Source organism: Amblyomma maculatum, chromosome 11, assembly GCF_055883805.1.
Source record: "Amblyomma maculatum isolate TAMU_Amacu chromosome 11, ASM5588380v1, whole genome shotgun sequence".
Classification (NCBI taxonomy): Eukaryota; Metazoa; Arthropoda; class Arachnida; order Ixodida; family Ixodidae; genus Amblyomma; species Amblyomma maculatum.
The window spans coordinates 58476276-58543927 of record NC_139354.1 but is presented as its reverse complement, the minus strand read 5'-3'; the positions used below and the strand labels follow the sequence as shown (position 1 = coordinate 58543927).

The 67652-nt window shown below is 42.4% G+C and overlaps 1 protein-coding gene across 1 annotated transcript; it reads right to left on the bottom strand.

Moving 5' to 3' along the window:
- Nucleotides 1-7849: 7849 nt before the first annotated feature.
- Nucleotides 7850-59606, bottom strand: LOC146173885 (venom metalloproteinase BumaMPs1-like). Its single transcript, XM_084585289.1, has 14 exons — nucleotides 59510-59606; nucleotides 58820-58992; nucleotides 56978-57067; nucleotides 48725-48848; nucleotides 44874-44930; nucleotides 44685-44803; nucleotides 39843-39914; nucleotides 39619-39758; nucleotides 39497-39546; nucleotides 28533-28641; nucleotides 22882-23034; nucleotides 21052-21202; nucleotides 12980-13096; nucleotides 7850-7983 (listed from the first exon to the last, which is right to left on the bottom strand). The coding sequence occupies exons 1-14, from the start codon at nucleotides 59601-59603 to the stop codon at nucleotides 7915-7917; spliced, it is 1518 nt and encodes a 505-aa protein (XP_084441415.1). The 5' UTR covers nucleotides 59604-59606; the 3' UTR covers nucleotides 7850-7914.
- Nucleotides 59607-67652: the final 8046 nt, after the last annotated feature.

Below are 67652 nucleotides of genomic sequence, written 5' to 3'. Positions count from 1 at the left end.
AGCCTGGAGCAGCCGTCCATTGAACGTCCTCTGTTTGCTGTCGGCAGAATCCGCCTTCCTGCGCTGACTCGAATCGCTTGGTGCGGAATCACTGGCCCGCTTGGGAGTCATCCGACTCACTCACTAGACTGCAACGACATCTGGCGAAGGCGCGTTGCATCTCAAAGTTGTCTATAGAGATATGCCACGTTTAGAGATCTATGAACTCATGTAAAATTTGTGACTACATTTGCAGGCCTATTTCATTTCCATAGGAATATTATAAGTTTCTTTCTGTGCAGGAATAAAGCACACCTTGCCTCAGTGAGGATTGCTTCAAGTGCATCTTGCCGTAATTCAATCCAATTACTGATCCACTAAAGCACGTTTCCCAAGTTATTTCTTACTTCGTCCTTGGGCTCAATTTATGCCTAATTCATTGTTAAACTTCTCTTGCCTCACCGGCAGCCATAAAAATCAGTCGAACAATAATCTTCTGAACTCGCAACCCCAATTTCCTTCGATTTTAAGACTTGATATTCTCAATCAAAATTTTTAAGCCAGCAAGAAGCACATGAGCCCTGAGTGGTTGTGACACGTTTGCTATTTCTGTATCCACATTGTAAGCAACATAAGTTTATTGCCCTCACTGAGGATGAAATAACGGCAAGTTACAGAGTGATTCATATAATGGCAGCTTTTTCAAACAGCCATTAGTCTGTCTTCTCTGCCGTTTTATGCACCGCTGCGTTCATTTTACCATTTATACCACTATGAGTCGCATATAATAGCACAATGGGCTCAATCTCAGTCTTTATTGAGTCCAAAAGCTTGCTCAATTACATTACAAATAGGTGACCATTAAGAACCTCCCAATATGTAACACGTAATTTACGACTCAAGATATTCTGAAGCAATTTCTCAAGAGAACATGTTTCAGCCTTTGAATATAACGGACGGACGGTCACTGCGAGTGTGAGCGAATAAAGGGTTTCGCCTTAAATTATTTCTCAATGTCTTTCAAGAGTGAAAGTATGGTTGTCTTCATAGATGAGACCTTGCATGCTAAGCTTCTGCAAGTTGTCTTATCGTCGAGTGTGTAAGCTGTCTCATCACGCATATTGTGACAATGGGCCGCCGAATTACATACCACAGCTTCGAAGCATGCGTATATAAATAAAATACAATGAATACGTTTTGTACGGTATGCATCTGAAAGGCCGGTGCTTCCTTCAATTGGAGCCAGCGGAAGGCACTCTTTAGAAAGAACAGAAACGGTATGAGTATATAGATATAGAGATAGGGAGAAGGAAGGAATGCCGCATGTTAACCACAATGCCTTTCAGTTGGCTACCTTAGACTGGGGAAAAGGGATAAGCTGATTAGAAGGGAAGAGAAAAGGGACGTGGAGCAAAGTCACAATTTGCGTCTCAAGCCGCCGGCAGTCAGGGAACAAAACAGAGCGCTGTATGCCTTGAAGGCAGTCAAGTGGTGTGTCCACGAACCAAGGCTCTCATCTATTGTTAATGGCCGGGGATCAAGGTGGTTCAGCCCACAAGGTATAATATGTATCATTCTAAATTGCAGGACATTTACACAGGAGATGTTCAACTGATTCTTCACAGCCACAACTTTTTGAGATAGGACTCTTGGCCTTTGTAATGTGGAAAGCCTATTTGTTCGTGAACGCACCATCAAGCTATAATCAACCCAGGAACGTTGTCTCTCAACGCGCTATCTTATGGTGAAGGCGAAGGGTCCAGTGCTTTGAGGTGGAAGTTGCAAAACGCCCCCTTGTACCACGCAGAAAGCGTGATCACCGGGGCCAAAGAGCGAAGCGCATATGCTGCGTCTGCACTCGATATGTGAATCCTTACTGAAACTCTATCTTTGTGGCCACTGCGGGCAGCCTCCTCTGCCTGGGGGTCTCCACTGACACAACAGTGTCCTGGCAGCCACTGAAAATTATTATGCACCGTAGTACAGGTAGCGGATCTCCCTAATGAGTTGTTCTTGTTACTGATGGCGTAATATAGCTTTCAGGCCTCGAAGGCCTGATTTAGAATCTTGAACACGATTCTGTCACGTTGATATATTCTTGGCCTTATTCTTTAAACTACGTAGTCATATAGCGCAATAGCGGGATGTCAAAAATGCTTTAACACGTTAAGTTCGCATCGAAAAAGAGCCGAATATCTCGAATCCGCCAGCATGCAAACAACAATTCGAGGTCATTCCTGTCTGCAATTTTTGGCTAAAGTTGAGTAGAAATTGTAGGAAGAAAACACACTGGCACTGAAATCGTTAGGTTGCTTGTGTCATTTCAGAACACGGATGTGCAAAATGCAGAATTGCTTTTGAAATTATGATTTTCTTTAAAATTAAATGCGGTCATATGCCACCAAATGTTTCATGTGCCTACAATATGCAGAGTAAATATGATACAAGAGAGTCTTTCTTTTGATATTGTAATGTGAATTTGCTGAGCTAAGTAATGAATAACTTCCAATATCTTGTCTAGAAAAACAGCTGTAAGCATATTTCATAGAAATATGTAGCCCATTTATTCTACCACATGATTATTTTAAATGTCACCAAGCTGGTTGTAAGTTCGAACGGCTGCATTGAGTATAAATTCTCCACTATGGTACATGTAGTCCACATTTTGCTGGTTCAGTCTTAACCCGAGAAAGCAGGGTGCGCCATGACAATTTTTTTGGGTGCCCGTATTTTGGTTGCCGCAGGCGTTGTTTCGGCTGTTTTATATGAAGATGACCCTCGGCACTTTAATCAACAGCGTGCCAGCTATGTGAGTTCTGCCTATAATGTGCCAAATGAAAGCTTTCTTAATTTATTTGTGCCTTCACTCATGATTGCTAATATTCTGCATGGAGCACTAAATATATAATCGATATTATGTCAAGATTCAATGAATTTTTTTTCCTTTTTAATACTTTTTTCATGCCAGGAAAGCGCTGACAAGCAGCAGAAAGAAAATCTCATTATCAACATTACACGAAAGAATAATATAATATTACTGGAACATATCGCGTGTACATGAGTCATGTATATAAGGTGGTGGCCCAATTCTGGTACTGTTGATGACTTGTTTTTTGAACTCGGTGGGTTGATCAGCCATAATAGATTTCTTACATACCGGCAATGCACATCTCACGGTCTATTCGTCTGAGCTGTACCCCTGTAATTTGATCACCAGATTTCACGTTATTTTAGGTGCACAATGAAATCAGCTTCTTGATCAAATTATCTCTCTTGCGCCTCTTTCGACAGCAGATAATTATACTGGGCGCTCACTTATCATGCTTAAACTATAGCGTTCAAGGCAGCCCCGTACCACTCCGATGGAACGCTGACTTGAAGACGCTTGTGTTTGAGTTCACCGCGTATTGGCCGTCGAGTGCCACCAGGTGAACGAGCCCAGTTTTATCTTTCTTCTCAAGTCTTTGTGCATAGTTATCAGTGTATCGCATTTCGCAGAGAGTATTCTGTACTTTGAACGAAATGAAGGCATAAATATGACCAGTTAAGCTAGTGACCACTTCTTTTGGGGGCCTGCACTGCGGAGCTCCAAATGCTAGAACTTATCATATGCCAGCGTTGTGTTTCTGTGCCATCACCATAGTGTAGGTCTATTTATATGCAATAATAAATATCTCTCATATTTGCTTGACAACCCATAATTATTTTCAACATACTTAAAAGTCCACGAGTTTACGCTATTGTGACGAGAGGACAAGTTGTTCATTTTTTCCGCAGTATTTTTTCCCTCGGCTTTAAGAATACAGTATCGTTACTTTCAGCCACTATATTATTATACTAGCCACAGAAAGAAAGTATATTCCACTTGAGGGATTGCTAATATTTCTGCTTCGACGTCTTTGTCTCGAGGCGTGATAGTATCGGGTGGTAGCAATCTAAGGGTCATTTGAAGTTTTGTACGCCAACCTTTACAGACGCCCGCCTTTTGGACCTAAGATTCGTATTTTGATGGGTTGTGATTCATACTTTTGTTGCCAATGTTTTCTTATTACGAAAATAATTTTAGTAAGAAAATAATATTTTTGATTACCGGCAGAAAATTCATCATGTATCTTCTATTTTGCAACCCGTTGTATTGTATGATTCGTTTCATGTTTACAGTGTGATGTGAGAGCTTGAACCATATATGCTGTGGTTACAATAATCGAAAAGTACCTAGAACAACCATGGGTTTTTAAAAACATTAAGCCAAAAACGTTATTCAATTTACACAACAAAAATAGAGTTGGTACATTGCGGAATCAGCTTATTGGAGAACCACGAAAAGAGCCATGAAAGTATGAAAATATAGGTGAAACGTTAGGCCATTGAAAGCAAGGACTACGCACCGAAGAAGGAACACGGATTATGATAATCTAGCCCAAATGAAGAAATAAAAACGTCCTTGGGCCGGACCGGTCATTTCTAAGGAGGATAGCCAATGGCTGCTAATGGGAATGAACAGGATTTTAAGGGACACCAAGAGTAGCACGCAGGTAGATAAAAATGTTACGTTTGGTGATTGAGTTAGTGTTTTCGGGCGTCAAGTGGATGGCAGGGAGCAGAAAAACGGAGTAGACTGTGTCAGCCACGCAATAGATTCTTGTTTTCTTAGTACCTATTTACGTTTCCATTAATGAAGGATTTATGATCGCCAGTAGCTGAGTAACTAAAATGTCACGAATAGAATAAGGATTGAACTGGAAATAGAGAGAAATGGGAAATTCTCAAAATCGGCAGAAGACGCGAAAAGAACATTTTGTGCACGCAAGGAGGCAGAATGTTTTGTGAATATAAAGACATTAGAGCACGTTTATTGAATGGCTTGATTTACTCTTTACAGCAGCAGAAAAAAATCAGAAGGTTCGCATTCCAAGCAATTATTTCCACGTGGTGCTGTATTTAGATGGAAATCACATCTAAGTGTCACATTTCATGTACATGTGCTGTACGGTCCATCAGGTTTTCGCGAACATATATTGCGGCAGGGCGTGTGTTTTCGTGATCGGAACAGCGTAGCAGAAGACGCTCTCTCTTCTCGCACGTGCACGAATTCTCGCCATGTTCCATGCTTGTCGCCGTTATAAGGCTCTGACCAGCGGTTTGGTCGTCGCTCACGCTATATTGTTAAAAATTAGAGCGGCTGTACATTTACATTTAAATTTTTTCTGTCTCCTATTTCTTTTCGCTGCATCTGCATTTGCCAAATGTGATATTGTCTTAGATTTTTTAATGACCTTTTGTATTCTTTTACACCTGTTCACAATTGCATATCTATTACGTTGTGCGATTGCCTCTGTTTTACATGTTTCCTGCAAGCCGCTGCCAAGCGAATGGGATCTGCGGCTTTGTCAAGCTGTATCTTACAGCTCTTTCTGCGCCTCCTCTATATGGCCTTTTACAGAACAGACATAAATAAATTTGTATTTTAATTTGGTTTTGTGTTAGGCGCATGATAGCCGTAGTTGCTGATGCGCCATAAAATATTGTAGAACTAACTGATATATTAGAAAGTTGCTCAGTAGGTGGTGCACTAACTTTCCGAAAATTGTTTTTGCACAACATTACCCACCTCGACCATAGCAGTATTGAAATATCTAAGAATACGTTGCCCAGTTTCAACTACATGCTCTTTTTGTGAATGCATACATTGCACGGTTTCCCTCTGCATCATGTCTTGCAGTGTAGCGACGCAATATAACCGCAGTTACTTCCGTCTACATATCTGAATCGATGAACGCGTGTCTGGGGTGCGTTAGCGATTGTGCTATAATATGCATACGAACGCAAACCTTGTCTGTTCGACATCCAAAACTCGTTTTTAGTTTCTTACATCTCTGTTCTTAGTAGATGGGTCATTTATTATGGTTTATGTATTATTATTTTTATTTATTCATACTGCATTCCCCACGGGGATTGCAGCATTGATAAATAAACATTTGGTGTTGGTAAATTAGTCCACCCTTTTTCGGTTAAGATTTTGTATACTGTTCACAGAAAAGCTCGTGCAGAGAAATGGTCTGGCTTTTATTTATTAAGAACTCTTTTAATAGACCCAAGAGCCATTGACTAATGAAAGCATACGTTCATGTGGTGATGATAATAGTGAAATGATGACGTTGTGTTAGAGGTAAATAATTGGAGATTAGAAGCAACAAATCTCGCGAAGAATGAAAGGGTACATTTTGAACTTTCCGCTAGAAGTCTCAATGTGTACATGACCAAAGCTTCCATAATCGAAACCGTCGTAAATATACTCTGCCAACAAGTAAGGAGTAAGAGTGGCTCAGTGTACGTACGAAGGCCACCAAGAGCGTATATTGATGATAGCCTTTAGTTCCAAGTATTGTCAGTTGGTCATCATTATCTCTCCTAACCCTAACGGGTTTTACAGTGGACAGATTGGCATTGAAGAATTGACGCGGTTACAAATTTCATGTGCAGCGAATAAGGTGAATTGGATGTAATTTTATTTCACTGACAGTGGCGATATGCGCACGATGCATCTCATACAAGTGCGGCACCTATTTGCAGATTGTAGGTAGAAGTGACCTACTGTTTGTGAAGGAGCAGAGCAGGAACCTCGACCACTTTCTTTCTACTCAATGCCAGGCAATGAGAAAGTTGAGCCACATCTACGGCCAACGTGTTCAACTTCATTATATACTATGTCCCAGCAGGGCAAACGATTATGTAAGTACTCGCCCGTTTATTACGCTGTTGCTTTGTTCGTGAGGCACGTGTAATCTTCGTGTGAGGCACGATGTAATATTCAGCTATGCTCCACTTTCTCCTGTTACAACTAGGAAAGCATTTGTGACAAAGCTGTACACAGCGTAACCGGAAGACGTCTGCATCATAATACTATCACCCATCAAATAGTGCAAGGTACGTATTCAGGGGAAAGTGAAATCATGCACACAGCATGGTTTTTACACCACCAGCTCAAACAAATTTTAAACCTGTTAGATTCTTTGAAAATATTTCAAGGTCCAGAAGTGTTTTCTACAGGCTGCTTGTGTTTGCTGAGCTGTTTTATTTTCTCCTCCACCATCAAACAGGAACCAAGAGTGTAGAAGAATATAAAAAGTGTGTTGTTGCCAGTTTTTCCGATATATTAAGGCAAGATAAACCCAAACCTGCAGTCATATAATCCTCTGTACGCATCCCTTGCCAAAATTATCATCCGTCTATGTCAAGATCCATCCAGAACCATATTTCCTGAGAAAATATATACCATCTGAGGGTTGCAACTGGTTTACTACAGAAATTGTATCATACCCTGGTATAGCTTGCTCCAGCAAAGCATGAAAAAAATTCTTAAGGAGTCTGTAGTAAACCAGCTGCAAAACACTCCAGCATAGAGGGCATCCTATTAAGATTTATATTACCTTGTCTGGTTGAGTCACCATCACCCATATCAATATTCTCTACTTCGCGCTCATTACTAACAATTCGCAGTGATCTTTAGTTGTGCAACTTCACGCTGGAACGTCATGGACCGCTTTTCGACAATCCGTGATGAAGTGAATCTCAGAAATATTTTGGTTGGCTTCTGTGTATGAGGTTCAACTTCCCAAATTGGACTCAGGATATACGAGCTCCATTTTGGAGTGCTCCAAAACTTTCGACCCCCTGTAGTTCTTCTACATGCACGAACATCTCAGGCCCATTTCACGTGGTGCGATTAGCGCCGCGCGTCGTAATAATTTTCAATGATCTGCGGCCGGGGAGCTCGTTCCTGTGGCCGCAGAGGGCGGCGGTTAAACACTTCTTTCCTTCTCCCTCGTGAACATCTCGGAACAAGATATTGAACAAATGCAGACAGCTTGCAGAAACAAAAATGTGCTTTACTGGGATAGAACCGATGTACACAAACGTGCGCGCTTTTTGATGTTATTCATACGGCCTGTACTCTCGAAACTTCTTTTTGCCCTTTACGCAATCTCCATTGAAGCAATACCTCTGAAAAAGGAGAACAAAATTACCAATTTTTAAGACTTTAAATATCTTAGGGTAATATATCTCTACAGAAAGTAGAAACACGACAGTGCTGTCTAGCTAAGTTCCTGCAGCCACGAATGACTGCCTAAGGCTAGGGCTGTGCTGTTGAGTAGCCTCAAGGTAAAGTTAAAAACGGCCCGAATCCTCTGTAATGAATATATATAACTGCCGCCACAGCGACATTTTATAGCCCAGTGGGTCGTTAGGAACCATGGATTGAGAACAGAGCTCTGGCGTGCGTAGAACGTATGTTTTTATTTTTACTAAATTACATTTCGCCTAACAGCTAAAGGACCTGCTTACGTCACTCAATTTCACATCGCTCCACCAAACTGAAGAAGTGACGAATCGATTCATGGTTATTTTTCACGGACCTGAAATATATATATATATATATATATATATATATATATATATATATATATATACTGACGACGATGAAGGATTGTGATGGTGTCAGAAGAAGAGGAAGAAGCGTTAGTTTCTGGGGGCTAGTAGGCTTCACCTTGTCCCGATGCCACAGCAGCACTGTAAATAAACACACCCCCTTTCTTCAAGACAAAAAAGCAAATCCCCAATGTTTGCCTTTTATTCATAGACTGTTCCTCCTTTAAATTATATATATATATATATATATATATATATATATATATATATATATATATATATATATATATATATATATATATATATATATAGAATGTTAAACACAAAGCGGAAGAAACAACACCCCACCGATGGTGGAAGTCGTACCCACGACCACCGAATATCGCGTCCAGTGCTCTCCCATCTAAGCTACATCGACGGCTGTGGAACCTTCCCTTTGCTTGGGTATTATTGTCGACTAACCGAAGCCCGTGAATGTTCACCAGCGCCCCTCTCTTTCCTAGCGGCGGATGTGGTATATGCCGCGAGCGTCACGTAGCTCGTATTCATTAAGGAGGGCGGCAGCTGTTCGAAAACCCACTTAAGCTACCTTTTCGACCTCCAGACGGCCAGAACCGAGACCCTCGCCAGCTATCAAGCAGACAGTTGAAAAGGAAATGAGAGGCTCGTAATTATAGAATTTCAAGGAGCAAACAGTCCACGAGTCCAAGACAAACGTCGGGGATATATAAATATACATATATATAGAGAGAGAGACAGAGACAGAGAGAGAACGAAGTGTACGCTTGAATTAAAGAAACGGCACGAGCAGGAGAGAACAGGCGAGCACCGGAGCCGATGCACGGAGCTCGGAGCGGTGCGTCTTCTGCCAGGCCTGACCCGGGGATCCAGACCTGGGGCCTACCGGCCGCATCCTGTTCTGTTCCTCCTGCTGTCCCAGGCGATCGGGCCCGGGAGCACCACAGCTTCAGCTCATCGCCGCTGCTTTAAAGGCAGTTCGTCACAGGCACGGGCGTTCGGCGCCGTGCTGGACCCATGCACGTCGGGGAGACTTGCCTCATCGGCCGTGGAACGGCAACCCGAGGCCTCATGCCTCCACTGGGCCCCGTCCAGTGGCCTAGTCTTTCTCTAAGCCTGCCGAGGCCCTACGTCAGCGACGCTACAACGCTTGACCACCCGGAGCGTCTACACCGACTTTCCTGCCTACCCAACGAACTGGTGACTGTAGACAATTTTGTGTTTAGCCTTCGTCCTACTTGCTCGTCCTACTTTCGTCCCGTCCATGTGTGTACATAAAATTATTCGTCGTTAAATTGGTCGGTCTGGTCATCTATTTAGATTGCTGTCTCTGAATAAGCCACAGAACAAGGTGGCCAGAAGATTTAAAGAAAAGAACCTCACAGACTCCTATATATGAGATTCTTTCAAGAACTTATACGCAGTCTTTTCCTCCAGACACTTCTCACTTCTTGCAAACTTATTCAGTTCGATTCTTGATATCAGTATACTGCTGGACGTTGTTCGCAAGTAAGCACAAGTTGCACCCTGACCTGGTACTCGGGTTTTCACGGGGGTAGGTTTCATAAAACGAGAAAGCGCCTTAAATCCAGCTCTTCCAAGCCTAAAGACGCTGAAAATAGCTGAGCACGCAATACAGATAGGTATCTATGACGAATAGAATAGTCTTCCATGGTGGGCTGAAGGTTCGCCTTAGAGAAAGGCAGCTGGCAGAAGCAAGCCTTCACAAAAACCTGCTACTTGAAATCGACAGAGAGCCTGCTTGCTTTATTAAGGAGTGTGACTTTGTACAACTATTTCCCAAGGTAGCCATGGTAAACGACAAAAGAATATTTAATACAGCGCTGCACTCATTCGTCAATTATCCCGCTCCTGTGCTACCTTCAACCACTTTACCCCTTCGACGACAATATTTCTGACAATCGCTTTTGCTGACATGAAATACCGCTCAAATCTAACGCAATATATCACTGAGAAGTGGAGAACATTTTCCTTTCCAATAGATCTGTTGAGTGGACTAGGTGCACCTATTGCTATATTTCTCTCGTTTGAAGTTATCTTGTTTTTTTGTCAGATATCTGGGCCACTACGATGCATGCACTTCCAAACGTGCCGTTCTACTCATTATTGCCTCCCATTAACTTCTTAGTCAGTCGAGTTCCCTCTCCAATTATTTTTATCATTAGAATAATTAACTTTACCTAAAATACGCTTCTCTGCACTCTTCCTCATTTTCAGTGTTTCATTCAACTAATACGTTCGAGTCACACACCAAAGTTTTTTGGTAGCTATAGCTGTTGTAATTCCCTGTGCCTCATTTCCTAGGGTTATTATTACTACCTCAGTCCCACCTGACAAATGCACATCCAAATCGAGAGCCTAAGACATTGTACTTTCGCAATTAAATTTCGTTTCCAAAGTTTATTGATGTGTTAATAATTCGTAAAAGATTTCGTAATAGAGAGGATGGCTCTGCAAGGTTAAAAGTCTTTTTCGCAGGCGGAATAGTCCACTTTTTCATACGGTGCATCGTTGCTTTTGTTTCACTCATATCCTTTTTTTATTATCATGATTCCTAATGAAATACTTGGTTGATTAGTGCATAAATATATTCCCTCATTTACATTACAGGCTATCTAATATAGAATTTAGGGTTCGTAAACATTCCTACTAAGATTTCATTTCTAGCTTTACGTAATTAATTAACTCAGTGAATCACTAGGTAAAAACCTACTAATAGCGATATAAGGATTTAATATCTGTCTGCCACTAGGATTCAATAAAGATACTCAATCACATTTTTACGCAACAATATCATTGACCTCGTGTTTCAGAAACTCCGGCCTGATCGGCAGTTTTGTTTTGGCGGTATAAGCAAACTATAATCGCGCTGCGAGATGGCAGTCGGCAGGCCTACAATGTACCGGCCCTGATTTGTTCCGTAGTTTGTAGGAGGTCACGAGGCGACATAAAGTGGCAGAAGCTGTGACATCAGGCAGCTTCTCGGCAGATTAGAATCAAAGTTACTCTGAGGCATGGACCCCGAGATGACAAGGTGAATTGGGCCATTCAGTCCCGTTGGTACGGCTTTGTTAGACGGAGCTTTATATATATTTCCTATGTTCTCTCTCAAAATGTGGGAGCTTACTAGTGTGCGCGCCATAATACATGTACCATTAATTAAATAATTTGCAAGTAAGCAGTCAGCAAATGCACGTATACGGCCAAGAAACAAGGATGTGTGCAACCGAAGAATCCCAACGCTGTAGCGTCAAACCCTTAAGAACGGGGGACAAGTAGCCGGCAAATTTGTCGGGGATATTGGTTTCTTCATAATCACAGCTCAGTGAGGAGCATCCCTACCTACCTTTATATTACGCCTTTTGACGACAAATTATTTTCTCGTGACGTATGAACCACATCCAAGGTTTTGTGGTTATTCATTAGGGCATTTATAAAGTTGAAGACAGTGTTTGAAAAAGGGTAAATATACACCGGTGCGTTAAACTTCAACTGATTATCAGTTTGGGCAGGTTTCAAGGGTTCCAAAAGTGACTTAGACTGTAAGAAACCCTGTAGTGGACGGTTTCGGAAACCTAACTAAATATCAAATGTAATTTTCTACACTATATACAAAGGAAATATTTTTTGTATTTCTTTCGCAAATAAATTGTAACAAACGAAGAGAAAAAGCATGTAAGCTAATGCGCTAATATTGCATTAGATACCTATTAAAGAACTTATAATATTCACCACAAAATATTCTATAAGCTCACTACCGTCAATAAACGTTGAGTAATCTAGAAAACAGAGAACGTATATCAAACCATGATGAGTTTAATATACTTTATTGCATGGAAGTAACTATAATTCACCTTGAGTATTCCACCGCAATCGCTCCACATTAGCTCACTAATGACTAAATAATGTCATCAAATAAAAGCGCATGTCTAAAACCTGGTGTATCTACAAGATATGCACACAGTCAATCGTAATATTACATAGTCGTAATCTTACTATCTTTCATACTAGGCCATGATATCTGCTTATACTTTCGTACAACGTCATTATTCCGCTGGTGTAGATATTATTGACAACACCCTTTGTTTTATTTCTTTTACTTTGCGTGTCTGTATCTCTGATTTCTAAATTTCATGGCTTTACAATAGGAGAACACAACACGAGCGATCATATCTGGTTGGCGTAGTGAAAGGATGCTGATTATTTATATTTTTAGAGTTCTCTTGCGTGCACTGACATTACAAACTATACGAAGTCGTTCAGCAATTGGCCGCCATTCGAATGCGCATGCCGCAGTCGCAGCTAAACCAGTGTGGTATGGCTGCACAGCTACGTCTCTCTTCTGTTTGCCACTTGAGTATTTTATAAGCATAAAAACAAGTCAATCGGATGCAATCATTTTCAGATGTCTGATGTCTGAGCGTATAAAGTAGTTTTCAGCATATCGTAGACACTATGACCGTGTGCCAGAATTCGTAACGAAGTCTTGTTTTACATCACTAAGGTAGAGAAGAGTTTGGTATGAGCATACCCCTCCTGCTTCGTTGCATAGAGAGTGGTCTGGCAGGATAACTCGTAACGGTGCTGTGCCTTCCGGAGCAGAAGGGTTGGAGCAAGTGGCGTGGCATCTTTCTGTTCCATTTTCATCCTGCAACAAAATGAATACGCGCAAATATGCATCTATGTAATGAAAGAAAAAGAGGTGCCTAAATATTAACGTAATTGTGTCTCACGTTGTTATGGCTAGATGTAGGGAACTGCTAATTAAAGGGTCTCTGAAATGCTCACAAAGGTGGTCTTTTTGAGTATTCGAGTCAGATTTGACAACTTTACGTGGAGCCAATGATTTGCAAATAAATTTCAAAAGTTGTCCTGGTGACCGCTCACAGCCGACTTGGGTGACACACCACCGCGAGCAAGCCTCTTCACTGACTTCAGTGCGGTTGCTGGGCGCGCCTTCTCATCGGACGCGAGGTAGGGCGCCGTCACGGTTTGTTTTCCCCATTCCTTCATTCGCGCCGGCTGGGACTGAGTTAAGGAGGGCAGAGAGAACATCATTTTCAATCGCCTATATGTTCGGTGCTAATGATACTTGCTTACAAATTTGTGCGTTGTAGAGAAGATTGGTCTGATACCTGTTGATAGTGCACGTTTTAACTTTTCCATGAGTCCTTTAAGTCAAACATACTATCTGCACATTCCCCAGTCGCAGACAGCACCTTCAAAAAAGGGAAATAGAAAATAGCCCTTTACTGCTTCCAATTATCCCTCCTTATCCATATCCCTCAACCCCCGCTGGGGTGGCGCAGTGGTTACGGAGCTCGCCTACTGTGCCTAAGGACGCGGGATCAAATACCAGCCTCGGCAGCTGCTTTTCGATGGAGGCGAAAAAGCGCGGCGCCCGTGTGCTGTGTGATGTCAGTGCACGTTAAGGAACTCCATGTGGTCGAAATTTCCGGAGTCCACTACGGCGTCTCCCATAGGCTGAGCTGCTTTGGGACGCAACACAATGGAACGAAAAACGTAGTTACCGCACGGCTGCAAGGGCCAAATTTTATAGGGGTTAAAAGCAGCTCGCCCGCGTAGAGGGCGCTGTTGGCGTGGTAAATTATTTAATTAATGTTGACAGTTGACAGCCGTGTAGTGCGGACGCATGTTCCATCGCTCCTCCGATTGCACGTGGCTACCGGAAACGGACGGACTGGCGACAGCGGGAGCTTCCGAAGCGTCAAATAGATGAGTTCTTTCTTTTATTAACTTTATTTCTTTTTCAGCTAGTTAGGTTAGGTGCAGCCTAAAGAATAGATTTTAGCTCTTGGTCCTAGCGGCCTGGTTTTTCGTGCCGGCAGCTAGGTTTTCTTGGCGTTCATTGTTTAGCTATCTTGTTTAGATAAATATTTTTCTTTCTAGGCTATTGGCATTCGCAGATTTGGTTTTTAACGCGTGTTTGCTAGTCGTTTCTTGTGTCTTCTTTTGCCAATTTGTATATTCTAAGAATTCGTAACAGTTATAGTTCAGTCGATGAGCGCTTAAGATGTGCAATCAAAAGAAGGTAAAGTGTACTCAGTGTGAGGCGCAGGTTAATCTCAAAGAAATGCGTTTTGATTCTGTAGGTGAAGCGGAAGGCAGCGACTTTTTGTGTCGATGTTGCGTACTGAATGCACGTCTAGATAGATTTGATCAAGAAAGGGGCAGTTTAGTGTCTCGTGTGGAGGATTTAGAAAATGAAGTACGTTTGCTAAGGACGGAAAATCAGAAACTGCTTGGACAGCTTACTCAGATTGAAAAGAAAGGGGCCGACTTTGTCCTTGGAACCAACAAGGACGAACATTCCAATGCGGGCCACGTGGCTGGGGCCAGCACTGGCATGGAAGGCATAAGCAAAGTAGGTCAGGCGGATCCGAACCGTCAGAGTTATTTAGAAGCAGCTAAGACGCCGGAAAAAAAGGAAGAAGTAAGGAAGAATGAAAATCCCAGAGATAAGGACGCAGATAACCGAAAACAGGAGCCAACAGTTGGGAGAGGGAGAGAGAAGGCCCAGGTGCTTATCGCCGGAGATTCTAACATGAACAGGTGCAAGCGAGATATCTTGGAACGTGTAAGGGGTAATAAGAGAGTGTTGGTTGGAGCCTTCCCAGGGAGAACAATGAGGGCTGTACTAAAAGAGAGTAAAAATAGGCTGTTGAAGGATTCCGCAGAGCGCAGTATGGTAATAGTAGCCGCGGGTCTAAACGATGTCCTAAATGGTGACGCTGCAGGAGTGGTGGAGTGTTTAGCTAAGGAAGTTGACGAGATCAGGGAGATAGCACAGCAGACGCAGATAGTTGTATGCACAGTACCAGAGGTGCTAGGATTGAACGGAAAGATGGAAAAGGACGTGGTGACAGTTAATCAGGACATAAGAAAGGTAAGCCTGGAGAAGCGTTTCGATGTTGTTGAGGTAAACAGGGAGGTACATAAAGCAGGTTTTGGTAGGGCTTTTCAGCGAGATGGCATTCAATTTAACAGAAGGGTCGGGGCAGAGATCGGCTGGCGCTTGGCAGGCAGGGCTGTAGCTTTTTTAGGGGGTCCGCGAGGACTCCGTGCACAGAGGTAGTCAGAAGTGAAGCAGAAGAAAGTGTAATAATGGAGGCTGAGCCCCCAAAAATGACAAAGAGTAGGTCGAGAAAGAAAAGTACAAAAAAGAAATTTAACACTAGGATCAACTACATAAACATGCAAGGAGGTAGAAAAAGAGCGAAATGGCTAGAGATAGAACAGCAGTTGAAGGATGACAAAATAGGTGTGTACGCTCTTTGCGAGACTCATCTCAGGGATCTAGAAGATCCGCCGTTTATAGAAGGCTACGTCTGGGAAGGGTGCAACAGAACGAGAACGGAAAGAAAGGGTGGAGGGGTAGGTATGTTGATACACCAGGGAACAAATTGGCAAAGAATTAAATCATCTTGTAAAGAACATATCTGGGTTTCAGGAACCATTGCCGGCATAAGGACATGGCTAGGGGTAGTTTATTTGGGAACAGGACATCAATGCAGGCAAGAAAACAGGGATCTGGTTGAATGTCTCAGTGACGATATAAGCCAGTTTGGAAACGGGGCCAATATTATTCTGCTGGGGGACATGAACGGCCACATCGACGATCTGGATGGATACACGGATTGTAACGGGAAGCTAATGCTAGATTTATGTGAGCGACACGATCTAATTTTAGTAAATAGAGAAACAAAATGTGAAGGCCAAATCACGTGGGAATTCTGCAACAGGCAGACGACCAATGACTATTGTCTAATGTCGCAGGAAATTTATAGCAAGGTCACAAAAATGGAAATAGACGAAGAAGGGGAGTGTAGTCTGGGAAGTGATCATAAACGTATTAGTCTGCAGATGGGGCCCTTGATGAAAAGAGAAATGGAACTTAGACAAAACGTAAACGCAAAATTAAACGACAATCAAATAGCGCAGATAGCAGCAGACATAGAGGAAGCAATAGAGAAAAGCCCCATGGAAGACTGGGATTATGAACAGGTAGAACTACTCATAAGGAGTAAAATTCAGGAGGTTAAAGTAGCAAACCGCTGGAATGGAAAGAGGAAGCCACAGAGCTGGTGGAATAAGGAAATCAGGGAAGCTATTGAACAACGACGGGCTGCTTCAAGGGAACACCGAATGGCAAAGAAAGCACAGGCTTCTCAGGAGGAAATCGACCAAAAATGGGAATCATATCGACAAAAGAAACTTCAAGTGCAGGTCGTCGTCCAAAGTAAAATAAGACAGTCCACCGGTCGCTGGATGGCTGACATACGCGATGCCTCTAGAGGCGGAGCAAGAAAATTCTGGAACCATATAAGCTGGCTAGGGAAGAAGAATCAAAGAAACCAAGATCAGATTCAAGATAACGAGGGAAATTGTTTAAAGGGAGACAACGCAGTGAACTACATTACATCAGTTATAGCCGAGTCATTTAAGAACGACGATAGGGTAATCTCCGCAAATCAGGAAGCAACACAAGGTAGCAGAATACAAAGCACCTTAGAACTGACCAATCTAAACTGGAAAAAGGCAGAAAAAAATATCCCTAAAAACACATCTACAGGAATAGATGGAATTCCGATCAAGCTGATTAATGAACTCGGTCCAAAAAGTAAGGAAACGTTGTTAAAAGATTTGGAAACAGTCATAGCGAATAAGCAAATTCCGGACAGCTGGCGGCAGAGTAAAATGAATTTGATTTATAAAGGGAAAGGAGAAAGGATGCACATAAAATCCTACAGGCCGATTACCATAACATCTGTAATGTACAGGTAAGCCATGCAGGCGGTGAAATTAAAGGTGCAAGCATGGGTTGAAAGTAACAAGATACTCGGAGAACTTCAGAACGGCTTTAGAAATGGTAGGCGCTTAGATGATTGCCTGTTCGTGCTTACCCAATGCATCGAAATATCTAGAGTGGAAAATAGACCCTTGTATTTGGCCTTCCTGGACATAAACGGGGCGTACGGCAACGTAAGCACGGAACTCCTGTGAAACATATTAAAAGAAGAAGGTATCGGTTATGAGATAATAGAGTTCCTACAGAAAATTTACCGGGATAACAAAGTAGAAATTACGTGGGAAGGGATAAGAAGTACGGAGGATGTCAAAGTATGCAAAGGATTAAGACAAGGCTGTCCTCTATCACCGGTGCTGTTCATGCTTTATATGATAAACCTGGAACAGAGGATACAAGACAGTAACCTAGGTTTTAACCTGTCATACAGATTAGGTGGAAAGGCGGTAGAGCAGCGCCTCCCCGGTTTGATGTATGCAGACGATATTGTGCTGCTAGCTGAGAGTCTGGAAGAATTGCAAACTCTAGTTAAGTATTGCGGAGACGAAGGGGACGCTCTAGGCTTCAGTTTCAGCGCAGTTAAGTCGGGTCTGATGATTTTCAACGGCTCAACTGATCACGGTCTTAAAATTCAAGGCCTTGAAATACCTAGAGTAGCAGAATATAAATATGTGGTGGTATGGGTAAACGAAGGATTGGCATACATTGGAAAGCATGACCAATCACTTAAGGCCAAAAGGCGAAGGAATGCCGGGATAATGAAGCATAAGGCATTGTGGGGATAAAATAGGTATGAGGTATTGAGGGGTATTTGGAAAGGAATTATGGTGCCCGGACTTACTTTCGGAAATGCGGTTTTGTGCCTAAAATCAGAGGTACAGTCGACATTAGAATCAAGTCAGAGATCCGTTGGACGATTAGCACTAGGTGCCCACGGCAAAACTACAAATGAGGCGGTACAGGGAGATATGGGCTGAGTATCTTTTGAAGTACGGGAAGCTCAGAGTAAAATATTATATGAGGAACGCCTGAGGAAATTGGACAGTAACAGATGGGCAGCTAAGGTATTTAAATACCTGTACCTAAAAAGCGTTGACTCACAATGGAGGAAAAGAACTAGGAAACTAACTAGTAAGTATGCTAGTAACAAGGACGGAGAAATAAAGAGCATTAAGCCACAGGTGAAAAACACAGAAGGTAAAAATTGGATAAATTCGATGGAAAAAAAACGCAGAGTGTGGAATTATACCGAAAGTGGAAAATGCAGATCAGGAAGGAAGATTTCTTTGATAACTCAAGAGGCAGTGCCCTACTTTTTGAAGCTAGATCAGGGTGCCTTAGAACACGCAGCTACAAAAAGAAGTTTAACAATGGAGTTGACGCATGTACTGTATGTGGAAACTCCAGTGAAACAATTGACCATATTATACTCGAATGCAATGGTATCCATCCGGAAGTTGATGCAGGCGCAATCACCGTTCCTGAAGCTCTGGGGTTTAGAGATAAGAGTGGCCGGGAGAATAAACCGGCGGTGGAAACTAGCAAAAGCGGCTGGAAGATTGGTGGCTTAAAAGCAGAGAAGTGACATAATGTTAGTAATGTAGGAACAAAAGTTAATAAATAGAATGATGGTTTAGTTAACCATTCTAAATCAATAATTAAGATATATGGAGAAAAATGGGCATGATATCTACTGCTACCACCCCGTTTCAAAGGGGACGCTCCTATATTCCATCCATCCATCCATCCATTACCCACCATAGAGAAAATGTTCAACGCTATCCACTATGGCATCTCTCATAGCCTGTGATGCTTTGTGATGTTAAACACTAGAAATCCAAACACCAAGCAATACAGGGAACTGATGAAAAGAAATCGGGCTCCTCAGCAGCGGTAAAAAATTCGCGCTTCATTGCTGAAGTACTGCAGCGCTCTTGTTCGCACGTCGTAATTTTTCTTACCTTTATGCTAATCATATTGCAAAAGAAATATTTTGAGGAACATAAACTCAATACAATATACTTGCGATTAAGATTGTTTAATTACAATGGCCCACATTGAGAGGTTGATATGAAAAGGAATAAACTCCAAATATCACATGCTGTTAGGGATAAATATATTTCCACGATGGGCTAGTTCTTCTGGTGCAGAGTTGCTTTATCTTAAATGAGTAGTATATATTTTTGTGCATGTCCAGCTCGAAGCTTCTTGCGGATATGAAATGTATCCTTTTTTACCTCCTCGTTAAGCTGCGATCCAAGCATACATGTAGTGTGGCATTTAACACAACCATTTCTATTCCGCGATATTTTTAAATCTCTGAGCTATAATCTAGACAATTCTTAAATAATAACCGCTGCAATACCATTATACGTCTCAGAAACACTTCAGGAAATCATACGCATTACAAAGCGTTCATGAGGTGCAGTTCTTACACCCTTTGTAACAAAGGCCGCTCGTTTCCTATTGCAAAAACGCCAGCTTACTAGTGCACACCCCCCCCCCCCCCCGTCTGGCATGCTGAGGTACTGGACTCAAACGCCAAGCAAATATGTTTATTTATGTTGCTTTGTATAATACCCGATTGCAGTAAGCTCCTAGAAATTGTTGAATTTACTTCGATCCTCCCTGTACACTTCAGTTTTATTTGAAAATGAGATGTTTGACAATCCTACTCGCGGCCATGACCAAGCTGATCCTTCAGGAATTCATAGTATTACCGTATAGGCGGAACAAGAAAGCGTGTAATAAAAATCAGTGCCGTCTTTTTCGGCCTATACGACACGCTGAAAAACATCCTGGCGCGTCCCACTCAACGTTACTTATTATACGTGTTTTTTTTCTCGTTTTGCGGGACGTTCCAACGGTAAAACAGCATGAAGCTACGTTCGTAACCACATCCGCGGCTACGGAACCCAAGGCTGCCTCACACGCCCTAAGTTTAGTCACATGAAATACCACAAGATAGCGACATCTGCTCTCGTCCTCCGCCCCGAATTTAGTGGCCAGCCTGGAGAAGCCAATTTCCCTTTCCACTTGCCGTTAGGAACTCCTGTAAATAATGAATGTATTTTCCCCTTACAGCGTGTACTACGCCAAAAGCTCGAGCGATTGACCTTAATGACCATTAGTGCAACGACTCTTAGGGCGCAAGGAAACCTTTGTAGTGCTGCCGCCACAATTCCGCAAGATTTTACACAGCATTTTTCTAAATGAACATCTTGAAGCCTTTGAGTAGATATAATATACCTGCGCTGTCTGTGCAACATTTGTGTCCTTTGTTGGAAATGTTGCTTCTTGTATCTCTGCGGGTCACGTAAGTGGTGTTCTGACAGATACGAACCAATGAGAAGGTTTCGCTCTAATATTGTGTATTCAAGCTGCATTTACCTAAGTAAACTTAGATACGTCTTACTTGCAGATGACGCTTATGTATATAATTATATGCTTCTAAACTAAGTACCAAGGGAACGCAGTATACAAATATGTTTGCTATACAGCTGAAAATGCGGCATATGCCCCGCATAATCTGCGCCATGGGGTGTGCCTCTTCAACCCGCAGTGTATCGGCGGACGTGTCAGAGGAGTTTTTAATGAAGTTCACTCTAATTACTGCCTAATAAACAATATTAGGAAATGTGATGCAACGTCAACAAATGCTACACTGATTCCTAGATAAAAGTGTCGTGATAAATATTTCACCTACTTTTACACGTAGAGAGGCTGCACTATTTTCAATGCAATGTACATAAATATGTCCGTAAAATGTGACTCACAGGTATAAACCGTGTATCTGTTATGTTTGGAAATGCCATTTGGCATACTATGTCTCTGTTGTAGACTTCTCCTGGAAGCTCTGACCGAAACAACTCCTTTGCAATCTTTCTTCTCGCACCTCTGTGTAACAGGCAAGCACCATCTTTCGACCTGCAGAAACATGTTTACCAGAAAAGATATTCTGTTGTATACATCAGACGTTTACTCAAGTGCAGAACAGGTGTAAGAGCTATCTATATTTGAGGGTATAATACATTCGGGGATGTAAGCACTACGATTGTGTTAATAGTATGACGAGCCACAATCATTCTTTTCTGAGGCAGTACTACGTACCTTTAACAAATGCTATTGAGTTTCCTAGCAGCGTCTTCAAAGCTTACTATCTCACTTAGAACGGCTTCACGTTTGTAGCCTTTGATTTTGATGTAACTAAAGGCTTTTGAAATTACTAGGTAACGGGGTTGCTAGTCAGCCATATTCTGAAGGACTTCTTGGATCCCTAAATGCTAAGATTGTTTTCAAGATTAATAATAGTGTTCTCATTGTTTTGCATAGATTTATACTGGTCAAGTATGCTGCAAGAGCTCGGCCACAAGGCTAGGAACAAAATCGTACTTCTTACTTGCCGCAAAACAGGTACGTTACTAATTATATTCTAGCTTTTTCGCTGGAGTGGTCTCAAAGTGTTCATTTTCTATTCTCATTCTCATGGCACGGTATGGCAGCATTTCACAGCAGCTGAATGGCTCTCGCGTAGTGCGTAGGTCCACTGTTGTGAGTTCAGTGCTCGGCGTATGCTACATGCTTGGCCCTACCATAACGTTACTTGTGTAGCAAGTCACAGCGGATTGATGTGTCACCACTGCGGCTGCTATTACTGCATTCTGTACAAGAGAAAAGCTCAGAACCACGCGAGGAAACACCGAGTGATCACATGGAAGATAAGATGTTGGCTCCTGTTTGTGACTGCTGGGTACGCGCTTCACCAGCTGTCTCGTGCCTCCCTGCATGCTATCTGCACGGAGTATTTGCTTCTTCGCTCTGTCAATTCATGCTACCCTATATACTCGCAGTTTACATCCCCCATGAGAGACAGACTAGCATATAGCACAGGAAAATAAAAGGACTATGTGTACAGTGATTATTACACGCGGAATTAAGGTCAATTAAACTGTCATAAAATAAGAAGTCCAGATATAAAGATTATTTCCAGAAACGCGCAAAGTGACTCGTTTTCTTCACTATCACCCTACTGAGTAATGTTCATTATCTCGGCGAGGCAAAACATTTACAGGATTGCATACAGCTTAGTGTTAAATGTTTAATGGTGAAGCTTGATTTTACTCCTTTTTTCTAGCTCTTCTCATCTCCCTTTATGTGCGTGTTTCGAAGTTCGACTTTTTTGCTTTACTTTCGTTCCTTCGTCGGTAATAGCATCTCATAACTGCTCTCCCATACATGGCGAGAACGACGAAGAAATTATGTCGACGTCATATCCTGTTGCAACGTCCCGGAGTCACTTCTCGCGGGATGTCGAGGAAGCATTTCGCGAACGCGGTGTTTTCACCATCAGCCTAAAAAGACTTTCACCTTAAAATATAAGAGCTGGATATTACGTAGAAAACCGAACAGTAAATATAAGTAATTTTCTCATCATTCAAAATGAAGAAAAGTAGTCAAACAGTGTTTGAAAAAATTTCGCTTTTCAAAGCAATTACAAGCATTATTCAGATCAAGTGTACCTTCCATCATTTTATCCACACACGAGCGCAAGATACCATTACAAACACGGCTTTGCATGCTTATTTACATGCTGTAAGAACACGAACCTAACCAGACGTCTGATCATATCGTTGCAGCAGTTCGAAAACTTCATGCTTCTGCTGTCCTGATTTAGGTAGGTCATGATGTAGCTGTCATTCCAAGAGCAGTTCCTGGAGTCGAAATACGAGCTTCTATATCCGTCATGTGGGCATCCAAGACTGTATCAGGGGAAAATGTAAACGTGAGTGATTGTCATACATTAGATGAACACTAGCTGAGCCTTAGCCTTAAATATTTAAGGGTTACACTCCGGGAGGGGGGGGGGGGGGGTGGCGGGGGGGAATACAGCCCATGCTGGGTCCTTGCTCTAGCCCTTCTCTTTGACCTCTGACCCCCTCTCTCCAGCTAGGTTTTGTAGTTCTTGCACGAAGGCAGCACTGAAAGAAAATAGGTTTACCGTGAACTGCTCTTAGTTTGGGGGCGCCAGCGCGAGCCTTTGCAAACACGTTTTAAAAGCTGCGTAAGCAGTTCCTGGGTGCCCCGTATTACATTCGGCTCGGCAGGGTTATCACAACCGAAGTTTTTGACAAGACCAATGTGCTTTAGGAGCTATGTCATCACAACCGGATGAGCTATAATGCCTCTGAAAATGAAGCCGACAGCGCAAATCTGAGCCGAGTCACGCGATCTGTCCACGGCGGTACTCATATCATAGCAGAAAGCATTTGCTGGCACGTTATATTGCAAATTCAAAAGTCTGACAGGCGCATTAGTAAAAATGGCGACACACCGTTCTTGTTAAATTGCAGGTGGTGGCAGCCGAGCGCAAGTTTGTTTTATTATGCTGTCACGATGGTAGATGTCTATAAGCACCTTGCACATTACCCTTTCCGTTACAAGCTACATATACAGATTAAATAGGAAACGCCGCTGACTTCCAAGGATCTATCCATATATCTGAAACACTTAGTGAAACACTGCAATTTTATTCATCTCTAGCCAAAAGGACAGAGGGTGCCAAACCCTGCATGTTGGAACCCTCCACCCTTAAGGAAATCGCGAGCAAGCGACGGCACAAGGCCCTTGAGCACCTCCGCAATGGAAGAGAGGAGAGCGCCTAGGAACAGGCGAGTCCCATTCCCCATATGCTGGAGGAGTTATCAAGGGTCGCGGAGACATTAATCCACCGCTTCGCAACTAACACCACTAATACCGTCATTAAAGAGAAAAAGAGATGTGCCGTCAGTCACATTCCTTCAGGACTTGCGATTCAGGGCTTTCAATAAACGCGTGTTTCAATCAATCAATCAGTCAATCCATAATCAATGTGTTCACCGCATTAAAGCAGCTAAATACATAGTATTTTGGAATTGCCTGTTCTCGCATTGAACTGGTTCTGTGAACAGGAGAAAAGATGGTGCAACATTAAAAATTATTCCCTTATAATGATCGTATACAAATAACCTCTACAAATAAATAATTTGAAATTTTGTTCTTAAATAATGTTTTACGAAAGCGCTCAAATAAATGCCCTCAGCCTGTGTTGTACCTTAGTTACTAAATCAACGAAAAACAATAAAACATTAAGGTGCTAATCCTACTTCACAAATAAAATATGGCGATTCTAACATTTTACTTGCCGTCTAGGAGAAATGTCATGTCTATTCAAACAGGTGACTAGTTCTGTTTCTCTTGTACATGTTTCACATTGTTACTCCTTATACTCGGTTACTACTAAACGTTCTTCATAACATTATCGCCGTCGTTGTTCAAAGCATTGGCCGATCTAACCAGCTATGTCACTCTCGCGGGGGTGAATTCGATGCTTCCTGTGCTGAATATTTGACAACCTTTACCAAGCCTGAATAGTTCTCGGCCAGCAAACAAAATCCTCGCTGGTACTATATCGGCCGTCGCAGGAATCTTGCTCCGCCAACAAGTCGTTTTTCGTAATTTGGTTTAGTTGTTTTTGTGTTTAACGTCCCAAAACATTTTTCGAATTTTGCTATCACAAATCCAATGGCAATCACGATAGCAAATGTTTACAAGTTCAAAGTGGCTGATAATGGGTACCAACAGAATAATGATAGATCATTTGCATGCGGCCGGCACTATTTCTTTCCATCAGATTCTGTGCAAATCGTGTCCACATAGTCGTAATATGCTTGCCGGAAAACCTGGCAAGCACTACGAGGCATGTCAACAAGTGTCATAGTGGGCCAGTAAAGGACGCCAGTATTTCAAAAACAATTAATTTAGGACTCAAACACATGCATATTTGTAATTTTTTCAATATATCAACAAGGTGCCTCCCCCCACTGTCAAATGATTGAAAAATTTGAACTTATTGGCATAGATACTGTTGCATGGATATCATCTTATCTTTCTCTCTGAAGAAATTCGTATCAGTCAACAATGCATAGTCTGCCAGCCTTGAGGGGATTTTTTCGTGTTCAGCAGGGGTCTGCTTTGGGCCCATTGCTTTTACAGGATTAACAATATCCCGTAATGTATGGAGCCTAACATAACAGTGCGTATTTTAGCAAACGATTGCATTTAAACAGCTGTTCCATCCCTGGACAATCAAATCAGACTAAACCTCTCGCTAATCATCTCGAATTGGTGTGAAAAATGGCATATGGAGTACAATGTCAACAAAATGGCATGCATCATCTTTACTCACAAAAGCATGCTGATCATATGTACATACAATACAAAGGGCACTGTATAACAAGATAATACATTAAATGTTTAGGTGTGACGTTCACAAGCACGCTCCACTGGGCTAGTCACTTTGATAACACATGCACAATGGCATTCAGGCAGCTCAATTTCTTGCGTCAGAAATTGGCTAAAGCACTACCTTATGTCTACCTAACGGCTTTAACAGCCCTTGTTTAGAGAGTAGTTAGGTATGCTGGCATCGTATGCTCCCCACACCAATGGTGTGTCGTTAATAAACTTGCGAGAATACAGCGCATGAAACCCCGTACTATTTATTCCAGATACTCGACGTACGGCAGCGTCGCTGCGCTGTGCATTCAAGCAAACATTCCGACTTCAATATCAGCACGATGTGTCTCCGCCATAAAATTCCGTTTTCTCTTTTATTATGGGCGTATAAACATTTATAAAACGAAGTAAATATCGCCATCCTTCCAAAATTCATACAAAATTAATCATCACAGCTGCATCGGAAGATTTTTATCGCCGTTGTGACACCTTTGATTACTTCTTCTTTCCCTCTCCCACTGAAGCATGAAACTGTCTACTAGAATAAACCGAGAATGTTGATTCTGTTGATTTATTTGAAAATAAACTATTACTTTTTTTTCTGGGAGTAGGAGGGACAATGAATATCCTGCTGTTCATTACAACTTTGCTTTGCGCGTTCCTCTATTTTTTTTTGTTGTACTATGAATGGCTTCCTTTACGCTCTTCCACTTCTATTTATTCTCGTTTCCATCTTCGTAGCACTTTTATTCTTGACTGTTTGCCTTATGGTCCACTCTAGTATGAACCTGTGAATGCTTACAGTATCAATATATAAATTATCCAAGCGCCCTAGAGGGTAGAATATTTGTTTCAAGGGCGATCTCTATCCTGTGCTTCCATAAGCCTGTATTTATGCGTTTACGGTGCGGACAGGTCTGTCTATTTTAATCAATTTTAATTTTCCACACTTACTTCAGTATTTAGGTGCATGTAAGGGAAACGTTTACACTTCTTAGGTTTGCGCGTTAGCTTTACTTTGTTTCCCCATTTCTCACATTCCACGCAAGGTAGCCCATGCAGAAGAAATAATTACTAGACCTTACTCAGACTGGATTGCACTCAAGGACACGCTGTAAAGTAACAATGTAATTTGGTAATCGAATAATCAAGCTCTGCTAGACGTATGATGTCGACGGCACTCGGGCTTCTTCAGGTTTTGGATGCCAGATCAATTAAGAGTCGGCACTTTGTCTACCGACCTCGGCCAACAGGGAACGCGATGTGATGATCAGAGAATAAGAGAAGGTTCGCTCATGATTTGACGGAGTACATTCGTCAACATCCAACGGATGGACTAGACCAGGCAGAGGAAATGTGGGCATAACCTAGGGGCCCAGAACTGAAGCGCATTTCCTTCTAACGCCGCCGTCTTGTAAGAAGCGCATGGCGCAGCTATAAGCCCCGTGCTGTTGCACAATTACTATCAGTATTTTACCAACATAAGAAAAACAGTTGGGTATAAAATATTTCGTTTCACGTCCCCATGTTGGAAGACTGCTCTAATTATGTAACCAATGCGATCGACCTGCTTGAAATTTGCATTTTGTTGATCAGAGGTGAGAGTTCTCCTACCGAATCCGGAACTTCAGTTTCGGCCCCTTATACCCTACCTTGTGCTACATGAAGGATTTGAATTTTGTAAAATTACAGAAAAGAAGGGTGCAATAATCGAAAGACCTTAATGTAGGGATGATATGCGTCAATTTAGTTTAGGTTGCGAGTATAAAGTTCTTGATATATCAAAATGAACCGTAATTCAGTTCCAAGGCATTGAAGGAATTGGCCTGTCGGTATGTGAAATCATTATGTCTGTAATCCGTAGCAGAGCAGAAGTTTGTATTGCTGTTCAGCATAACATCACCTGGCATCTGTACAAGTGCAATCTCATTTCATTTAGAATTGTCATAAGCTGGCATAAACATTAAGTGCGTTTTGAAGGGGTTTTTACGTGATTAAAAGCCTAAAATGGGCTGAAGATGCCCTGTTCCACTTGATTTCAGTAAACATTAATGAAACTTCCAGTTTAGAGATACTCGAAACCAAGTACATAATAACTGGCGTGCTGTTTTCTCTAGTGACTTTGCAGAAAACGTAATATTTCATTTGGGTACGTTATTTAAAGTTTTATTTATTCATTTCAGGGCAAAACGTTCCCTAATTTACCACGGCCTAAAAAAACAGTCGACCTAATTGTATCAGTTTTAAGCCCTCCCGCAGCCACCCACATCGAGCGCATTTTTGGCAAGCGTATATAATGCCAAACAAAAATTAACACCTGAATTATCTTTGCAAATTCACTTTACTAAGCTTTATTTGTATTCATTAACCTTGTTTATTATGCTGCCGGAATTAAATTCGGCGCTCGTTATGGGGCAAGAAGTTTTAGTGATGTGGTGACTCCTTTATGAACGTTATTAGTAGCAGCGTCATGTGCTACGAACATTACAGTCAGCGCGCACGGTACACTTGTCCGAACGTGTTTGCCGGCATTACAGTGCGATAGGAAGAAAATCGTTTTTATTGCAATTTCGTGTCCTTAATTTAAATTCCGAAAAACAGGCCAATGTAGTGAAAATGTTCGCGTAAATACACTGCACTGCCTGTTTCTTTACCCGGTCTGCCACGTAACAAATGCTGTAATATAAGTTTGTATATTTATTCCTATAAAATCAATGGTTTAAATTAAAAGCGAGGCTAAACTGTCCAACGCAGTAAATATTAGGCTGTTGAGATGTGGGCCATCTGTGGTATGCCCTATATTTTAGTCTTATACTAAACTTACATGATATATTCCGCTGTGCGTCTCTATTTCCTTAAAGCATGGTTAAAAGTTTTATTTTCATGTCATAAAAAGATGTCCAGCTTGATATATTCAGCTTACTTCATAATTTGCTGGCGTTATTTCATCAAAAAACCTCGAAACAGAAACAAGCACTCTTACATATGTCCGAGCTCGTGTGCCATGACTCGCACACCCTCAAACGTCCAGGCAGAGTCTTCACCTAAGCCAACTTTTTCACTGTGGCAGGCTCCACCAATAAAAGCAATACCTGAAATAAAGGTGCGTACAGAAGCATAATAGTTTCTATTAAGGTTTTTGTGGCCATACATCAGTAGAGGCGCGAGTTTTATTGCTAACTAAACCATATATTTTACCGTATATGATGTTTAAAATGGCGAACTCAAGCATTTAGCCCATAATTACAATTTAGCAATAAGCCATCGTTTTAGCTTTCACTGTGAAGTGCGAATAGGGAAAAGTAAAGGTTCTCGGAGCTACTAGAATGAATCATTTTTGGCGCATTCATCTGAACGTTGATGATTATTAGAGAACAGACCAACCTAAGCATGTCGTGTTAGCCCAGGCAAGGGGGCGTAGCCGCACACGCGCCGGAGCGCTGTCCGAGAGAGCAGTCCAGACACCGTGCTCCCAAGCGACGAAATAACCCCCCGTTATTATCGCACTCCGCTTTTATACACTTGTGCCGCAGATCCACTATCGCAGTCGCAGCTGCCAGTGGCTGCTGACGTGGCGCGTCAAGCCGAAACTGATGATAACAGCAGGAAAAGTGCAGTATTTCTAATTAGCTGTATCACTTGGGTAATAATGGTGACTATTTAAAAAAAAACATATTTATTTTTAACGTTCTCTTATGCACAGTTGGCAACCGAATGCAGATCCTCTCTGCCTGACGACGACCCTCCCACCCATACACAGGTCCGTAAGTGTTAGGAATGCCTAGTTGAAGCAAACAAGCGCAGAGAAAAGCAGATGCCGCCAACACGGTTATCCCGTCCAAGCACTACAATTGCTGCTCTAAAATAGAATCAACCTAATATGGCATGTTCAAAAGCCCTCAGTTATTCACGGTAATTGGAGAAGGTATTAGAAATATTTTTACGGTCGAAGTAGAAAAGGTCATTGTGTAAATTGTGCAAGCCGTGATTTCTGTAAGGTTCACTAATTAAATTTTGCTCTCAGCACCAGAAAGAAGCAAGCAAGATCCCCAGGTCTAGTCGCGAAAACTGAATAGAATTGAGTTTATAAGTTTATCATCATCATCAGCAGCAGCAGCAGCAGCAGCCTGACTATACCCACTGCAGGGCGAAGGCTTCTCCTATATTTCTCCACTTAACCCGGTTCTGTGCTAGCTGCATCCACTTGACCCCTGCGATCTTCTTAATCTCATCGCCCACCTAACTTTCTGCCGCCCCCTGCTACGCTTTCCTTCCCTTGGAATCCAATTTGTTACCCTAAGCGACCATCGGTTATCCTCTCTTCGCACTACATGTCCTGCCCATGTCCATTTCTTCTTCTTAATTTCCACTAGAATGTCGGTAACTTGAGTTATTTCTCTGACCCATTCTGCACGCTTCCTATCTCTTAATGTTACCCCTACCATTTTTCTTTCCATAGCCCACTGGGTTGTCCTCAACTTAAGTAGAACTCTCTTGCTCAGCCTCCAAGTTTTACCGTTGGTATAAGTTTATACCAACGGACAATGCGCTGCGCTAAGCTTAGTTATAGCAATTAGGCATCGTAACCTATCGTCAAGCGTCCATTAATTACCAGTTCCCTTTTGCTATCAGAAAGAATTTCTCTTCCGTGATGTCGGTGCTCTTATAGAGGAAGATGACTTCCTAACAGCAATAAAAAGAAGCGGTCCAGGCAATTGCATTCATCTTCGAGACCAAGGAAAGAAGCTCTTGCATCGTGCGTTCAAGAGCCAAACATTAGAGTCTTAATAAAACGTCCCTTGCAACTGAAACATTGTTTAAGAGCTCGTGAAGAGAAGAATAGTGAGTACGTCGTAACTAAAAGACGAAATTCTTGGTGTTCGTTTTTGATAAAGGGCGCATGCGAATGATTAATGACGTTACGAAAACTACACGTTTCTAGCCAGTACATAAGCAAATAGCTTACTGGTTATGATCATGCGAAATTTTGTATCAGCTATCTACAGATAAATACGCCAGGTCACAACCATTAAGAACGCTATGGCTGAGCGCGTGAGTGGACCGGAGTTGGCGATTAAATAGAGTGAGTAAGCTGACCTTTGCAATTCAATGACTGCTGACTACTCTTTAATTTTCCCTTCCCTAATTTTCACGAATTGTTTATTTGTACGTAATCCACTGCAATTTTTAGGTTGAAAGGTGAAAAATATATTAAGGAAACGATGAATATTGCATTGAAGAAATTATTATTTCATAAACAATAAGCGTGTGCAGTAATAATAAATCTGAACGATGCGCTGAACGCGAATTCCTTCGGAAAACTACTGGTAAATAACCGCTGTAATTTGCATGATTCGAGCTTAGTCACCCAGACTAAAGCTCCCCTTTCCACGCTGAACGCGAACGAGATAGACTAAAAGAAAGGGAGCTTCTTCAAACCGTAAACCAAAAATCATATACTTATGGACACGCAAATACCCCAGGTCACGTAGCATATAGAACACTACAACGACGCACATGCGACGTTCAGTACGGCTCGTCACCCGGAACGAGCCGCCGGCCGGTGGCTGGTTCCAGCATTTCATTTTGAAGGTATCGGCATTTGGTTGGCCGCACCTGAAGGCAACTTGTGTCAGTGAAGAATGACGCATCCAGAAATCAAACCGACATCCTTCCGCGTCACGCATTTCCTAATTCCGCGTTCTTAATTCCCTATGTCTAGTGTAACGATCCCTATTACAAAAACCAGCGTCTCCAGTGCGAAACCAGTAAGATGTTCGCACTGGTTTTGCACTGGATCTGCTGGGCACGCTGGAGGTCTGCGATATTCAGTGGAGCAGTAACGGGAAGACACTGGCTGCACTGGTGCGATGGGAGAAAAACGTTGGGATTAGACTTTTGACGCTGGGTGTGTCGCTGGCATACGCGACGCACTGGGAGAAGCGCTGTATGTGCGCTGGGGCCGCACTGGTTCCAGTGCCCCAGTATAGCCGGTGAGGCCTGCGGCGTCAGCCGGAGTAGCATCCCTCAGGGGCCAACAGAGCAACAGCGTACTTTCAATCGACCATCGGGGGGCATATGAAAAATATGGTTCAAGCAAGCGCTTGTTGCTGCGAAGTCGATGCCCATTTGTAAGAAAACAAAGCCACTATCTTTTTTCTAGAGTTCCCATGTTTCGATAGGTCGTTTCGAGTGTTTCGAGAGAGAAAACGACCGCCGCGCCTCGATCTCATGACACACTGACGATTAACGCACAACTAAAGCTGGAATTGAATAATGTGGGCTACCATGCATAACCAAGTTCACAGCTGATCTTAAGGGCACTCTAACACAATGATTACTGCCAAAATGTTCAATGCGGGCTCCATCGCAGGCGAGCGTAGCCTGCACCACGGCCCAGTATAAACAGCAGGATTAAAAACTAAAACCAGAAAGAGAGTAGTTCACCGAGCGATGGGCCCATGAGAGAAAAAGCACCAACATACATGCGTCACTGCCTTGTCGTGGCGGAGGGGCTTGCGAAACTCGATGAATTCGTGAGCTCTGCTGTGTAGGACCACCCAAGATAGACAGGTCACGGCAGAGAGTTCTGACAAAATGTGATTCACTGGAGAAGGTAATGGCAACCCACTCCAGTATTTCCTGCCAAGAAAACCCTATGGCCAGTCACAATACCATTAATGATATGGCGCCGGAAGATGAGCCCCCCAGGTTGGAAGGCGTCCCACATGTTACTGGGGATGAACAAAGGGCGATTCCTTGTAGCTACAGGACGAATGAAGCGGCTGGGCTAAAGCCAAAAGGACGCTCAGTTGTGGATGTGTCGGGAAGCGACCGGAAAGTCCGATGTTGTAAGGAGATGTATCACATCGCAACATGGAATGTAAGATCTATGACGCAAGGTAAACTGGATGTCGTCAAGCGAGAAATGGACAGATTTAACATTGATATCTTGGGTATCAGCGAGCTCAAGTGGACCGGAATGGGAGAATTTAACTCCGGCGACCATTATGTCTTTTATTGTGGGCACGAATCCAAGAGAAGGAATGGGGTCGCTCTCATAGTAAACAGAAGAATGGGCAAAGCAGTGCTAGGGTACAACCCCAAAAACGACCGAATGATTTCACTTCGGATCCAAGGTCACCCTTTCAACATAACAGTTATCCAAGTCTATGCACCGACCACTACTGCTGAAGAAGCTGACGTTGAGAGATTTTATGCGGACCTACAATGCCTTTTAGACCGCACCCCATCATCAGACGTCGTTTTTCTCATAGGAGACTGGAATGCTAAGGTAGGGAGTGAAGAAATATCCGGAATTACAGGCAAGTTCGGTCTTGGTCAGCCAAATGAAGCTGGGCAGAGGCTAGTAGAGTTTTGTCAAGAAAACAACCTGACCATAGCGAACACTCATTTTCAACAGCACAAGAGGCGCCTGTACACATGGACTTCACCGGACGGTCTGTACAGGAATCAGATCGAATATAATATTTGCCGACAGAGATGGAGAAGCGCTATACAAGCAGTAAAAACAAGGCCTGGGGAAAACGCAGAAAACTAGAAGGCCATTAAGTATAATGTGGATCAAATTCCATTAGAATATGCTGTAGAAGTGAGGAATCGATTTCAAGAATTAGATCTAGAAGACAAAGAGCTCGAAGAGATGTGGACTGATGTTCGTGATATAATACAAGAAGTTGCTACTAAGGTAGTTCCAAAGCAAAAGAAATGCAAGAAAGCAAACTGGTTATCTGAAGAGGCTTTGCAAATAGCCGAGGAAAGGAGGATGGCAAAAGTTATGGGGGAAAGAGAAAGATACAAGGTTCTCAATGCGGATTTTCAGAAAATAGCAAGGAGAGATAAGAATGCCTTTCTGAACATACAGTGCCAAGCAGTTGAGGACAACAGCCAATTAAGGAACACAAGAGCTCTGTATAAGACAATCAAAGATATCAAAGGAAGCTTCTGTGCTAAGCTGGGCGTGATAAAGGACAAACGAGGCAAGGACATCCCTGAAGCCGCAGAGATAAGGAAGAGGTGGCAGGAATACACAGAAGAACTGTACAAGAAGGACCCGAATGTGCAAACCCAACATAAGACGGTTGTGATCACTGATCTCGAGCCCGGCATCCTGAAGAGTGAAGTTGAATGGGTCTTAGCCAGCCTTGCTAAGAACAAAGCTAGCGGAATTGATGGCATTCCAGCTGAGTTGCTTCAAAACCTCAACCATGACGCTGTTAACATTCTGCATACATTATGTCAGAAGATTTGGACAACCCTGCAGTGGCCACAGGATTGGAGGAGGTCAGTTTACATCCCCATTCCAAAGAAAGGCAGTGCCAAAGATTGTTCCAGCTACCGCACGATCGCGCTTATTTCGCATGCTAGCAAGGTGATGTTGAAAATCCTCCAAGGTAGGCTGCAGCAGTATGTGGATCGGGAGCTTCCGGACGTGCAAGCGGGGTTTCGCAAGGGCAGAGGAACTAGAGACCAAGTTGCCAACCTTCGCTGGATTATGGAAAAAGCTAGAGTTCCAGAAACCCATCTACTTCTGCTTTATTGATTATGCGAAAGCGTTTGACTGCGTAGATCACAGCAGATTGTGCCAAGCTCTCCAAGAGATGGGAGTTCCAATTCACCTCATCTGTCTCCTTAGGAAGCTGTGTAAAGGGCAAGAGGCCACAGTCAGAACTGGGCATGGTCTTACTGATTGGTTTCCGATTGAGAAAGGAGTGAGGCAAGGCTGCATACTGTCGCCCTGCCTATTTAACCTATATGCAGAGTGCATCATGAGGAAGGCTGGTCTGGACGAATGTTCAGCTGGAGTGAAGATTGCTGAAAAACGTATCAACAACCTTAGATATGCGGATGATACCACTTTAATGGCAGAAAGTGAAGCGGAACTCAAGAGACTTCTGATGCGCGTACAAGAAGAGAGTGAGAAGTTTGGGCTTAAACTGAACATTAAAAAGACAAAGATCATGGCGTTTTACCCTATCAAGTCCTGGAGCATCAAGGGACAAGAAGTGGAAGCTGTGACAGATTTTCTCTTCTTGGGCTCCAAGATTACCTCGGAAGGAGACTGCAGCCATGAAATTAGGAGACACCTGCTTCTGGGAAAGAGAGCAATGGTTAGCCTTGACCGCCTAATAAAGAGCAGAGACATTAGTCTGCCAACCAAGATCCGTATAACTCGTGCTATGGTCGTTCCAGTTGTGATGTATGGATGCGAGAGTTGGACTGTGAAAAAGGCTGACCGCCGAAGAATAGACGCGTTTGAATTGTGGTGCTGGCGAAGACTCTTGCGAGTTCCTTGGACTGCCAGAAGATCAAATCAGTCAATATTGTCGACCATAAACCCTGACTGCTCATTGGAGGGTCAAATTCTAAAGTTAAAGCTCAGCTACTTTGGTCATCTGATGAGAAGAGAGGAGTCGCTGGAGAAAGATTTGATGTTGGGAAAGGTTGAGGGTCGCCGGAGAAGGGGTAGGCAGCGAACGCGATGGTTAGATGGCATCCTCGAGGCACTGCAGATGAAGTTATGTGATGTTAGGAAGATAGTGAGAGACCGGAAAGCGTGGCGTGACATGGTCAATAGGGTCACGAAGAGTCGGACACGACTGAACGACTGAACTGAACTGAACTGAACAGCGCTTGTAATACATAATATTTGGCGTGTTTCCCAAGCTTTTGCGCTCCTTTTTACTCTGCGTATAAAGCAGCCGAGCCTTCAGTCATCGCGACGCTTCCCGCAATGTTTTCGTGCAAATAAGGTTTAGTTACACGCAATTAGGGTCATCGCTGCGGCGCTTGCAGGTATTGAAGCTTGGTCGCACTTTTTTCCTTGAAGGCTGCTACTAAAGCTCCGTGTTCAGCGAAAATTACGCCCATGGTAGCATAGCACCACGCAAGAGCCGGCGTTGGTAAATTTGCCAGCGATGTCAAACTCCACATGTTAAAATGATTCCAGTGCACAAAATAGCGCGCATAGGCCCCCAGAACATTAGTTGCAAGTCATGAGAGCAGACAGCAAGCTAAAATGATCAAGAAGTTGCAATTGTTAGAGCGGTAGCAATGGCCTGTAGACTGCGAAACATGAAGTCCCAACATTATAAATTCGGCTCATGACATAAAATGCTGAAATGTTTCACGAAGATCCAGTTATCTAAAAAGATGCCAGTTAGGCCTTCAGTTAAAACGTTCTTCTTTAAGCTACATTCCAACACATTACCTGTTAAAACCTGGTTACATGAAAGAGGCTTATTCGTTCCCTGGACAACAGACTGTCTCTTTTGCAAAAAACCAGAGACAATCGAGCACGTCTTTCTGGATTGCTGGGACCCAGTCTTTCACTGTGATGTTCTCCAGAGAACACTAAAGAAAGACCTTCCGTTAGATCCGTATGGCATACGGTTCCTTCCAGTCGAGAGGGAGGGTATTCCTTTGGATTTAGTCATGGTCCTGAGCCTCCACAGCCTGTGGAAAACAAGGATGCAAGTGCAACATGCAGATGTCAACACGCGTTCTGTACGCGAGAACTTTATCGAGAGTGTGCTGCTCCTTAGAGAAACGTATCGGGTGCTTTCTGATCCACCTGACTGGATCAGTGTGCTCGATGAACTGGCTGTCCTCAAAAAATTTTAAACCTTTCGTGACAGCCGAAGTCTGGTTGTTGCGAGTTTAACCATTATCGTGGATCTTTTTTGAATTGATGTGAACTCAAAACAGGCAATAAAGAAAAAAAAATCGGCGTGGCCGAGTGGTTAGCGTGCTGAACTAGTTATTTATATGTGCCTAGGGACTTAGTTCGAGGCGTGCTTCGTGCAATAGTTTTTTTTTTCTTTTTTTTTCTTTTTTAGGTTTTTTTATGTACCTAACTTCTTTCGTTACTTTTTACTATTTAATTTTTATCCCACACCTTTTTTTCTCTGGGCGAACAGGGCCGCCAGTGCGGAGCGTCCCAGTATGCCGCGTCCCAGTGCGCCCACTTTTCAGCGTCATACCGGGACCATAATCAGGTATGGCGCTGGGGCGCTAGCACCCAGTGGCACTGGTTTTTGCAATAGGGGACGCCAGAGGGCGCTGTGGGAATGAATGACAGGTTTTTGAGGAAGAGAGGGAGAGAAAACGTAGCCATCTGGTGTTAATCGGCGGTGACTCAAACCTTAAAAGGTGCCGCCGAACTATTAGCTATAGGTTGAAAGAAGATAGCCTAGTTGGGATCGGGGTGTTTCCCGCAAAGGCGTTAGGTCACGTGCTACAGATTACGAAAGACAAACTGTAGGAGAACTGTGAAGATCGAAGCATGGTAATGGTAGTAGCAGGATTAAATGATATTTTGAACGTTGATAGGGAGAGAGCAGCGGAGCGGTTGACACAAGTAGTGGAAAGTCTGCGGGCAGTAGCTCCAAGGGTGCATATTGTAGTACACACAGTACCACAGCTGCTCGGAAGGAACCCAGAGATTGAAATGGTAGTGACCAGAGTCGACCCGCAAAGTAGAGAATGAAGCCGAGAGATGCATTTCAAGGTAACTGATAACAACATGGAAGTACGTAGAGCAGGCCCTGGTAAGTAATTTAAGCGAGATATAATTCCTTGCAGGGAAAAGGGGGGGGGGGGGGGGGGGGGCTGATTTCGCGTGGCGCTGGCAGGTCGTGCTGCAGCTTTTTACTGGGTCCGTGAACGTTCCAGGCATAGGGCGCTGCTGTGAACATTCCCACCCAGCTGACCAAAAGTAGACGTAGGAAGAAAGCTAAGAAAAATACATTTAACTCCACTATCCATTATATAAACATGAAAGGCGGCAGAAGGAGAGGAAAGTAGTTAGAAATAGAATTAAAATTTATATTATAATGAATTTGGTGTGTATGCTATGCTCGAGATATACCTCAGAGACCTAGAAGAACTGCCGGGTATAGAAGGCTAGGCTTGGTGAAGACAACAGAACAACAACGGAGAATATGGGTGAAGGGTTGGTATGCTGATACACCAAAGGATTAATTGGCAAAGGGTACAACCATTTTGCAAAGACCATGTCTGGTTGTAGGAAGCACAGCAGATAAATATGTATGGCTAGGGTCGCCTATTTATGGACAAGGAACAAATGTAAGCAGGAAAACAGGGATCTAGTTAAATGACTCAATTAAGATATCAAATGCAATGAAGACGGGGCCGAGATAGTTTTATTGGGCGAAATGCCTAAACATATTGAGGATCTGGATGAGGACACTGCCAGCAACGGGAAGGTAACACTGGAATTCTGGAGCAGTTAAGCCTGGCAATTTGATTTGTAGAAAGAAAATTTGAATGCCTGATCATTTGGGATTTTCGGATAGGCAAACGACCATACATTACTGCTTGATGTCAGCAGGAAGCTACAATAAGCCCGCGAGAATGGAAAAAGATGAGGAAAGCGCGTACCGCCTGGAAAGTATTGGAAATGGATTATTGGAAAGAAAATCGCAGTATCTCAGACTTTTCGTTAAAATATCGGAGCCGCACTACAAAGAAAAGACGTTGGAATAATCTTTGAACTGGGGATATTTAATGTACACTGACATCGGACAGCGACTAGAGTCGTTTGCTTTTCACCTCCACCGAAACGCTGTGAGGAGAAGCGTCTTTGTGCCGCGCGATGTTAGTGCAAGGAATTTCGACCACGATAGAAAGGCTGCTGAAAAACCTGAGCAAGGCGTAGACACACGGGGGCTAAAGGCGATGTTAACCAAGCGTGGGAGCGCACTAAACTCGAAACGGCTTTGGAAGCCTAATTACTGTAGGGGAACTATCACTCGTTACAATCGGGAATGGTAGGATTAAACATTCGTCAGTTTTTTGACAGCTCAGACGTGAGGACACACGGAACCATATTAGGCGTGCATTGACGTTTCGTACTTGCGTTGTTCATACCTGGCATGCAAGATAAGGGACACAAAATTATTTTGAATGTCAGTTGTCTTGAATCTCAATTGTGAGATAAAGGGCTCTGAAAATTGTCTTATGGGCAGGTGGCTATCGCGCCCTCGCTACTTGCATGTTCTCTTGCACTGGTAAAGTACTGCACGTAATACGCACAGCGGACCGACTAAAGTGGTAGTCGAGACCTTTATAGTGGAAGCGGCAATCTCAGAGGCTAGAAGGTCATTCTTGATACAAGCCCGACACTATTCTGCGACATGATGCGGTGAAGGCTCCACAGTTTACAAGCAGTTGTAACCAAGCTTAAGCGCACTTAGAGGTTTGACCCTGCTGCGTACTGACATTAAAGCTATTTTTCTGGACTAGAGACGCGAACTCGTTGCAAACTTTTTGCGATCACCTGTAAAACTTCAACACACGTTGCTCACTTGTATGAAGCATTCGCTACAGTGTAAAATGTACTTCGCAGTCAAGCCAAGCGTCTATATTCCCCTATCGTTTAGCATCCAGCACTGATTGGCGGGGCTTAAGAGGATAGAGGCGCTTTTGAGAAATTGAAATGCTGCTTTCTTGTATTCCCTATCTTGGCGCTCATATCTTTCATCTCCGCTTTTTGTTCCTCGCTATCCAATTGTTTCCGCCGCCCCAGGTCAGGTACTTCAAGTGATTTGATATAAGATACAGATGCTAGCGCACATCTTTCCACTTCTTGGTTTATTATTTTCACAATAAAATAACAATTCACTACTACTAATACTTTCATTTGGTAGGAATACAGAACTAAAATAGCTTATTAGCAGTAGATTTTGTGCTTAGGCATGCGTTTACCCACGGAGGCTCACGAGATTATTTGAGAGGCTTCAGTGGAAAGTGATCAAGCAGAGGGGACGTTCGAGTGCAGAATGTCCTAAAAATTAAATTAGACAGAACACTCCGCTTTTTCACACGTAATAAAACTGTTCTTTCTTTGCAGTAAGAGTTGTGCTGCCCCATGTCGTTCTGCCGGCGTTACTCAAAGATGCTTACCACGTTGCTGGGAGTTCCATCCATTAATCATCTTTGTACCCATATCTAAGCTGAAAAAATGGCACAAAAATGTGTAAGAGTGAAAATAAATTAATTTGATTTAACCAGCAAACATTACGCACCCTGTCACAAGATATACTAAGTCATAGTTGCCGTATTTTGCAGCGTTTGATGTAACATAATTTTTCAGCTTCAGGAGTGTGAAAAATCCATCAATCTTGTCGTCTTCAACATACTCCAGAAATTTCTCCTCTTCGACCGACTGAAAAATTTCTTGAACTAAAAACAATTTCAAGAGCAAGAAATAGCAAACAAAACTTAAATCATACATCAGAAGCCATCTTACCGTAGGAACTTCCACCGCACGCAGCACAATTCTTACACCTGGTTTCGACACAGTCATATACTTTAGATTTACCTGGTATAAAAATAGGAGAAATTGATTTATATCGAATTTAGTGAAATCTGGGGTGGCAGATTATACATATAATCGCATATACTGTGAAAGCCTTTTGTTGAAACAAGAACTTGTGCTATATGTTTTACACCCGAAAACAACCTGAAAGCTTTTTTTTCTTCGCGGTTTGATCTGTTAGGCTGCCCAAAAACGAAAAGAACATGCATACGTATAGGGACAAAAGCTCTATGAGCACCATGTAGGACATAGGGATAATATGTAGTCTCCAGCATATAAAGCATAAAATAGGTACAAAAATGCAAACATGAGGGATAATTATAAGCCCTATCAAAAGTGGCGATACGTTAAGCCCACGTAATGCAGCTTGGTGCTTCGCAAACGAGGGCTTTTATACCGGCCATTCTACTCATGTTCATCTATAAAAGCTCAACACGACTCTCTCATGACTTTTTCTGCATTTATTGGTGGTGATAGCGTCGAGAAGAGCGTCCCATTAACAGACTAATTGCGATAACTAGTCCTTCTTTTGACTTGGCTTGGTAAATATGTTGTCGAAGATGCTCGTGCACGTGATTTCGGAAACATCATGTCATGCTGCACTTGAAAATGCAAGACCTACAAATCTTTGAGTTTAGCACCCATTGTTCCGATAGAATTTTCCTGCATATTCTTGTCTCTCTCATATTATATTAGGCTACGTTACCTAGCCGTTGTTATTTTCTTACCCAAAGCACAAATTCATAGCTCCGCTCATAGATTTTATATGCAGCTTTAATTCTCTGCACATTGTGTTACCCTAGGTTAGCAACATAATTATGCGCACAGGCACGCAGTCTTGGGTCTGTTTGCAGTGTCCTAGTTCCGTGTCGTTTTTTTAGAATTGATTGTTCAGCTCAACTGATGCGTGCTGTTTTATAATAGTTGCACCTCGCTGTGGTGGTGGAGCGGCTGGGGCGCTCGACAGCTATGCCCAAGGGCGCTGGATTGAATTCTGATAGTGACCGCCCTTTTCCAAGGGGGAGAGAAACAAAGAGCCTTTTTCCTGGACGATTTCATTGCACGTAAATAATCTACGTGGTCCCAATTTTCGGAGCCATCCTCTACGGCTATGCTGAATCGCTTTCGGACGTTAAATCTCATAAAGTAAACCACTTTGTATTACGTGATTGGTTTGTATAAATTGAATAGTCGCCTCTGTGTACTCAGGTAGGTTATTATTTCTGCTTGCCCAGTGATTACCGTGATTACTTTTGGTCACTACAAATGCACGAAGCATGTAATATTTTGTGCAAAAATGAAAACGTTTGAAACTGATTTATGCATGCTCCTATTGTATTCGTTTAACAAAATATGGAATGCGAGACATCCCAAAAAACTGTTCGGTCGTGTCTTTCCTTTTTGCATGCTAGTGAGACTCATGATTTCATGCCTAGTGGACCCTACCCACTTCGTGGCGATACGAAAAACTACAAATGTTTCTGAAAGAAGATACAAGCTAATCAAAAGTGATCAACAAGATTTTGAGGCCAAATCTCTTCATCCTTTAAGGCTTCCTCCTGCGTCGAATGTTCATAGGACGTCGCAACACTCCGAAGTCAGAAGGCTACTGCGTGGCACTGTGCCTTAGCGGAAGCTTTGGTCAATGCTTTTTTAGAACACATAGATGCTGAGAAACAGAAATGTCGTTTTAAAGAAGCGTGGAGAGAGCTTTGAGTGCACAAGGAAGAAAGGCTAACGCACTTGGCCTTTCTTAGTTTTGTATGCGTGTATGCCACATCGCAACTCAAAGACCCAAATCATCTCCTTTATCAAAAAATTCCTTAAGGCGGTTGAAATAATGGTGTTTCTAATGCGTGGTGTCAAATGTTGACTGTGACAAAAAATTGTCTCTGACAATACACTTCCAGCACAGATGGGTACTGAGGCGATGGGCACCGTGCCGACATGATGGACATAGAAGGGAAGGGCGGTGCTATGAAGTAAATAGATACACCCTCTGCTATGGCGTGCATTAGAATGGGAGTTCCCATATTGCGTGAGAAGTAAATTTGAATAGTCTACGGCTACTGTGATCCAAAGGAAACAGTCAAACGATTTTGGAAATGATCCCTGTTGAAACGTTTTCCCGTTTATCGATAAGTGATGTAGCTATTTTTGCAAGCAGGTGCCCTGACGGGTAAATGCGGCGAAGCTTCAGCAATGGGGACTGAGCGCAGCTCTGAACGTAACTCTTCTTCCTGGTGTGCTACTGTAGCCAGTACAAACGTTGTGCGATCGTATACGGCTGCGCGGGAAGACTCGGCATCGCTGGGACCAAAGTAAGAATGATAGAAACAAAGGGCAGGTACATAGACCAAGAGTGGCAGAAAAGAAGCTGATATATTTGTATTGCGTAATTAGTATCGAACAGACATTTTCAGAAAGAAATCAATGAATGCATGGAGGTAGAGATGATTGTTGAAGCGCTTCGTACTTGAAAGTTTGCATTTGCGGAAAAGAGTCTGAGCCCCAAAACACCTGTATTCAAGATACGTAGCGAATTGCTCAAGATATGTTGTTGACAGGGCTGCGAGAAAACTGAAGCAGAAATGTCTTGGAATCAGCTTGGTAGCTTTGGCTATTAGAATGTCCGGAAAACTATTCTTGGATGCATACAGTGAACCGATGCTTCCAACTCGCGCATCAAGCAGGAATGCGAGCCAGTAGAGGCAGTGGTAAAGCATGGCTGTTTAAGTTGTCATAAATATAGAGTCTCAACATAACGCCAGAGAACACGATAGCGAGACAATCAAATACTCCCACAGGGAAAACTGTGATCCCATTGCCTAGATACTGCCTGATTTGGCATTGGATGATAGGTGCCATCGTGATTCTCAGTGAGAAGCCAAACCACGTATGTTTGGTAATCTTCCATGGAAGTCATTATCGGCGTAGCACAACAGAAAATAGAGAAACATTAGGAAAAATCTGAAGGAGCAATATGAAATACTTTTTTCCTTTAGGTTTACGGAAGAATCAGCACATCACTGAATAGCTTCCTGTAAGGTCTTCCTTCTTTTGCTTTGTTGCCGGACGCACGTGAAGACTATCTTGCTAACACATCGCTTCGTTGTTGTGTTTTCAAATATTTTCGTTTTGCCAACAAACCGTTGTCGTGCAGTAGAATTTTTTTTTACTCCATCGTCATCTCGCCATCAAAACATCTGCGCAGCTTCGTTGGCACACACAGTATTCCCGTTTGATTAACGAACTATCGCTCGGATGGCGCGACATGCTCATATATATATATATATATATATATATATATATATATATATATATATATATATATATATATATATATATATATATATATATATATATATATCCGCACCTTCAACCTAATAATTATAGCGCACGAAAAATTAATACTTAGTATGTAAATGCGAGTAGAAAGTTCGCTCCACTTTTCACATTTAGAGCTGTAGCTGTAATGGTACCTTAAAGAACCACAGGTGTTTCAAGTCGCGCACATCACGCGTGCACGCGCTGCTGTGGTGAGCAGGACTGGAGAGGGGTAATCTAGGGAGCCCCATTACGAATGCCGTTCTTCAAAAACGAAGTGGCTTGAGCGAATGCTAGATTCGGTAGACCAGGCAAACAGTGAGTACTAATATTAGCGAAGCTCCGCAATTTTGTTCTAAAAAATTGCCCATTCATTTATAAGAAAGGAAGGATGCAGTATGTGTTACACTTCTGGCAGGGCACCAGAACTGCGCCTTAAGGAAAGATCAAGGAAAAAGGAATGTACAAATATGAATGTTTCAACTAAAGTTAGACCGTGTTTGACGTGCTAAAGCACTGTTTAATTTAGTTCAGGCGTTGGTCGGCAATTTCTTTTTGTTTAAGTTTCGATCTGGTTACGTTCTAGGACATACACACATCAGGCAACTTATCCACGTTTACGGCATGTTCTCTCCCGTTCCAACTCAGCACGCCGGGCACGGCGCGATTTTTGGCTGAGAAATTCGGACTCTGCTCACCCAGGATTCTAGCGTGGTTTAACGTGCCGTAGTAATCACGCCGTGTGTCTATGTAGTATATCATGGCGCGCAGAAAATGCCAGTCGCAACGCATCGGGGCTCAGTCACTGCCGTCACACGCGCGAGACAATACTGTTGTCTTCCTAATCAGATAAACGACCTGTACCCCGAGGCTTAAGAAAGAGGAATGCTGTTAGCGTCCATCCACACACCTGTTGAATTCACCGGGTGGGCGGCCCCTCCCCACCTCCTTGGGGCAGCCTCCTTTGGGCCCGTGATTCGAACACTATTTGGTGCTTGACTAGTGTTGAACTATTGCTGCTTGATGTGGTTATATCACATTCAAGGTCAAGCCACGCACATCCTTAAGGCCCGATAAGACCTCGTGCAATTGTGCATTCGCATTAAAAGGTGGCGGCATTGGAGGGCTAAGGAAAACATGCCACTGCTTAAGCTGCATTTGTAAAATATGAACGCGCTAGCGTTACTACAACTTTTTACAATCTTTACATTTGTAAATTTATTTTAGATTTTTTGTTTACTTATTTTCAAATTTTAATTTTACTTCAGCTTGTTTTTTTTTATTCTTTTATTTATAATCGCTTTTCTAACTCTAGTTCACAGCAGTGCTCCACACTTTCTTCTGAAATTCCAGTAGGTTTTCACTCACTAAGGCAACTGGTCATACGGGGCAGAGGCAATTATTCGCGGCAAATGAAATTGGTAAATGTTAATCTGAGCCACTTACCGCATTGAGCGTGATAATAAAGTAGTCCAGCAGATCTTGCACATCTACAAATTTACTTGCTAAGTACGTGTCGACGATTAACAGTAATTCAACATAAACAACATCTGGGAACTGGACCTCTTAAACATAGAAAAGAAGAACATGGTACTCAGTGATCTGTGATGCCTCAAATGGTACAACGTGACTTACGTTCATGGTTGTTCTGTCGCTCAGAAAGGGGTAGTCTCGCCTTCATGGCCTCAACACCTGAAACCAAAACCAGAGACCAATTTATGTGCAGCACTTTCATGTAGCTTCCGTTCGAAAATGTGAGAGCTGTGGCAAAAACTGTGGCTTGCCCCATGGAAAGTCACTGCATAAAGCAAATAGCATTTTATTTGCGCACGTATTTTCTGCGTCACCTATACATCACATCATTTTATACGAATATGTATTGAGATGCAAAATAGCTCATATGGCTCCAAATTCGATGAGCTCAGTTTTGAACAAAGAAAAATTGCTCGCAGGAAGGATATCAATAAAGTGATCAGTATTGATATCAGGCTGATTCTATTGGTAAATTGAATTCAATTGAAAAAGAACCCGCATCATATATCAGCCAGCATAACCACTGTAGGCGTTATGGACCAATATAAAACCGTGTAAAGGGAGATTTTGTACGCACACGGTCAACGCTCATTATCATCATCAGCTATATTATACCCATTTCAAGTCATAGGCTTCTCTCATATATTTCCTAATTAGCCCGGTCCTGTGCTAGCTAGCTGCATTCACTTAGCCTCTGTGGACTTCTTAACCTCATTCACCCACCTAACTTTCTGGCTCCCCTTACTACATTTTGTTTCTCTCGGAATCCGATTTCTTACCCTCCTCGACGGTTAGTTATTCTATGTTAGCACTACATGCTCTGCCCATATCTACTTCTTCTTGACTTGTACTGGAATATCATTAACTCAATTAAATACTTTCACCCACTTCGCACACTAACTATTAAGGGTGCATCTACCATTTTAGTTTCATAGCCCTTTGCGTTGTCATAGTAACTAGTCTTCGTTAGCTCTGAGACTACTCGGAAGAGGTCTGGCTGCACAAAGTCGATTGTGGTAAGCGGAGTATGCATTCTGAGAGGTGCTTTGGCAGATAAAGTAGAAAGCAAAACCTGATATAAGCACTTTGTAATACGAAAGTGCTGAGTCCAATAAGCAATATCAGTCATTTTCACTTAGGCTGTTGAACATTACTTTAGTCATCTGCGTATAATCTTTTTTTCAATTCATCAAAACTACTCATTCATTGCAGTATATGTCAATAATACCTATATACATATACAAATATTCATTACAATATATTGCAATAATATTTCAACTCAACAATACTCATTCATTACAAGAATCTTTATTTCCTTTATAATGATTGTACGGAAATCCCATCGCCAATATCTTGCGCATTATGAACGGCCGGACTTCATGCAATTTGTGCTCTCCATTAAGGACTAATTATCAAAATTGATTCTTCTTTTCAAACATATGTGGACCAGTGCCCCCTTTCTTGTGTTCTCCCTTCACGTCATGAAGTTTTGTCATCACACAAGCACGTATCAGATCTTCTAGTTCTCTGAAAACCACGCATGCGCGTTTTTTTTTTATACGACAGCGAGCAACCATCATGCTAGTAACTAATCTGCATTAGCTCTGAGCTTTAGCGAAATACGCCTGGCTGAACAAAAGCGAATGTAGTAAACCCAGTCTGCATTCTTGGAGGTGCTTTGCGAGGTGAAGTACAGTGATACCTGACATTGCACGTACTAATATGACGGTACTCAGTACGTTAAAAAATATCGGTCAATTTATTATATGAAGGCAGCCGTGCTGCGCACCCAGGAGAAACATTTGGAAGGCAATTTTCGGTTATGCATTTCGACCATTCGGGCCACACCTGGATGGAGTTCATTTAGTGACCTATGCGTCAGTTTATCTTGTCGCAATGCGCGTGTGATTGCGCATAACGCACGGAGTAGAATTTTGCTCTCCTAACTGAATATTTACTAATTAATGCTATTTATTATTGTACGCAGAGCACGCGAAAATGGGAATTACATAACCCTTCTTCGCAACACAAAATTTATCAGGTTCGCTCCAGGAAAACCGAAGCCTCGGCAATAAAAGAGGCTTTTAACTAGACACCTGTTTTCGCTCGCACAAAGAAAATTAAAATGTGGTCGCTACGCCACTTCAGACAACACCATCCCAACCGCATGACTTGGTCACGGCCAGTGCGATGACGAGCATTAATAGTACACTTCATGACCACGAGGAGGAAACCACTACGAACGCGTACTCAGGGGCTTACCTAATTATATCCGACTGGACCCCAAGAGCAGCTTTTGAAACTTATTTGTAAATTATAGTGACAAAGGGAGCTTTTAAACTTACTGCAGTACTCGCAAAGCTAACAGGTAGGAATTGAGTGCGATAGAATATAGGCACACAAATCACTCCAAGGTATCTTTGTTCCAGGCTATTACCTAAAGATTTGCTAGATAGGCTATTTATTTTGTTGTAACGTGTGTGTTAGCGCGAAGAGAAGAACACGGAGTAGACGACTGCAGGGAGAGTGAAAAGCGTCCTGTAATACAGTGGTTTGTCCGGCTCAATACCATGCATAAGCACAAATCGAAGCGCTAGCACCAAAGGGAAAGAAAATGGTCAGTCAAAATTATGCGCGCAAATGTAACAGGATGTTCGACTTAACAACGGCCCCGGGTATGAATTGTCTAAAACGTTTGGCCGTTTCTTGGCCGATACGAGTTCTGGGATGCGGAAACGGCATTCTACGGCCAAAGCAATCTCTCCAACACATTTGCCTTTGTGGCGTGCTAGAATACCGCTTTCTGAAAGCGGCACGTATTTAAATAAGTTTGAATAGGCTTGCAGGAAAGGAAAGCGTCAATAGGTGCGACACGTTTTTCTGTGGACACCTGGATTTGTCTGGGGATCTTTAGCCAGGCATAGATTCTAGACAGGCGGAACGTTGGGACGTGAAATAGGTTGACCTAGACACCGGCGCATGCTGCAGTCACTGCTAAAGAGGCGACTCACGAGCTAGCTCTAAATTTATACTGTCGGGTTACTAGTGATCCCCTGGGGCAAGGGAGCGGTCAACGCGTGGTAAATGTGCGGCGCCAGACATTATGCATGGTACCAGACCTGCCGTCTTGTACCATGGGGCCTCTCGCGGCATATGCTTGTATCTTTGTTTGAATTCTCTAATAAACTCGCATCTTCAACTTCATCAATTGTTTGAGCTTTTTATTCTATACAAACAACGTCAAAAACCACTTATGCTGCAAATTATTGCCTTGACCAACTGCGCCACAAGGAGCATTTTTCTTCAACATAATTTTGGACAAGCGCTCAAAGATATAAATAGAAAACAGGCCATGCGAACTCTTAATCATTACGTTGTACTAGCTGCATGGACTCTAGATGATATTATGTGAACTCCCTTCTGCTCCATTGCCGGTCCAGAATATACCAACAAGGCACTGGCTGGACAGTAGTAGACGTAACGCCTCATTATTATAGAGGATGTCATGTTATCCGCTAGTTTCTATATATTACTTCAAAAAATCTGGAACGTTGACCTGTGGCAATTATCTGCCCGGGATTTATAATTAAAGTAGAAGGACGGAATATTCTCTGAGCAGCTGCTGCTTTTAGTGTATTTTGTAAAGAAGGAACAAATGGCCCTTGAGCGTCAGTTGCACTGATGCACTGTAATTAACTTTGGCATTCGTTGCCTTTTTCTTGGGAAAGCTCATTATATAAACACTTGAAGATTACTTTCCTTCTGACATTCCTCCTATTGAATAACCTGTTCTTAATTCGTTTCCTAGAAATAGCGATTCCCTTAAGTTGTTTTTTTACGCTTCTCCGCATCAAAATTTGCAAATTCGCATGTCGTTGTAGACAAAGGCCCTTTGATCAAACGGTCTAAAGGGAAAGGCCATTGAAACCAAGTTTTAAATAAAGTGTGCTTACCTCTGAATCCTAGCGATGTATTGTCTAGAGCGTGCTCATAAAGTATATGCGGAACATTGCTATCGGATGTTTTTTGTTGTCCGTGCAGTGGTTTTATTCTCAAATTTGGGCCCAGGAAGCCTTTCTGTTTAAAAGAGATAAACAATGTTTGTCTTCAGAGTATCTCTGCCGCATCACTAACTTCAATGCACAATTTTTTCTACCCATAATTGTAAGCGCTCGAAAGTTTAATATTTTCATCTTGTACATATCACATCAATATGTCTTCAAAGCATAAGTGAGATATACAGGAAATTAGTTATTTTTAGCATAGCTTTGCGATCTAAGTACAAGACACCGAAAAAAGGCTTCAAATAGAAACTGAAGGTATATACTAAGTGAAGCAAAGCTCGCAGGGTAGCGTCCCTAAATTGCACAGATGTCACTGGTGCAAAAGCAAAACTTTTAGTATATTTTTAAAATTGCGTTATGCAATGTGCCCACTCTGCCGCAAATGGCAGATTCATAGAGCCCCAATAGTTAACGAATATATGGCATTTCCACGCCAACGCTCTTTTGTGAACTGTGTGGTCTCCACAAACGAATTTTCCTAAAACGTCAGCGCCTAAACATTAACAAACCTGTTTATAATTGGATTTGCAGCTTGCTAACTATTAGAGAGCTGTTCGTTCACGGCAAACAAACGGTCATCTTATTGTTCTGTTACGTCTGGGGTACCCCAGGCCACCATTCATTCTGGGGCCTCTTCGTTGTCGTATATATATATATATATATATATATATATATATATATATATATATATATATATATATATATATATATATATATATATATATATATATATATATATATATTTATATATAAACTCAAGTGGAGCGGAATGGGAGAATTTAACTCCGGCGACCATTATGTCTTTTATTGTGGGCACGAATCCAAGAGAAGGAATGGGGTCGCTCTCATTGTAAACAGAAGAATGGGCAAAGCAGTGCTAGGGTACAACCCCAAAAACGACCGAATGATTTCACTTCGGATCCAAGGTCACCCTTTCAACATAACAGTTATCCAAGTCTATGCACCGACCACTGCTGCTGAAGAAGCTGACGTTGAAAGATTTTATGCGGACCTACAATGCCTTTTAGACCGCACCCCATCATCAGACGTCGTTTTTCTCATAGGAGACTGGAATGCTAAGGTCGGGAGTGAAGAAATATCCGGAATTACAGGCAAGTTCGGTCTTGGTGAGCCAAATGAAGCTGGGCAGAGGCTAGTAGAGTTCTGTCAAGAAAACAACCTGACCATAGCGAATACTCATTTTCAACAGCACAAGAGGCGCCTATACACATGGATTTCACCGGACGGTCTGTACAGGAATCAGATCGATTATATTATTTGCCGGCAGAGATGGAGAAGCGCTATACAAGCAGTAAAAACAAGCCCTGGGGCCGATTGTGGCACCGATCATCAGCTTCTTGTTGCCAAGATTAAGCTTCGATTGAGGAAAACGCAGAAAACTAGAAGGCCTTTCAGGTATGATCTGGACCAGATTCCATTAGAATATGCTGTGGAAGTGAGGAATCGATTTCAAGAATTAGATCTAGAAGACAAAGAGCCCGAAGAGATGTGGACTGATGTTCGTGATATAATACAAGAAGTTGCTACTAAGGTAGTTCCAAAGCAAAAGAAATGCAAAAAAGCAAACTGGTTATCTGAAGAGGCTTTGCAAATAGCTGAGGAAAGGAGGATGGCAAAAGGTATGGGGGAAAGAGAAAGATACAAGGTTCTCAATGCGGATTTTCAGAAAATAGCAAGGAGAGATAAGAATGCCTTCCTGAACATACAGTGTCAAGCAGTTGAGGACAACAGCCAATTAAGGAACACAAGAGCTCTGTATAAGACAATCAAAGATATCAAAGGAAGCTTCTGTGCTAAGCTGGGCGTGATCAAGGACAAACGAGGCAAGGACCTCACTGAAGCCTCAGAGATAAAGAAGAGGTGGCAGGAATACACAGAAGAACTGTACAAGAAGGACCCTGATGTGCAAACCCAACATAAGCCGGTTGTGATTACTGATCTCGAGCCGGGCATCCTGAAGAGTGAAGTTGAATGGGCCTTAGCCAGCCTTGCTAAGAACAAAGCTAGCGGAATTGATGGTATTCCAGCTGAGTTGCTTCAAAACCTCAACCACGACGCTGTTAACACACTGCATACATTATGTCAAAAGATTTGGACAACCCTGCAGTGGCCACAGGATTGGAGGAGGTCAGTTTACATCCCCATTCCAAAGAAAGGCAGTGCCAAAGATTGTTCCAACTACCGCACGATCGCGCTTATTTCGCATGCTAGCAAGGTGATGTTAAAAATCCTGCAAGGTAGGCTGCAGCAGTATGTGGATCGGGAGCTTCCGGACGTGCAAGCTGGGTTTCGCAAGGGCAGAGGAACTAGAGACCAAATTGCCAACCTTCGCTGGATCATGGAAAAAGCAAGAGAGTTCCAGAAACCCATTTACTTCTGCTTAATTGATTATGCGAAAGCGTTTGACTGCGTAGATCACAGCAGATTGTGGCAAGCTCTCCAAGAGATGGGAGTTCCAATTCACCTCATCTGTCTCCTCAGGAACCTTTATGAAGGGCAAGAGGCCACAGTCAGAACTGGGCATGGTCTTACTGATTGGTTTCCGATTGAGAAAGGGGTGAGGCAAGGCTGCATACTGTCGCCCTGCCTATTTAACCTATATTCAGAGTGCATCATGAGAAAGGCCGGTCTGGACGAGTCTTCAGCTGGAGTGAAGATTGCTGGAAAACGTATCAACAACCTTAGATATGCGGATGATACCACTTTAATGGCAGAAAGTGAAGTGGAACTCAAGAGACTTCTGATGCGCGTACAAGAAGAGAGTGAGAAGTTTGGGCTTAAACTGAACATTAAAAAGACGAAGATCATGGCGTCTTGCCCTATCAAGTCCTGGAGCATCAATGGACAAGAAGTGGAAGCTGTGACAGATTTTCTGTTCTTGGGCGCCAAGATTACCTCGGAAGGAGACTGCAGCCATGAAATTAGGAGACGCCTGCTTCTGGGAAAGAGAGCAATGAATAGCCTTGACCGCCTACTAAAGAGCAGAGACATTAGTCTGCCAACCAAGATCCGTATAACCCGTGCTATGGTCTTTCCAGTTGTGATGTATGGATGCGAGAGTTGGACTGTGAAAAAGGCTGACCGCCGAAGAATTGACGCGTTTGAATTGTGGTGCTGGCGAAGACTCTTAAGAGTTCCTTGGACTGCCAGAAGATCAAATCAGTCGATATTGTCAACCATAAACCCTGACTGCTCATTGGAGGGTCAAATTCTAAAGTTAAAGCTCAGCTACTTTGGTCATCTGATGAGAAGAGAGGAGTCGCTGGAGAAAGATTTTATGTTGGGAAAGGTTGAGGGTCGCCGGAGAAGGGGTAGGCAGCGAACGCGATGGTTAGATGGCATTCTCGAGGCATTGCAGATGAAGCTATGTGATGTTAAGAAGATAGTGAGAGACCGGAAAGCGTGGCGTGACATGGTCCATAGGGTCACGAAGAGTCGGACACGACTGAACGCCTGAACTGAACTGAATATATATATAAGCGATCTGCCTTCAAATATTTATTCTAACAATCGCATTGTTGCAGACGTCTGCGTCATTCATCACACTATAACTAAAAACATTGACCTCGTGCTTCTTTAGCGTGACATCAATCGAGTACTAGAGTAGTGTAAAACCCGGTTGATGTCCTTGAATGTGAAGTAAATTCCTATCATTCCAATGACATCATTCACAACCATCTTAGCTAACCTATAGGAGATACTGTAATCATTTTTGTAATAACCTAAAAATATATAAGCATTCACCTAGCATGCAATATAAGATGGTCTTCTCTCGTAAATTAAATCACTAAAAAAGCAAATCGTCTTCTCGGTTACTTCCGTCGAACCGAACGGCAAGCGCCCCCATCAGTGAAGTCCCCAACCTATTAAACACTTACTCGTCCCAAACTAGAACACGCTTGTTGGAATCATTTTGTTAGCGGTAAAAAAACGAACACAAAGAACACAAAACACAAAGGACACCCGCTAGCGGGTGTCCTTTGTGTTTCGTGTTTTTTGTGTTCGTTTTTTTACCGCTAACAAAATGATTCTAACAAGAAATTGCCAACTAGCCCAACTTGAAGCTTTAAAGAATACTTACGCTTGCGCTATTTGGGACCCTCACCATAATAATCTTCCAGCTTCTCTCGAAGCAGTAGAAAATTGCGCTCTTTGATTCCTTTCCTTTACTTATTCTTATAACGTTAGTCTCACTGAACTAAACGTTAGTTGTGACTTAGCTCTGAATAAACCTAGACAGAAGCTTTTGCCTTGCCACGCCTGTGGCCGAACGCATCCTTTAATGGTATGATACGAAAGTGTAAGCTATCAGCCCATATATAAAGTCCCGCTTTAACCAAGCCGTATGGATGCGACTGCGTGTCCTAGGGGTATAGTGAAGCAAAGGGATCTAGCAAGTTGATTCTTACATCACCCTCCCATATGAAAGAATAGACCCGGGAAATTGGCAGCTTTTGACAAACGCAATTCCAGGCAACCTTACGACCAGTTAGTGCTCGGCCATGTCAGCTACCAGTTACCGCCTGCCCGTATCATGCTCTAGCACAACCATCGAGCACAACCGGCGTTCCGTTGAACGCATAAAAGTTCACCGACATACTACATTGAACCCATTTTCATTCCTTTCATGAACGTGCTTGTGTGCCATAGGGATAACGTGAATTCAAATCTCATGGCAGGCTGATTTTAATCTCACCCTCCACCCACCGACACTGACGCTGAAGGCTCGAGCTGGCTGGCGTAGTGAAGCTTCCGCTTAAAAACGCAATTCTTACTTGCCAATTTTAGCTAACTGCCGAAAGATGACTATGCTGTGTTTAGTTCATAAGTTTTACTATCATCCTTTCCTAAACTGTACTATCTTCCTGCCCGCCGCGTTTCTGACCACTCAAATTATAATAAGGATGTCTACCTTCCTCCTGCGTGGACATCCGCACATTTGTCATCGTTCTTCTGTGCAGTAAGCAAGAAATTAGAATGCCCTGCCAAATGCCAACTTGGAGAAAACTGACCCATCATTATTCAGACCATCCATCAAGAGTTTCATGTGCTGAATATACCACTCCCTTCAATGGGGCCTTTGAGGTATTTGTAAATAAATAAATGCGAAATTCAATATTAGCAATGTGGCAAGCATAGTTAGGAAAGACACTCTTATAGTTAAAAGAGCGCCGGACGTGACGACAAGCTACAGGCAATAACGCGACCTGAATCCTTCCATGTGGGACCACCGTTCAGAGTAAGTACAAATCGCAAGCATTGGGCAATATTACATTCCGCTGATTTTCCTAGGCGGCTGAAGATATTTTTATTTTACTTCAGTTTTTACAGGTGGCATCTTTCTGTACTCAGCCCTTTATATCAGCAACTTGGTGCAGTCTTCGGTGCCTGATGAAATTGCAAAATGTTCCTCCATTTATTTCAACCTAACGGTTTTACGTCTCCTATTCCCAGGCCCTCCTGGCGTCGGCATTATGGGCAAAATATTTCAAGCATGCCTTTAGCAGGTAGTATTTGTGGGTTGACATAACGGTATTTGGTGGGAAGGTTGTGAGACACGGCGAGGCCACAATAGTGAAGACAATCAAGTGTCTTCACGGGCGGCATTTCTTTATGCACAGCACAGCTCCAGTCATGCAAGCCAGAAGAAATAACGATGAGCCGATTGTATACGCCTGCCGCCTTTTGTCATGCTTCATGCACCCCAAAGTAGCCGGCACTTTGACGTAGTTGCAGAGTCCCCATAGCTGTGCTTGCGGAAGGCTGTAATGAGATTCGAAACTGGGAACTCTGTATCGCAGGTTACACATGCTACCCCAAGGCAGCGTAGGCACGTTCGTAAAGCGTGGTTCAAGCCCGATTTTCAATTCATGCCAGTAGCCTTTCACTTAATATTACAGCATGCAGGTGTATACCAACTAGTATCTAAGAGATAAGAGTGGAACAAGGTATGGTATTAGTGATTAAGATAGTGGCATTACACGTCTGCAGCATTGAGGATCCCCACCAGAAGCTGCAAAGTGCAGCCTTTAATGCCGTCACAATATACACAACTGTTCAGCAGTTCTCTCAATTTGCTTTTTTTTTGCCATGCTTTACTAGTAGCTATGCGTTGCGCACCCTGCCAACGAGTTGCAGTCTCCTTATCGTGAAATGTCCGCCCTCGCCTACTTCATCGCCTACGCGGCTATCGGGCACAAGCGAAAAACATCTCAAGCTAAACTTCGGCCAGCTGTCATCAAGAGTCATATGCAAGTCTTGACCAAGGTCTCGGTCCCAGCTCCTCAAGGCTCGTGGTGCTGGCTTGATTCCCAGCCATTCTTTCGATCATTTTGAACGAAGGGGCGATTGACCGGACATAAGAAAAAGGGAACTAGGAGGACACACACAGGCGCCCACTCGCTCATACAAGTTTGATAATTCATGTGAAGTCTGCGAGCGGCGGCCCCGACACACTTCTGCCTGCTTACCAACCACAAGAATTTCAGACCATCTCAAAACTCACCTGCCATTCCACTTACTCAACGTTTTGACTACCACGCGGTAACCAACACATGATTTGGCGGCGCATGCTGCAATCCGGGCCAGCTGTTACGACTAAAAATATATGATGAATGGGACTTTTGTTCTCTTGTGCTGAAAGATCTCGCTAAATATTTATGCTCCTAGCGACATTGCAGGGAAGGCTATTAGCTTCCGCTGTTCTGAATGGTGAACATGGCGGTAAGCTCCATAAGTAGTTTGCTATTCAGATTAGGGCAACGCGACATAGGTTCAGATAGTCTGTTTGCACTGAACCAATTTCAACCGTACGCGCGCGTTGCAACGAGGAGGAGTCCCGCGCTGCTCAATGCAGGTCATCAACCTTTCAACGAGGCTGTCTCTGATTTGCTACTAATATGGCTACATCTCTACTGATCTTCGTTTTTTTTTTGCTTTTGGCCGCGTTAACGGTCATAAAAAATGCCGCCTCCAATTGCCAAGATAGCTTTTTAAAATGTGCCAGGAAAACAATATAACACTTTCTTTTTTGCAGTCCTCATGAATGAGTCGGGCTTCAGAGTATTGAAACTCGTGAAGCTAAGCAATACAGCAACCTTCAGTACTGAGAAACCATCTGCATTATTTCGGACGAATTATGAATCCTTAAGACATGGTTTTTCATTGCTGTTAAGCGTTATTTTAATAGGAACTACAGCGCGTTACACAATTACATGCGTGCCGTAGAATTGTTCTCTCAGCTAAATCACTGAACCCTTGAAGGCAAATTTCGCACAGAAATATCATTTGTTCATCACTATATTTAGAAATGTCATTTGTTCCTCACTATGTTTAATACCAAATTTGGTTTGGCACATGCATGATTTGATCAGAAGTCAAACTCTCCGATCGTATGCGGCGGGCGCAAAGCCGGACACACCGCTGCGTGGTCGCTGGTTTAACGATGGCTCTAGTAGCGCAATCTGGTGAAGTTTGCAACAACCTTCCATCAAACAATGCCTCTCCTTTCGTTGTGACAGAGGTGATGCAAACAGCACTAGATTGCGCTACCAGTTTCATCGCTAAAGCAGCAGCCATACAACGGTGTATCTTGTTTTGACCCCCCCCCCCCCCCCCCCGCATACGATGCGAGCATTCCACTACTGATGAAATCACGCAAGTGCCGCAAAGTAACTTAATAAAAACAGTGGCGAAAAAACGCCATTTCTGCGCGAAAGCTGAGCTGCAAGGATTCACGCTTCACCTGAGAGAAGCATCCACAGCTGGCATGTACTGTACACCAGGCTGCATTACTGTGGTTTGACATTGGCTGTGGAAACGCTTTTACAGTCGATACTGAAATGTCAATAAACGTGTAATAAGTACAAGCTAAAACAATACAAAAACATTAGGGACTTCTGAATCCTTCAGACTGCACATTATTAGTTACTTCATTTATATCTTGAATACTAAATATTAACACACAACGAAAAATAATAAATGCATACTAATACAACAAAAACCTAAAATTTTTCACAGCAATTAGTAACTGCCTTTAGGGATTAAAGACGACAATAATAATTCCTTATTCATATATATATTTAAAAAAAGAAAAGTCTTAAGAGGGCGCTGATGTCATACCACTTTGAGTCCATTGTCTTGATACACCATAACTGAAGATAACGACTGGGAATCTTGATACAGGTGCTTTTCAAGCTCCCTACCGTCTAACTGAAAAGGAAATGCATCTTCACTGTAAATTTTGATAGTATGCGGTAGTATTCTCGACCTAAAATGGCACGGTATAGTGATGTTTCAGGCTAGATCATTTCATTCCCCTCACCTCATACAGCGGAAATCTTTCAATTATCTGTCTTATCTTTTACAAGCGAACTAAATTAAATAAAGCTTGAAACTTAGTCTCCAATAAGTGATACGTTCGTGCTGCTCCTAGAGTTCGCTACCTACAGTTGGTTAGATCCACGGCTCCTGTATCGTGTAGATTGTTGAGAACAAATATTTATTTAGTAAGCAGTAGGTTGCCATGATGTATTTTTCAAACAACTTGATTTCTTACCCAAGCTATTTCAGCCCAAAAACGTGTAATATTAAATTATAAGTTACAGTGTCTGCAAAGGTAACATGTCGCAGCCAACGAGCTCTTTGTCTGAGTGAAGGTGACATTTGTTATGACTGCTTCTTCTTTTCGAGACTATTAAGTTTCAGTCTATTTTTATTTACTGAAATTAAATAATTTATGCTCTGCAAGTACGGAATTTACCATTGAAGGATTTGGGCGTGGATGAAAAGTAAGCATTACGCTGCCCTGATTGACCTGTACTTAATAATTTAAATATATGCCTGCTCGTTTCCGATTCGCATTATACATCATATATGAATATTTGCATCTTAATATGAGAACTTTATGAGAGAGATGTCTCAATGTCCCAATAAACTGCTTCTTCTCGACTTAAATACAAGAACACCGGAAAATATCAGTACAATCTTGAAGGGCCTCACAAACTGCAGGCTTGCGACGACGGTTTGTATGTGCACTTTAATAAAGCCCAGAGATCCAACAGTCTGAGAATTATGGCACAGTTCCAAGAAACAGGCTAGAAACTCGCGTCTGTCCCTGCAAAAATATTGAGTGACCTTCCTGAATTAAGAACTGTTGCTTGTTATGCCCACCTTTATCTACTATTGCACAAATGGCACACATCCCAAATCATCACCAGCGCCTACAAACTTTGCTTCATGTATTATGAATTTTGGGTATACCTTCGGTAAGCACAAGAGGCACTGTAGACGATAATACACACCTGTATAATACTGAAGACGATAACATTCACCAAAATGTAAGTTGCGGGTTTAGCGAAGATTTTCAAACAAATAACTGCACATACATAGATGTCAACGTGAAGAGTAAGCTAAGTAATATGTTTGGTGTTTGCAGAAATGCCGACTTCAGAGTGCTCTCACATCCAGCCCATTGTGTCGTCAAGGATTCGAGTTTACGTATCGATGCATAACTCTTATGCGCATCATAGTTTGCATTAAAGCTCATTCGTTTTAAGAGGGCCGAACTGAACTCAATGTATTATGGACTTAAATAAACAAAATTTCTCATTTGCTTATAACAATACTTCTACTAGGCCAGAACAAGAAATTCGCGAATGGTGCAGCAAGTTCGGCATTTGTTTTTCCAATCAGTGGCTGCATATACTTCGGTCAACGTCCCGTATTCACCTGATTTCCGTTCTTTACTTAGCGAAGCCAACTGATGACAAAATTAAGTACTTGCATGTGGTATGGCTTGCCTTACGTTATTCAAAGCATTGAAATGCAATCGAATTCATGCAGCAGAGGAGCTCGCTGATATTCGACGGAAACATTTATCATACGTGAAAGTGCTTTTGTTTTTTTTTGGTGGTGAGGAAAAGCGAAAATGACCGTTAAAATGCTTCTTTTTTTTTTGCTTACGTAATTGTGTTGCATGACATCTCCTTGGTAGGTACGAAGTAAACACTCTTTGTCCACAACGGAGGTTTTTTTCAAGTTCAGTGTAAAGTCCTCTGTGATTGCTATAATTTTTTCTCCTTCATTGCTGCGACTTTGAAGTAATCTCGGAAAAACAACAGTTCCACTGCCGGTTACTGAAAAAGTAATTCTTGATTAGATCACTATGTAAACACATTTATGATAAACTAGCTGAGGGGTTAGGGGTTTGTGATTTTTAAAGCTGCCTATACAACAAAAAATGAGACCCATTTTTATCTTGTAGCATCGAATTTAGTACGGGCACGAGAAATAGGGCTCAGGATATTTACACTCGAAGGACATAAAGTTTTAATAACATAACCCAGACTGGGTTGGAATAAAAATCAAGAAGACATTATACATATATATAATTGAATTGATAGCAGAGGACTGATAAACGCCCATTTTATAAGTTTCATTATTTTCTAAGAAGCAGTGACACATTGCGAATAAGAAGTTAACCGATTATCAAAATGACGCGAAAATGAATTGCTTTTGCCGGGACAAATTAAACATTATGCCCGGCCTTTCCAATCTTACCAAGCCGACTGCCCGTACCGTTTGAGCATAAAGCTGATAGTGTTTTCTTTTTCTTTCCTAACATATAAATCTTGAATTGCTTATGATGCTTACGCTTGCTGCTTTCAGATCCACACAAAACCAGCGGGAGGCAAACTGTCAACAAAGGCCGATACCAAACTGAGCTCCACATTCGCTTTCCTAGCATGTTCTATTTAGATTTCGCTATAAATACAAGGAGCATTAGATCCAGTTTTATATTAAGCGATGTCCTTAAGGCTATCAGCTTTGGTGAATGACTTAGCCCTCAATATTTGTAATGTTGGGGAGTGTCCTTATGAATCGAATCTACGAAATTTCGTTTTCGGTCCTGCAATGCGCCATAAGGCACATTTTCATTTGGTTTGGCCTTTCGTGATCTGACAGAAGCAAGTAACTTTAAGTAAAAAGATGATGTGACGTACAGTAAACTTTTAATGTCAAAACTTTATGTGGAAAGATCGCATATCTTATTAGGGAGACAACCATGCCTGCAGGCAGGATATACACATATATGAGCGTAAAAACACTCAATGACACTTCCAAGGAACGTCTTTAGTTCACGAAACTTGTATGGAGGGCGAACGCTAGAGGAAATATTATTTTTCTATTTTTCATCTTGTCGACTGTAGTGCGCTTACCAATTTAACGAATGGTGGTTGCCACTTGGTAAGGACTGTTTTTTTTAATGGATGGAGTGTCCTGATTTTATTTGAACCTTAAATTGTGCATTTCTCAATAGGCCAGTCTCTTTAAGGCAGCAAATCAGTAGGCCGCTCTCAGGAACATTCGTTTTAGGTGATAAAGCTAGTTCCCAGCAATGATAATTTTAAGCTTTAAACAAACCTGCGATAGCGGTAAGAACTCCTTGGGCTGCTACCAACGCGAAAACTATAATCAGAAGAAAGCAGTTAACCTCTCTTCAACTGAAATATATTAGAGAACTGATCTAAACAGCGTCTTCACATCTCTATAAACACAGAAGCCGATTTTTTGTTTCGCTTTCTAACACGTAATCATTCTAAGTCCTGCGCCTCTCTGTTTACCACCGCATAAAGGGCGTAGCCTGATACCCACTGACAGCCTCATCCAGTGACCCATTTTTATCCAGGTGCTAATCACATTTCGGTAAACATTTCTCGGGGGGTTGCTTCAGCAGTCATCTCTCGGTTTCTTATTTTTAGCATTCACCACAGCAACATTTAAGGGCTTCTCTACGTTACTTGGAATAGCTTCTATCTATAAGCATTTGCCTGTTGCACCCTTGTACACTTGAGCGGTACACGCCCTCTGGATGCGCGACTGTGAAAATGTACTAATGTACTGCAGTGTTACAGGTCAACTACCTCCTCCGAATTTTTTATTATATTACCGTTGTTTTGCAGTAGGAAACTAGTTCGACTTCACTAAAGAGAAAAGCAAGGCATGCAAAAACCACAAAGAGTCGAATTATTATTCAAAATATTGAACAGTCATCAAGAGCCGCAATTGGCAAACTGCTGTCCCCGTTTTAAAGCACTCTAATATCGAGGTTCATAGAAATTGGTGCGCCCAGAGGTTTTTCTGCACCCAGTATTTGCATTTTGTTTTTGTACGATAATACAAGGGTTCCATGTCACAGAAAAGTCGGTGGTGTCGCTGCACTTTGTCGTAAACTATAGATCCTCAATGGACATCGGTGGTGCTACCTCAGAGTCGCTTATTTTTGTACGGTCTTTTTAAGTATGACGCTCATAAACGGACTGCCTTGCACGGAAAGCGGAGCTTACGCTTCTAAAATTTTACCATTAAAAACAAGTCTTTTGAAGAAAAAAAAATAAAGGAGCTTTTCTCTATCTAAAACCCTGTGCTTTTCGTTCACGTGACAAACCCGCTCCCGAATGGCAGCGCAAAGCAATCATTGTGGCTTGGAAGCACGACTCCGCATATCTCGTGATGTTTCTCACTCAGAGTTGCACCTTATTACTTATTTTATAATTTATGTGCGTGAACTTCGATTACAGTGCTAAGAGTTCATGTACGGCTCTGGAAGTAAACGAGAGAGGAAATAGAATGGTATTGGACGTGAACACGCTATACCAAATGAGCGAATGGTTGACTGTCGGAATAAAGGCTCGTAGGCGTGGTTGGTGTATTTTCCTTCTTACAAAACTTCCGCAGGCAGCTAGAATGCAACATACGTAATGCGGAGCTTGTCGTTCACCTTTCCATAGATATTACATCCAATGAGTGTGAAAACGTGTTCAAGGCGGCCTTTAAGCTCCATTGCTACCATTCCCCAAGGTCATTGATCTGCGTATCCGCCAGATCATCAATCAATATATAAAAAACAAATTTCCCACGTCCGGACGTCAAACCCACTGCAAAACGAACATGTCTGGTTCTGTCAGCAAACAGCTACGGTATTATGTTATAACAGCTTATTTAGGTATTCAAACTATACATGTACACAGCAACCATCAACAGCATTTGACTGACGTAACTTGGCTAAAATATGAATTGATTTTAATATTCCAAGTCATGGTAGCGAGTCAGCTGCTGGACCAACAAATTTCATAAATTCATAAATTTAAACAAAGTAGCTTCCTGAACTATTGTGTTATTAGCCGTCCGTCGAGGTCTGCTTGACACACCGCCATCCTTCCCAAAGCACTATGCAGGCTCAATGCGTCAGTACGTCACATGTAATGCCTTCACATTTCAACCAGGAGGTATACTTGATGAAGTGAGTAGTAAGCGGAAAATATTTCCTAAAAGTCCTTTGAAGGTTGTCCGAGAAGAAATCAGCATCCCAGAATTCCGAGAATGTAGGCGCAATGACTTAGAAAAATTTCCGTGCAAGACAGTAGACTAGACTGTGCTACAGTCGCTGCCTATAAAGCCTCGTGTAAACAACACACTATCGCGCTGTGCAGCGAACGTCGTCTTTATGAAGTTTCATTTATTCATACATCTTTATTTGCAAGGATGACCTGATGCTTAAATGGAAAGTGGATGGGTTAGTTGAGGATGAGGCGCCAGACTCCGAAATGAAGTTTACCAGGGCACTAAGCTTGCGCTTGGAGACGGTGCTGATTGCTGCCCAATCGTATTCTGGATGTGGTGACCAGAGGTGCAGCGAGCGCGGAGGCTCGCAGTGCAAAAACAGGTCAAGAAATAGTGGTGCAGACTAACGGGGCAAGTACGCTTTCAGGCAGCCGATTGGGTTTCGTTGCCATTGACTGAAGATATCCGCTGTGTACGCTGCACCAGCGCGCACTTTGTGAGTGAGAGAAGTTGAGCAGGGCAAGAAAGACCAGGAGGAATTGGAGGAGCAACGTTTGGGAAAACGGCCACTAAGCAAACCACTACACTCGTTTTTTGAGGCTTGCGATGAGTCTGTTTTTATGAGTTGGTAAGAGAGCAGCGAAGGTATCCCCAGTTGCATGGGTTTATTCAAGGCTATACCGGCGGTCTTCCTCTAGCTGCACGCTAGTTGTCTCGTAAGCAGTCCTGCTTCGGTACCTTGGGCGTGACGTCTGATGTCCAATGAATGAGCATTATTGAAGTTCTACCTACGGCGCTCCTTCACTTAATCTAGGTACCACCTGATACAACTAGCTGCGCCGTTTTCTCCCCCTATGCATCACCGCTCGTTTAAACTGATGCTATATCTTCCACATGAAAGTTTCAATTATTGTGTATAAAATGCTTAAGTGCAGTTTGTTTCCTCAGCCTAGGTATGCATAATGCGGTGCCTGGGCCCTCAATGGTTATGCGCTATCGCAAGCACAATGCTGAATAGGATAATCCTGCTGATGTAGGTCTGCGCTATGCCTGCCTCAAACACCATAGCAGACAAAGTCGTGTTAGGTGTCTCGTTTATTAGGCTCTGTTTTATTTCACTCCGCTGGTATTTTTCGCAATATGTTATACGCGTCGTGCCACAGCTTTCCGACCTCGACATGATTGGAGCAACGCACATTTTGCAGCGACAGTCGCACAGCGTCCGCTGGCAGCTCGCTCTATTTTGCGCATTTAATTGTAAAGTGAATGCTAAATTTAAAATAAAGTTGGGAACATTTTCTAGCACATTTTAAATGCCTAAACGCAGTATATTGTTTTTGAACATTTTATATTGCAATACTCATAACGCTTGACTGAGGCTGAGCATGTCAGCGGTTTCCTGATATCAAAAGGTTGGGTCACAAAGCCCGTCATCTATAACGTCAATTCTGCTTGGCCGGCAGTATTAGAAATATCATGACAGACATTATTTATTCTGAAATCGCGAAGCTTCCTGAGAGCAACATTTTTATTTGTGGAAGCACAGCTTGCTGTGCTTGCTCAATTTGGCAGTTTTTTTTTTTTAGAAAAACGTGAAATAAGTTTACGTCTGTGTAGAAAAGCTTCCAGCCTCTATATTTCAGAAAACCATCAGAAACGTACTCTGTTACCTAAGTAAACTAACATATTTCTGTAACTTACAATGCGCAGCCTTCCTTTAGGACTGAAAATTTCAAAAAAATCAGAAACAGAGTTGTGTTCCCATTAACAAATGTTTGAATCGGCCAAGAACTGCCTTCGCGAATGATAAGCTGTGCTATTACAGAATGCTGCACAAATTAATATCCTTTTCATAAATATGGCAATACTAATTGGTATGCTCGAACAAAAATATTGTTGCTGACTTGAAAACATCCGATACATATCTGAGCAAAAAAAGCTGCATCGAATCGATATATATCCTAACAGCAGCAGTAAATGTTTGTCCTGCCTCAGCAATCACATTCCAGTAATTTTTGTAATCCAGGCAAGAATCCTGCCACATTGAGGTTCCTCCCAGAGAAACATAAACGCTACACGCATTCGCAATAGGAATCAACCACTATCTTGCATCAGCTGCCCCATAACATGTAGCCTATAAGAAGACAACCATCCTGACTTATGTTGGTAAAAGTCACTGTGCGTTTGTTTTTTGCATAAACAAAATATACCTTCTTATCCTCTGAAATGCAGATATGCATATTCTAGTCAATGTACCAACAGTCTTTCAGTTTCATAATTGGAAAGAAGAAAACAGAAGCCATTGCAACACATATAACTGGACGCTCAGGCTTTAAAGCATTTCTAGTTGATGACTCGCTCGAATTCTACTTCTACAGTAATATATGTATTTTATATGCTCCGTTCGGCAAATCATAGTAGTAGGAACCATACGAAGTAGTAAAAGCAAAAAACAAGGTATATGAAAGAGTCCCTATCTCAGTTTATCAAAATATCGCCATGAAAGTTTGGAAGCCCGATCTCAAAGCAAAAAACTTCCAATAAATGTTTAACGACTGGAGATCGCGCTATTATCGACAATTTTGTGATGGCTTTCGTTTTTAAGAAAATACTTTGAGTCAGTTATTTACTTGGAATGATGCTGCAGGCCCAGATATTGAAGAATGCCGTCACTCGCAATCTTTACCTTTTATAGTAATTAAACAAATGCTAACAGAGGTTATACGGAATATTAGACTTTATGATTTTAGAAACTTCTTTGACAGGATTTCTCATCCTAGGTTGTTACTCAAGCTCGCAGAATGCAGAATGATAGAATTGTAAATGGGTTGAAGCGTGCCTTTATAAAAGGCGATAATTTGTTTTCCTGAATGGTTCGTCAAGTATTCCTGAACAGGTTCGGTCTGATGTTCCGCAAGGGTCATTCATAGGACTTTTGCACTTTTCTATCTATAATAGTGATATAAATATTGGCTTTCGTTTGGGTGCAGTGATGCGATATTATGCAGATGACACAATTATTTATGCTACAAAACATGTTTCCACGTTCAGGTTAGACTTAATGAAAATCTGGATCAAGTTTACCGTTGGTGCAAAAAGTGTCGATTAAATGTAAATAAAAAAACTGCTTTTATGCGGGTGATACGAAAAAAGAATCCCTTGGTGTTTCAACACAAATTTGATAATATTCATTTAGAGCAACAAATTCATACAAGTACCTTGGTATTTACCTAATTAGAAATCTGAACTTGTCTGTACGCGTCAACCATGTTTGCAATAAGGCGAAATGAAAACCTCTTTACATTGGGGAAGACACTATGAGGTGCGGCATCAGAAGTAAGGCTTCTTGCGTATAAAATGACTGTGATGACGCTTTTGTGATATGCAAGTCAAGTCCGGCTACCTTATACCAGCAAAAATCTACCGAAATGTGAGCGGATTCAGAAGTGTGCGCCTAGATTCATTTTATAAAGCCTATATTAGAACACAAACTGTTACTGAACTGAGAAAGAAAGCCAGACTTGTTGCTTCACATCAAAGAATAAAATACAGTAGGCTCGCTTTCTTTTTTCGAATCTTAATTGGGTAGTGTCACGTGCGTATTAGGAAACACAACGCACCAGATGGTAATTTTCACTCACGAACAAAGCATGCGAAATTCCTCACACCTTTATTCTACAGAACCAACTGCTTCAAATATTCTTTTTTTAGTGAAGTCAATAGACGACTGGAACAAGTTGCCAAACGACCTTGCCATTCTTATGGAACTCACAATGTTTGAAAATGGTTTGACTAAGTACTTGTTAATGGTAAGATAGTTTCATGATGTGCTGTGTAATTTTATACATGTAACCAAGAACAGTTATCCCATGTACTTGTTTACCTATTATTTGCTTCTTGTTATATAATAATTAAGGCTGCACGGCGTTCTGGTAAAGTGATATGGTTTGTGCATGTAACTACCATTGCATTGCAGTTTTATCGTTTCTTGCTTTTTTTCGTTTATGTAATATTCTTATTGCACATATCCTGCAACTCCTTTCTTGGCTCATTCTAACAGTATAAATAACTAAATGTTAAATTTATTCTAATATAATTTTCTTAGCAGTTGGTCATCTTTCTGTCCCAATAAGAGCTTTCGTACCTCTACAATACCTTCGCTGTTATGAAGGAAGCGTTCGAAAAATAAGGGCTCAGTGTATGAACAATGCTGACGTCTGCCTTTCTCTTAACTCTTCAAAGAGGGAAGAAAATGAAGCAAAAGAATCCTGTGGTAAGTTCGCACTTCAGGCAGTATACAGCGCGTGACTGTGGGTCACTTATTCACCGTCGTCCGGTCAGCAGGGGATGCAAGTGTGTGGCCACTTACAGTGCATTTCAGCGCAGCCGCGAGGCTTGGGCAGAATTAACTGCCTAATTAAAAGGGTTTTGTAAGACATGAATATGAGAAAAAAAGAACCATCACAGAAACTAACCAGCTGCACACAATTGAATCCCGGGGCGTTGAACACTCACCCTGCTGAGACCTGCAATATTGTGTGTTCTACTTATGGCATGAAGGCAGAGAGCATTTTTGAAACGGGTGAAAGCATTGACATTGCATCATCATAAAGTTCTGGCGACATTACTAGCACTTGGTCATGGCAAATCCAACAGATAGTACACAGGGTCTCCTAGGGCGAGGTATCTGTGGCAGTATTTTCTGAGACAGACAAGACGTTTGGTTCAAGATGTGACAATGGAAGCGGAGATAGGTATCAGTCTCAGAGCTGCTCTTGGAATGATGCAGCCGATAAACATGTTCTAGTGGACCTTAATGTCTTGCACAGGACACTTTCGCCTGAGCAGCAAAAATTGCTACGAAACAATTCGATGAAATACACTAAAGGGGTCTTTAGGCACATGATCGAGGCGATACGTACGGCGCGAGCCCGTTGACAACATGGTAAGAGCCGAGGTATTGATTGAGGCAAGCATTCTATGGTACGTCAAGTAGAGTGGATAGTGAGTGCGAACAAAAACGTGTTGGGTTAAAGCGAGAAAATAACTAAGCTGCATCAGAAGGCTCTTGCTCATGCGCATGCGTTTTGTTCTCTGCTATGGAGGTCCAAGTGGGCGAGATATACGCTTTAGTGGATTCTGGTGGACACGTAAAGTAATGCATAGGAGGAGCTCTTTGTCCAGTTAAGTAGACGGCATACTCCAGAAAAGGACTAAAAACGGCGTCACCTGCGTTGTTTCGGGTGGTGCAGTATTGTCTGTCAAAAGTGCAGCAGGAACAAGCGTTCCTATTTCGTTCGAGACGAAACTGCGTAGGCAGCAAATATAATCGTCAGTGTACAGTGTACAAGGCTTCAAGGCACTTGCACGGCGGGTATGACACGGGTGGTAGAATGCTGAATGACGAAAACTCTGAGAGCTATCTGTAATTCATACGACGTGAAATAACTCA

Coding starts and splice junctions, on each gene's coding strand:
- LOC146173885 (XM_084585289.1), bottom strand. CDS start 59,603: ATGCTAGGAAAGCGAATGTGGAGCTCAGTTTGGTATCGGCCTTTGTTG. Junction 28,642..39,496: donor ATGGAACTCCCAGCAACGTG/GTAAGCATCTTT, acceptor CCTTTATTTCAG/GTATTGCTTTTATTGGTGGA. Junction 13,097..21,051: donor CAGATACACGGTTTATACCT/GTGAGTCACATT, acceptor ATTTTGTTGCAG/GATGAAAATGGAACAGAAAG.